The following is a 71141-nucleotide window of genomic DNA, read 5'->3' as shown; positions in this document are numbered from 1 at the left end:
TAAAAAAAATATATTTTTCAGTCGTAAAATTAACTTAAACACTTATTTTAGTAACCTTAATATTAGAGTTTTTTTTTTGTGTGTGTTAAGTGCTTAACTTCAAATCTAAATGGCCAATGTCATGAGAATGTGGTAAACCCTTAGAAGAAAAATGGGATTATGCTCTAAATAAAAGTGACAAAGTACCTCCATAAAGGCTTTAGGGAATGTCATTCAGCATTGTAAGTTTGGCAAACCCCTATCAAGCTTCTTGACTAAGATTCTTTCCACCCTATAATTCTTATGGCAATGTAAAACATTTACCATAAAATTGCTATTAGAATATATAATTGATCCAAAAGGGGGTGAATCAGATCCTCTTGAATATTAAAAATTAACCCGCTAAATTTTTCAAAACCTTCAAACTCCTTTTTGAAATTAATGGAAATCTTCTTGTCAATTGACTAGCTAGGTTGAAATGATGTAGTCTTCTCAAGCATTTTTATATTGATTCATTATCTAACATTGAGAGTTACATCTGGTCTTTAATCAAACTTGATTGAGATTTTCACTAATTCAAATGTTTTACAAGCACATAACTAAAAACAAAGAATTACACATAAAACCCTGTACACACACTTCAAGTTCTTAAACCCTACAAGAAACTTGAGAACCTTTGTAGAACCCTACCACAAGATCCCCTTGACATACCCTATCTCAAGATTACAATACTGACAGATTCAATATAAAGATTAAGGAAAGATATACCTAATTGTGATTAATTCAGAAAATGAAGAATGCTCTTGTAAACATGGTGATGATGATGACTTCCATTGATCTTAGAAAAGGATACTAAGATTTTAGCTCAAGATCTTGTTGAATGATGAGAAATGATGAATCTTGAAAACTTTCTATGCATTTCCTAAAACTCTTTCTCTCTTTTAAAGTTCTTTGTAAATTGATGTCATGAAAACGAAAAATGTAATTAAGACTTCTTATATACATGTTTTTATTTTATTCGATCAACATTGGTTTTAATCAATTATTTTGTTCAAGACCCTGTCTGGGTTACACTAGAACAATATAATGGATTAATTTTGGCTTTAATCGATTATTACAAAAGCTTGTGATTTTCCCCGCTTCAATTAATCGATTAATGCTAATTTTAATCGATTAATGCTAATTTTAATCAATTAATATAGAAACCTTGTATTTCTAAATTCCATAGCAGAGTGATTTATTCAATTAATGTTAGTTTGTTTTAATCGAATAATTCGTGCTGAGTTTCTTTTCTAAAAGGTAAGACCATTTTAATCTATTATTGACTTATCCTAATCCATTTAAACAGAAAAAACTTGATTCACATTTGTGACTGATGGTTTGTAGTCTTCATTGAACATTTAAGAGGAAGATAACAATTGTGAGCGAAGTGACCATATCAGCCACATGTCACACAGAATGTAAGACCTTCATATTCAACTTTCTTGCCCCATGTTATTTTCACATAGATTCAAGGGTCCATTTTCATCTTTCAATGTGTTCCCTGTCAACTTCCATTGATCTTTTTACTGTTGAAGCCATTATTAACATGAAGCTTTCATCATAATACACAAGGTTCAGGATGGGGAACCTAACCTAAACCAAAGTTGGTTCTACGTTGGCACTTGGTGAGACAAAATGTGGAGTATAACGAGTCATTTCTAAATATCGATTGAACATTATTCAAGGGTCTTTTGTGATCACATTGTCTATGTCCACAAGTAATTCAAACTTGAAAATAGATAGTTTAATGAGAACTCACTTATTAACAGTGGAGAGATGGATAGTAAGTTACTCTAATTTAGTTTTAGTATAAATTCATATTTCAAAATTAATTATTTTCAATATAAATGTACATTTTATTTACTTTTATATAAATATATGTTTTAAAATTATTTATTTTTAATTTGATTTGTTTTTTCTTCTTTTTATAAAATCTATTATTTTAACAAATATCCATAAATATTCATAAATACTCGTAGATGCTCATAAAATTCATAGATACTCTATTTACAAATACATGTGTAGATATGAACGAGATAACTGGAGCTACTACTCATATTTGTCTCACTCCATTAGCATCCCTAATTCTTTTACTTTTCTAGAGAAAATAATACCTTCCATATTCCATAACATCCTTTAAACATTTATTTTATATGATATACAAATTAAAATACTAGTTAAAAAATAAAGTCATATAAGGTAGTTACAATCTTTAAATTTATATAAAAGTAATAAAATAATTATTAAATTTTATCAAATATATTTGATCCTTTTTTCGAAAGGAAAGTTTGAATTTATTAAGTAATAACAAATTAAAAATCCGCTTAGTTGTTTCATAAAGAAATTAAAAATCTTGATTATTTAATAGGGTACAATAACACTTATTGAGAAGAAAGGTTAAACATTGAGTATGTAAATTTTTTTACACAATCATCTATGATAAGCTCGTTGATTTTAAAATAATTCAAATAGTAATTTATGATTGAATAATATTATAAAACTGTTTTATTGCATGAACATTGAAGTTTTACTTATTTACAAAAATAAAAATATAACTACATTAAAATGTTTTTTTTAATATTATCCTTTTATAGTACAATAATTAATAATAAGATATAAAATGTTTGGAATCCCTCTAAAATTTGAAAATATTAATTTTGTTCTCATAAAAAAAATGTACTAATTTGGGTCTTGTAAAAATAAAACATATTTTTTTGTTATCAATGATGACTCCGTTAGACGGTAATCTGATGTGACTAACAAACTTAAATATGTAATTTAATTACAAATGAATCAAATAATTTGTAATGGTTAAAACCTCCAAAATGAATCAAATAATTTCTGGTGGCTAAATATTCCCAAAATTTGTAATTTTTCATCATTTTTCTGGGTGATTTTCTCATAATTACTTATGAGATTAGGTGGGGAGATGAAACAATAGTGGGTTTTGGCATATTCTTAGTGTGCTTGAAAAGGTGGAAAGAAAGTGATTAAGTCTTTAAGCCATATCAAGGAATCATTTAGTGAAGTTATCATTAAAGATCAATAAAAAATATACTTTTATTTTTACAAAGATCAAATTAATACAATTTTTTTATAAGGACGAAATTAATACTTTTTAAAATTTATAGGGATCCAAGCATATTTTATTCTTAATAATATTCTAATTTTGATTATGTAAATTACAAAATTATGGAAATGGTTTAAATTAATATTAAATTATTTTATAATGTATCTACAAAAACAATTAAGAAAAGAAAAGTAAAATTTAATCATTAATAAAAGTTGTAATGGATGTTTATATAATTATCTTATCTTATTTTATTTTATTTACATATTAATCAATCCCAGTGAAAAATAATATATTTTACATGATTTTTAGGGCACATGTTGAATTGTATTAGTGCACTCCTTTAATTTTTTTTCTTTAATGATATTAGTACAAAGTAATATTTATCAAAAATAGTAATTAATTTTTGTCAGAAAATGTAAAAATTAAAATTCAAATCTTATATTAGTTGATTAAAAGACATAAATTATTACAATTTACTACTTATGTTCATCATTGTCGATTGCCAATTTTAATTACAAGGGACTTTACATTGTTATATTTATATTAAAACTAATGAGAATTAAGTTTACGGAAAGGGATTAGTTTCTCACGATGAAACAAATTAATGTTTGAATCCCCTTTAGGAGAAGGGTCCACATTTATTATCCAATCTTCAAAAAAGAAAACATGTGGAAAACAAAAAAAAATCTATATCAAATATCAAATATGAATTAATATATATTAATTAAAACAAAAACTACAATAAACAAATATAATAAAATTAATGCAATATTTGGAGGAATAGTTCTCCGCATTACCTTAAGTCCTTAACTAGTGAGTTAAATTATAGTATTAAATAATATATAGTATAAGCTTGATCTTTAATATTGCCAAATTTAGTATGCGTTAATAGCAATATTAATTAGATATATATTGACAAGTTGAATTAAAATAGTTTTTTTGGGTACATGAATTAAAATAGTTAATATAGTACTAATAAATAAAAATTGTTTCCCATACCAATTTCTTTTTCAAGTCATTCCACCAACCTTTTATTCAACCTAATAAAACTACAAACCAAAACTCCAATCTCTAGCGGAAAAAAAAGGTGTGATGTGAGAGGAATTTTTTGATAGACACAAACTCAATACATCATTTTTAAGCGCAATCAATTATAATTTTATAACTAATAAAATAAACCAGGTTTTGTCAATTAAAAAAAGGTTTGATATTCTTTCCCTTTTTTGGTTATGTTGCTTTTGATTTTTTGTTAAATCACAGTACCATTATCTTCTTCCTGGTTCTTAGATATCCTAATTTCTTTTAACCTAAAATTCATTAACAAACCAAATAAAAAGAAAAGAAAAATTGGATGAAATGAATAAATTCAAGTACATTCGAATTCAATAACATTTTTTTGTCCAAGGGAGAAAGATAAGACGAACATCATCAGACGCTCGGGAGGATTAATTTTGATCAAATTAGCCTTTTAAGCATAGTTTTCTCTTCATAATTTTTTTTCCTCCTCTGCATCATTTTTTCTTCATACGTCAAAATATTGGAATCTACTATAAGCTCATCAAAATTATATTTAACATTATTATTTGGCTATTGTAGCTTTGATTAATATAATTAGGATCTAAGAGTCAATAGTGGTATTACGAGTTAGCAAAATATCAGAAAGAAAATAATGAAAAAATGAAAAGAATATCAATTTTTTTATTGACAACTTAATTTTATTTTATTAATTATAAAAATTTAATTTATTGTACCTAAAATAACATGTTAGGTTTATATGTACCCAAGAGTTTTGTGATCCTCTATTCTAAGTCATTACCTTTACATAGTATGATTCACACATAAGCACTTATACTAATTTTGACTAAAATTGCAAAATACTCTATTGTGAGTGGGTATGGTTTTTTTGATACATATGCTGAATGTTCTGTCAAGTGAGTGAAGCCAGGCTAGCATCTTTGGCATGATTGATGTGGGTCCCACCATTCCCCAATTCTGCTCTGTCAATCCACATGCGCCCTCTAATCTCTGTGCCCCATGCACTCCCCAAACTCTCTCATTCCCTCACCCACCCCTCCCTCCTATCACTCTCCACGTGTCACCCAGGGGAGCCTCCTCTTCCTCTCCACACCCTCCTGTTTCTCGCCTCGTGGCACTCCCGCAACAACACCTGGTCTAACTCTATCATTTCCCATCTCACAAGTCTCACTTAATCACCGGTAACACACACTAACACAAAAATAAGGTTGTTTCTTACATGTAATACAAAAACAAAAACACTTCAATTTGCCTAGTAAAACTCTGACATGTAAAAAACACCACGCACTACTGTTCCTTCTATCTGCACTGCAGCCACAATCTATGAGGGCCGTTTCAAAACGATTTTGTCGGCGAGAGACGTTATTAGTCATGTTCATTAACAGGGGCAATCACCAATTATTGCCATTAATTTACTTGTTGTTTTTTCTGCTTTTATATTTTTGTCCCCTTATTGTTATTATCTTTTCTCCCTCCTCAATAATATTTTATTACGAAATAAAAGAATGTGAGCTTGATTTTTTTCTAATAAAAAATTAATAATTAATAGTTAATATTTATCCATTAAAAAAATATCATTCTAATACCAGTATAGATAATTAATTAATATATCCATGGACATGGAAAAGCTGTCATTATAGTGTAGATTGTGATTTGCTATTTACATAAAAAGAAATTTCTTAGCAAATATTTGTATATACATGTCCATGTTAGAAAGGACTATTAATCTTCTCCTTTTCTGTGCGTAGATTAATGCTTATAATAATACTCGCAAAACTGCATAAAGCTGCTTCTGTTCCCGTGGCTGGTTCTTCTTCCTCTATTTTCTTTTTCTCTCTCTCTCTTCTCTCAGCTTCTGCTGCAATTTCTTTCTTTTTTCTTTTTTTCTTTCTTTTGATTACTTGTTTCGGCTTTGGCACTAGTGCCGGTTCTTGTCTCCCTTGGACTCTGACCCTGTTGCCAGCTTTGACTCAAGAAGATGCTTGTAAGTACGTTTTCGTGGTTCATTTTGTTCTGGTTTTTTTGTTGCTTTTGTTTTTGCTATGTTGTCTTTGCCCTTTTGACCTTAGGCCTTCTTTCAAATCTGGGACTCATTGATGACTAAGAGGGCATTCTCAAATTTCAATCTTTGGTTTGGTTTTAGATGTTAAGTCAAAGTATGTGTGATGGGTCATAGTTGGGTCTTGTTTTGTTGATGCTTTTGTTAGACATGTTGCAATTGGATCAAATTTCATTCCATTTGATCTGATGAACTTGCATTATCCTTTCAGATTGGAATTCTCTTTCAAGTTCTTAGTCATCCGATGTGTATTATCTGAAGTAAATTATCTGGGTCAATGATGAGAATGTTTATTTATTTCAATTCCAATTGATTTGTGCTTGGATTTGGCTTTTTCTTTTTTCTGTGTGTGGCTCTTGAGTCTTAATCTGGGGTATAATCCTGTGGTTCATTATTGTATTTGTAGGATATCTTCTGAGAATCAATGGGTTGCATTTTGCTTTTTCTACCCTCTTTCAGGTGGCATTGCTCTTGCTGGTGGCATTGAGCAATGCCGTGAGAGTTAATGGAAATGGTGGGCAGTGTGGTTCCAACCCAAGACTAGACCCTAGACCTCACAGTGTCTCCATTTTGGAGTTTGGTGCAGTTGGAGATGGTAAAACACTCAACACTATTGCATTCCAGAATGCCATCTTCTATCTCAAGTCATTTGCTGATAAGGGTGGGGCTCAGCTCTATGTTCCTCCGGGAAAATGGCTCACTGGAAGCTTCAATCTCACAAGCCATCTCACCCTCTTTTTGGAAAAAGGTGCTGTCATTATTGGAACTCAGGTATTGCTTCTTTTTTTTCATTAGCTTTTGATTGCTCTGTCTTTTTTTTGCTGATCCTTTGCATGTAGAGATGGTTCATGTTTTAACATTGAGAGCGTTTTTCATAAGGCTTTTAGTTTTCTCATATTGTTATTACTTGTTTAGGATCCATCGCATTGGGATGTTGTTGAACCCTTGCCTTCTTATGGCCGAGGGCTTGAAGTTCCCGGGGGAAGATATCAGAGTTTGATAAATGGATACATGTTACATGATGTGGTCGTAACAGGTTTTGTCATCTCCCAAGGTTTTTTTGTTTCTTTTCAGCAAGCCTTTCAGGGTCTGTTTCTTGATTGAATTTTCATGTCTTTGTGTGATTCCTTAGGTAATAATGGAACCATTGATGGCATGGGAATGGTATGGTGGGATTGGTATAGCACTCATTCCTTGAACCACAGTCGTCCTCATTTGGTTGAAATTGTGGCATCTGATTATGTGGTAGTTTCAAATCTTACATTCTTGAATGCTCCAGCTTATAGCATACACCCAGTTTATTGCAGGTGCATGCTCTGTGCTTCTTCTAGATATTAAATGAAATTATGCTTATTTTGCCAGAAAACAAAGGGTCAAACTGATTTAGTTTTATGTAATTTGATGCAGCCATGTACATATTCAAAATGTTTCAATCTCTACTCCTCCAGAATCCCCTTATACTGTTGGTATAGTGCCAGGTTTGTAACAAACATATTATCATTATTATGAACTCTACTTTTAGTCTTTGTTGTGAAAATCACATTGCTTCTAATATATCATTACCTTACCAAACTTTGGTGATGTTTTTGTGCACTTCATGTTTTCAGATTCTTCTGATAATGTGTGTATAGAAGATTGTATTGTTGCCATGGGATTTGATGCAATTTCTCTTAAAAGTGGCTGGGATGAGTATGGCATTGCTTATGGCAGGCCTACTGAGAATGTACACATCAGAAGGGTGCATCTACATGCATTTTCTGGCTCTGCTCTTGCATTTGGCAGTGACATGTCTGGTGGCATTTCAAATGTTCTAGTGGAGCATGCTCATCTTTTCAACTCAAAAAGTGGCATTGAGTTCAGAACCACCAAGGGAAGAGGTGGTTATATGAAAGAAATTGTTATGTCAGACATACAAATGGAGAATGTCCACACAGCAATTGCTGCCACAGGTAATTGTGGGTCTCATCCTGATGACAAGTTTGATCCAAATGCACTCCCACATTTGGATCACATTACCTTGAAGGATGTCACAGGTACAAACATTTCCATTGCTGGAAACATAGCTGGAATAGAAGAATCCCCTTTCACAAACATATGCCTCTCCAACATAACCTTGTCCACAAATTCTGTTTCTCCAATTACTTGGGAATGCTCAAATGTGTCTGGTTTTTCAGACTCAGTGCTCCCAGAACCTTGTCCCGAACTTGGCAACCCCTCATATGATTCTTCCTCATCATGTTTCTACCTGCTGAGTGTCAGTGGCAAAACTGTAGTGCAGTGATAATAATAATCCTTTCTCAACAGAAGAAGATTCTTATTCTTGAGTACCCTGCTGCTTGAAGTTGATGAAAAAGTGAATGGCCATTTCCCATCCAAAGATTTAAGCTACATTCTTTTCCAATAAGACAGTTGTGAGGATTATTCATTTTTTCATCCTTTTAGATTTGCATTCTTGCATGTTCCTACCATCACATTATTTGTACAGCTTCTTCATTTCTTCATTCATGTGTAAGGAAATTTTGGTAGTGCCGCCACAAATGGACTCAAAAAGAAGTTTGATAGTTTTTGCATTAGTTCCATTGTGATTTCACTGTAAAGCATGTAGTGGATTTGGTGATACTTCAATTAAAGAAAGTTCCAACTTTTTGTTATCGTTATCCATTTGGTAGTGATGTCATATGCCTGCAATATTTAATCACTATAATTTTCAATGAGTCATAGAAAAGATATATGAAGATGTTTAGAACCTCTCAATTCTCCACTTGATATACCACATTTTTATGCTTTAATTTGTTGATCAACAAATCAATCTGTCTCGATTCAATTGGATCAGATAAGTGATTGTAACAGCTTAATTTGTGTTGAAATTTGATGACAATGACAAGATTATTTTCAAATGTGACAGTCAACAAAAGTGACTTGACATCAAATAATGAAGTGGGTGACTTTACAATTTGCCACCTAGTATAAATATATCATATCTTTTGGTAAGCAAATTACCTCACTTCCCTCACGATTGCATTTGTCTAGCGTCATGTCTCACATTTGCTCTCTTTTTATACATCATCTTATTGCTTATGTGTCTGGAGAGTCCGAAGACATACAGAGAAAATCTATAAAGGGACTCCTTTTTCAGTGACTGTAAGGATATTTTTGCCAACCCTACTTATTGTTTTATGTTAAAAAAAAGAAGGCAAACTCAATTAAGGTACAATATAAGGATAATTTAAAAAATTAAAGGCAAGAAATTATTGTTAATTTTTACCCTCACTTAAACATAAGCCTTGGTTATTTTATGTATAATTTTTTTAAATCTCACCTTTTATACCTGTTCAAAAAGGCCTCAAACCTATTATTTATGTTTTCATACATTTTAATTTTTAAGGAAGTATATATATCAAACCCTACTTCACCAAAAGCAGATAAGAAAGCTCCCACTTCACCAAAACTAGATACGAGGGTTCCTTTCAGACTTTGAGACCCAGAATATTTGCTTTTGTTGTTGTTGTTGTTGATATCTTCTGTGCAATTGGGGTGAAGCCATGAAGGGTTATAATTTGCTAGACTTTCCGTAACAGGCATTTATCAAGGAGATAGTGTTGGGCCAAATTATTGAATCCAATTTTGGGAGATCCACAAACTGTCATAGCCAATTTACTGCTGAGTGAACCCATTGATAGTTCAGGGGGTCGTGTTGAAAGGAGCATATTAGATCCCTGCATTTCATGATCCTACCCTACCATCATCCCCCATCTCTCAACCTCAACCACCCATGGCTAAATAGAAATAACATCTTTATGTTGAAGAAATTTTTATTGAGTTTTTTCATCCATGTTATTTAATGCTTACACTCAATTAAGATTTTTGTTAAGCTAGTTAAATAATACAAGGATATTTTAAATTATTCTTTTAGGATGTATAATGCATAAGATAAATGCTTATTTTTATATAATTAAAATTTATAATAAATAAATATCTTTGCATATATAAATTATATTTTAAAAATATAATAAATAACTTAAATTGTGATATTAAGTTATTTTTAATTATTCTCAAATTCTTTGAAAAAATTATTAAACTACAGTTAAGAGATGAGGATAAAAGAGGGTAGGTTAAAAGAGATAAATATTAAAAAATAATCAAAATATTGAATATACCGGTAAAGAGAATAGTAAGGTAATTTGAGATAGTCAAAATAGAAACTTTTTTGTCTGATGTATTCAGAATTACTCAAGAGTGATGAGTCTAAACAACAAAGATAATATTACCTTTGACATTAATATTTTGAGAAAGGTTAATAACACATTTTTTTATCACATTCTTTTAAATGTGTTTTTTTTTATTGGTTAAAATTTATTGAAAGTGACAAAAATTTGCGACTCTGACTTCAAATTTAAGTATTTTTTATAGGATATCAAATTTAGTTATTCTCTCAATTTTATCATTTTTAATAAGTTTTAATCAATTAGATAGTGTGTTTATAAAAGTGTGTTAGAGATTGCATTTTCATTAAAATAACTTTGAACATTAGTTTTGCACAATATTATTTTATTTGATTATTATTCATGACTTTCCAATCTTTTGGAAGTGCAACTAACTCATCCCATGCCTTGTTTGTATATATGCAATACATTTTTTTTTTTACATTGTTGTCACCCAAAGAAAAGAATTTGAACTCCTTGGGTTCTCTTGAATAGTTGATTGTTTTTTTTTCTTATTCTTTTGTTAGAAAATAATTTGCATTGTGGCTTGTCATAACATGCATATTTTGAGTGTTACAATGATTTTCTTATTTGACTTGTTATTTGGTAGACTTTAACATCATTAGCCTCATTATCTAGTTCTTGCTCCTCATACTTTGGCTCTATTCATGATGAATCATCTTCTTTAAACTGCATATCTATCTTTATTATAGTATCATCTTTAAAAGTATTGTCATTTTTAATATTCTCTTAACATGTCCATAATTTTCGTTTAAATGTTTTAATTCATGTAATGATTTACCTTGCTGATTGTATGATTCACCATATTTAAGTGTTGATCATATAATTTCAAATAAAAAAAAGTGTTGTACATATATATCATATATAAGAGCTTATACATAGTTATGCTATTTGAAAATAAAACTATTCTTTTATTTTATTAATTAAAATTATTTTCTTAATTTTTCAATAAATTCATTCTAATAAAAAAAATAAAAACAAACATTTTTTAATGTTGTGCAATGATCCCACAAATATAAGATTATTCATTCTCAAGTATTGTAAGTACTCAAATTTAACTAGTATTTCAGTTTGTCATTTGCTCATGATATAAGTTTGTTTTTATAAGCTTAATTATGTTTTTTTCACTAATAAATAATCAATTTTTATTTGTTCCTCAAAATTTTGTTTAATTGTTTGGTTCCTAATAAACTTTTTATTTTATTTTTGGTCCCTTAAGCGCTATTTAAATCACTTTTCAAGGTGTTATCTAAACAAATACAGGTTTTTTTTTAAATTAAGGACCAAAATGTTAAAAAAATTATTGGGAACTAAAACAGAAATACAGTTATTTATTAGAAAACAACAATATATTTAATATATTTTTACATAGTTAAATTTTACAATAGATAATTATTTTCTAATACATATATTATTATAATTATAATTTGTAATATATATATATATATATATATATATATTTGAATTTAAAATAAATAATTAAATTTTTTTGAAATGATTACTTTTAATTATTGGTAATTTATTTTAAAGGAAAACTATTGAAAATCAATTTAAAGATGAAAATAAAAGAGGATAAATTGAAAGAAATCATTAAAGACCATAGACATACACAAAAACACACAAAAGAATGATTTCAAATAATTGAGAGAAATTTTTTAGTTAATTGGGGAGGTAGTATTCAAAATGAACCTTCAAAGGAGAACAAAAATTAAAGAATATTAAGAGTGTGTAATTGAGAGAATGCAGAGAGTAAGAGCACTACTCTCCAAATTGTGTTTTTTAATTTATAATGTAAGAATATTTTTTGTTATTTTAAACCTTGTGCAACATGATTTTTTTAAAATATCATTTTTCTTATATGTCCAAGATTATTTTATAATCCAATTTTTTATTAAAAATAAGACTTAAATATGTTTTTGATTCTTAATATACATCGAATTTTGTGTTTGATCCTTCATAAATTTTTTCTTTGCATCCGTTCCTTGATATTTGAAAAGTTTTGTTTTAGATTCCTGTCATCAATTTAGTGATAACATATATGTTAAATATTTAATAACTTGTAGTGGCTCAAAAATCGACAGTATTTGTTCCAAAATCAAATTAAAAATGAATTTCTTTCAATCTTTTATTCCACCCTTTTTTTTGCCTTTCTCTTCTGCCCTCTTCTCTTTCTTTCTCCTATCATGAACACATTATCACCATAGTTATTATCATGAACCCCTTTGGTCTGTTCCTTTCATGTTTCGTCATCTTTGTTCAACGCCTTTGGAGTGGATGCTTTTGTAGTGGGTTAATAAAAAATTCAGAAAAAAATAATTTAGGAATTAATATTTTTAACTTAAAATCAACAAATGTTCAAAAATTAATCAATACATTCAAAATTTCAAATTACAAATCCAATTAATCTCTACAACTCAGAGAAAATTCAGAGCAACAATAATGATTGTGAATGATGTATCCGTTAAATATTTGATAACTTGGTTTGTGGAGGGTAAAAAATTATGAATGTTTATTTCAAAATCAAATTAAAAATGAATTTATTTCTCTCTCCTATTCCACCCTTCTTTTTCACCTATTTCTCTTTTCTGCCATCTTCTCTTTGTTCATCTTGTCATGAACACATCACCATAGTTATTGTCATGAACGCCTTTGGTCTATTTCTTTCATGTTTTGTCGTCTTTGTTCAATGCCTTTGGAGTGGATGCTTTTGTAGTGGGTTAGTTAAAAACTCGAAAAAAAAATAATTTAGGAATTAATATTATTAACTTAAAATCAACAACTCTCCAAAAATTAATCAATACATTCAAATTTTCGAATGACAAATCCAATCAAAGCAACAACAATGGTTGTGAATGACATTCACAGCTAGATTGAGGTGGGAAAGGAAGGTGCGAAGGGAGGGATTGCAAAAGGCTTGTCCAAGTAACCCATAATAATTGAAGAAGAACTACTTGATGTTGGTGACCTCCCCGTTGACGTAATCAGAGATGGCGGTGGAAGAGTCGAAAATGGGAAAGTTGCGTTTGCAGTCAACTTTCTTTTGGTAGTCTTGCTCTATGGTGGAGGTGACTTTGAAGACGGTGACAAAGTTGTTTCAGATTTGAAAGTTAAAGATCGATGATGGAGAGAAATGTTCCTAATTTGAAAGTTAAAAACAAAGAGAAAGAAAGAAAGTGAGAAATTGATTATGATAGTTTTTAATTGTCAGAAAATTTAAATTTGATTTTGAAATAAATACGGACGATTTTTGAGCTAACATAAATCACGTTATCAATTATTTAACAAATATGTGACCACTTAACTGACGAGAGAGATCTAAAACAAAACTTTTCACATATAAGAAAATAAATGTAAAATTTTTTTTTATCAGAGATCATACAAAATTCGACTATATATTAGAGATAAAAATATGTTCAAACCTAAAAATAATTATGTTATTTTGATACACCATTTTCTTAACACTTTGTTTTTATGATTAAATAAATATCGTAAATGTATGATATTGACTTTGATTGAGTTTTGAAGTGCTAGTGTGGTGGTTCTTCTTTTAATTATACATTATTAGGATTGGTGGTAAAACTCTAAAACTTAAGTTATTGAGAATTTTAATAAAATGCTAGTAAATGCCAACTGCCTACCTGACACTGCAAATTATAACCTATTTATAAGGATATTTTGAGGTGAGTTAAGGTTTATGTTGCATCGCCTTATTGGGAAGCTTTCACTTAGTTGGAAGTAATATATGTTATTAGTTTACTCTTGGTTGAGGTATGGTTCTTTATTCCAAGATGTATTAAATTCACCTTTCATCTGGGTCGTGCAATAGACTTCGACCTAATTGTTTTCAAGGGCTTTCGGCTGGTGTGCATTATGGGCTGAAGTAGACTAACTCTTGTGTTTTGGACCTGCACTTGTCTTGTTTGAAACAACTTCTAAATATATATCTATTTTGGATACTGCACACAATGTTACAATGAAAACAAAAAATACAAACTTTGGCAATAACTCTAATTTTCACCATTTACACATCAATTTTCAAATTCTGGACAACTGTACGAAACAAGATCAAATTATACCTTTAACAACTTCTTAAATAAATAAACTGTATCAATTTAACTATTATCTTGAAAGCTTATATATATATATATATAATCTTAATTAAACTCATTAATATTGTCAGACTATTTTGTTTTAACATATAATATATTACTTGTAACATAAATATATTTTTTTGCAGTTTGATTTCATGTATAAGAATTTTTTTTATATATGAAATCCTTGAAAGCTATGATTTAAAACAAGAAAATCATAGGATTTCTTTGGTTACTATTTATATGAATATGAAGCTTATTATGAAATACTAGGTAGTGTAATTTTACCTTATAGTACAAAATGAATCCAAACAGTATTACATAATGCACTTTCAACATTGATTGCAGTGGGCCTTTAATATCGTTCTAGAATTGATGTTAAATCGGTCGACATAGAAAGTGAACAACTCTCGATGCCGATTTGTTAAGTGATGTGAAAAATTGTGGCTTCAACCGATGTAAAAAGCGAGTAAAAATGTGTAAATATGTATGACTTACTGTATCTAATATGGTTTCAATCGATACACAAAATGCTTTTACTACATCAATTATGTCGAGAATCAATGTTGTAAAAGTACTTTTTACATCAATTGAAACCACTTAGTTTGTGCAGATTTTTTTAATGTACATTCTATTTCACAATGAACCCCAACCTATAGTTTCAAAATAGAACTAGACCCAAGCAATTTGTATGATATTGATATATATTTATATTCAATTTATTATCAATAAAATATTAATAAATTTAGAAACACTTAAATGATGCCACAACTATATCGAACTACATCTATCAATGAACCAATATACAAATGTCATATTTACAATCAAGGTTCAATAATAAGCTATGCTAAGCAGAAGTTTAACAATTCAAAACCTCCTTAAACATTCAATGCTTTATTTCTAACTTTTAAAAAAATATGTTGCCCACTTAAGGCGAATTTCTTCAATTTTCCCTAGTTGCAATGGTTTTAGATCCCTAAACATTTGCAACATATAATCACATTAAATAATTAAAACTATAACAAAATGAAACTCACTAAATTAATAAAAACTAAATTACCGTTTGCCAATTATTATTCTTGACATCCCCTCCGACTATGGTCCACATCCAATGCATGATGTAATAACCACACTTAGTGACTCTGCTTTGTACATTACATTAATTCAATATAAAACTTAATCTTATCCCACAATTATTGTAAAAACTAATAAAATATCATTTTGAAGATTCGAGCATTGGTTAAATTACTTATTTTTAGTTGAATCCAATCAACTTTCTTGGATCTACTTGTGTGGTTATCATCCAATCCCTTCAAAACACTAGTTAAAAGAAGCATGCACATATATTGTAAGATCAAAACATTCATGTATAATACTAAGGAGATAGATTAAATATGTTACAAATCAAAATTTATCCGGTAATTATGGCTTGAATGTTTGTGTTGGGCTTCTTGTGCAAGGAACAAAATGTATTTTGTTCAAATAAAAGTAATTTGTTAATCAATTACAATTAATTAGCTAATGAACCTAGAATTAAAATGTATTTACATGATCCACAACTATAAAACAATGATGTTTAAAGGTTAATTGTCATGTGTTATTTCCACAAGATCATTGTTCTTTATGTACAAGGGGAACTGATCATTGTACACCCTAAACATTGTCGCATCCCATAACACCTGGAAAGGCTTCCTAAAAAGACTCTGGCTAACCACAATCAATTCCATAAAGGCATCATCATCAGGTTTTGACTTATCAACATGTTTGATCAGTTTCATTGGTCCTTATGCATCCTACACAACCAATAAACATAAGTTAATTTTAGTGTACACTTTATTTTGCCCAATTCATTTCATAATACAAAAAAACACAACTAAAGAAAATATCTCGTCTGAAATAGACTTTACAAGATGTCTCGTCCATGCAATAAAGGTGTTAAGGGCACGCTCCACTGACTGAACCTCTACAATGGGTATAGGGACTCGAACAACATCTCAAACTTCTTCGACCCCTACCTTTACCATATAATTGGTCAGATGCACATGGTGTATGGTTGACGCTTCCTGATAAACTCTCCCAAGGGTCACCAGGCAAGGAGGATGCCCATTAACATACAACCCACATCAATACGGTATATCAAATCAAACTCCTTCCCTGAAGAATTAACAATAGTACCAACACAATTCCTTTTGTGCTCATATGGGCACCAAAAAGAGCTACATCTGACTCAACTAGAGGATGCTACTAGGATTGCATATGAATCCACTCCTTCAAGACATCTCTCTTCACGTCCTCTTTAATCTTTTGTAGCCATGCTAACTCATCTCAGATCATTAACTGGATCTCTATAGTAGGTATAAGGACTCAAGCAACAACATCTCGAACTTCTTCAACCCCCACCTTTACTATATCATTAGTCAGACGCACGTGGTGTGTAGTTGATGCCTGCTAATAAACTCCCCAAGGGCCACCAAATGAGGATGATGCTTATCGGTGTACAACCCACACTAATTTGAGATATCAATATGAAGCTCTTTCCCTAAAGGATTAACAACAATACTAGCATAGCTTCCCTTTGAGCTCACACAGGCACCGAAAAGAGCAACATCTGGTTCAACTAGAGGATGTTGCTAGGATTGCATCTGGCTCAACTCCTTCAAGATATCTTTCTTCATATCCTCCTTAATAACATGTTTTAGCAGTGCTAACTCCTCTGGGCTCATTGATGTAGAAGTGTAGGAGCCACATGATGATGGTCAAAAGTATTGGCTAATGGTGACACCAATCCATCAACACAAACACGACTAAGGTGCTTTAATCGCCTAATGATAGTAGTCAATACATCCTGACATCCATAGACAACAAAGTTACCCTATCTGCACTGCTCTACTAGGGAATCTTGCAACCAACAAAAGAGAAATTTGACAACTAGTGTTGTTATTATATTATTTAGAGTTACATTTTAAACTTAAAATTGACTTTTTCAGCAATCTAGCATGTTGCCTCAAATGTCATATGCCTAGATAGTTAGATGTATTTTCTTGTATTCCATACCCATCGAACATAGTATCTTCTTTACCTCATAGTTATTTTTTGACAACATTGTTTTGGAAGCATCCTCTTTAACACCTCAAGAAATTCGGTAAAGCTTTCATCACTCCATTTATATCTTGCCTTCAAATTGACTAAACTTAACATCGTTGGCAACCATGTGAACTTAGTGCACCTCAGATACAAAGGATTCTTTGAATCTCTATCCATCATATCATACAAAGGTGCATGCACATGCTATAAAGGCTCTTGTCCAACATTACAGGTCATGTCCTCTAATTGATCTCTCATTTCTACATCAACATGCTCAGTGTGAGACACCGTTGGCATGCCGTCTATCAATTCACCATGTCATATCCATTTTTTATAATTTTAAAGAATCCCATCACAAAGAAGATATGTACTCATATGTCTTTCACTACATATTGTCTCCCATTCAAATAATTAACACAAGGACAACAATGTTTCCCATCCAACTTCATTGAGTAAATTCCAAAAATTGTTCAATCCCATTCTCATACTCCTTAGTGATGCAAATTGCTTTCATTCAACTTTGATCCATATTTCCTCTTCTGTGATACTCACAAAGTTATATCATGCACAAAGATCTCACTTTTTTCATAAAAGTTGTGACCATATCCCATTTAGGAAGACATTTTTTTAATAGTTGATTCATATGTAGAGTGTAACATCTCATTTTTCGTGAATTAAATTAAAAAAGTTTTTCATTTAAAATAAATAGAGTTTTAGAAAAAAAATGATGAGGTTTTTGTAATTAAATAAATAAGGAGAAATAAATTTATTAAAATAATGGTTTGAAGGAAAAAAATAAAGAAAATATATTTGATTTATTTATTTGATAGGAAATAAAAATAGAGTATTTATTTATAAAATAATAAAGATAGAGTAAATAATAGGCTTTGAGTATCCTAGCTATAAATAAAGACATGTTATGTCAGTTTTGAGACTGACGATGCATCTTCTTCTTCTCAATTTTGTTTTCCCTTCTCCTTCTCCTTAAACCCCCTCTTTTCCCACATATTACCAAATCTATCTCAGAAAAACAACGATCTTAGACTCATTCACTGTTGGATCATTGCGAAATTTGAGCACCAAGTTTGGAACTCATTTTTGAACATTCTAACCGTTGGGAATTATGAAAAGATGTCGGAGTTGAGAGAAATACCCTTTGTATCACAACTTTTTCTTTTTCCACAGAAACCCAAAATTGTCTTAGTAAAACTACGATCCCAGACTCGTTAACCGTTAGATTGTTGTGAAATTTTGATATGTGGTTCGAGATTCATTCCCGCACATCTTCACTGTAGAGATTTTCAAAATAACGTTTGTGGAGGGAGAAATACTCATCGCACGTAGACAGTAAAATGAAGGCTTCAATCCTTTCTCCTTCTCTCTAACGTTTAGGAACCTTATAAGAGCAATCAGAGAAAAAACTTGAGGAATCTCAGGAAGCCGCTAGAGTTGCTACTATTGCTATCCCACTACACACGTGAGCCCGCTTAGAGGTAAATGATGAGTTTATCGCAATTGGGATTAAAATGAACATGTGTTGGAATTCTTAGAGGATCAAACTGGGGTTTATTTTGGGATGTTTATTGTATTGAAATTCTTATTGTATGATTATGTGAAATTGTTTGAGGGGTTTTACTCCCCATGGATTGAGAAATATTTTTGTATAATTTGTTTGTGTTTTGAATAAGATTAGCGTAATAAATAGTTATATTGGGATTATGAAATTATGATGTATTGTAGAATAATATATTACTTTGAGATTATAATATTTTTATGGAGATTGGGTATAAGTGCAAAGTTGAATGTGTTAAATTGTCAGATACACGTAAACATGAGATGGTTGATTGTGACATTAAGAGATGTGAAATTGTGAACATGAGATTCAATTGTGAATAAGTGTGTGGGTAACATTTGATGTGAAAATATTTGTGTTGTGAGCTATGAATTATACAATAACCCGATTAGTGTTTACCTTGAGAAAAATGTTTATGCGCAATGTTAAAGGAAAATTGTAGGTTTCCTAGTTACGAACCAGTGTTAAATTGTAGCGCAATGTGTTAAACATGTTTGAAACATGAGTGTGAGGTCGTGAGTATTGTATAATTCATGAGCAGCGTTTGCTTATAATATTGTTGTTGAAATCGAGTATAAGTACAAAGTTGAACATGTGATAATTTGTGAGATACATGTAAACCTATGATGGTGGATTGTGACATTATGAGATGTTAAATTGTGGGTATGATATTTGATTGTGAATAAGTGTGTGTTTAACACATGATGTGATAATAATTGTGTTGTGAGCTGTGAATTATACAATAACCCAACTAGTGTTTATATTGAGAAAAGTGTTTATGCGCAGTGTTAAAGAGAAAGTGTACGTTCCTAGTTAGGAACTAGTGCTAAATTGTAGCGCAATGTGTTAAACGTGTTTGAAACACGAGTGTGAGGTCATAGGTATTGTATAATTCATGAGCAGGGTCTACTTGTAAAAATTGTTTTAGGGGTTAGACCTGAATCAGGAAGGTGAGGCCCTAACGGATTCTTCGGAGTCTAGGCCTTGGGGGTAAAGACACTCGGTTTGAGTGCTCCTTTAAGCCTATGTTGATCCCATATGGTTGGAGCATTCTCGCAAAACGGAGTGACTATTCGTGTGTCGACAAGTGCATCGATTCGCACAAATAGTATAAAACGGTAAGACCGAGTATCGTATCCTCAGGGAATTTATTTCACCTAGACCATGTATATTCAGTATGTAAACACTTATAAGGGTTGAAATAAAGTAAATGTTGAGTTTTGTACTACAAAATCTATTTGAACATAAACAGAATATTTAAAGCTATAAAAAGTGATAACTATCAAGTTAAAAGGGTTGGGGAGTGTCCTACTGAATTTCTCTTGCTGTATCAAATGTATTTTTCTCTAATATTATCATAGTATTCTTATACCGAGAAACTACTCAAACCATGATTCCTCACATGAATGAGCCTAACTCTCTTTAAACTTTGTCTTTGATTCCTCAACAAACTTGTTCTAAAAGAGTTGCACTAAGCCTACAATGTAAAATGGACTAGATCACTGCACTCCATTCCTAGACATACAGATTTCTAGCTTGCTCTATCAAGTTCTAAGGTTTTAAATCATTTTCCAATACTAAAAAGTCTAACTGCACATAAAAATGAGTGATCAAGCCACAAACATGTAAAATAAGCATAGATAGAAGCAATAAACACAGAGAAATTACATTAAATAGATAGTAAGAGTATTACATCAAGAGGTTCAGTAGTAACTCCCCAACAAAGAGGTTTAGCCTTCCATTACAAGCAAAGCTTCAAAAATACAAGAAAGAAACTATTTTTGGGAAATAAATTAGAAGAAGATGATGGAGAATGTCTTCTCCATCCTCTAAACCCTAAATCTCTCTATTTCCCCCGAACTAAGCTCTCTTTGCTGCTCAAAACTCGTTCTCTACCTACTCTCTACTGGTTCTCCTTTGAAACTCAGCCAACTTCAGTGTTTTAAAGACTATTGGACTTTTCAGCTTTTGATGGCTCGCTCAGCTAGCATGTCTCGCTGAGCTCGAGTTAGTGAATTTTCGTTTAGCGAGCATGATTCTTTGTTGTCAAGGTTATGGAAAAGGATTTATAGGCCAATCTATGTTCTCACCCATTAAAAAAAAACAAGACTAAAATATGTTCGTGATCTTTAATAAATATCCAAATTTTGTATTTGTTTCTAATAATTTTTTTTCCATTACGTCTTTAATAAAATAATAATTTTATTTTTTGTCTTTATTTTTTTAGTCCTTAATAAATTAACAAATTTTGTATTTATTTCTTAATATTTTTTATTTATTTGTTATTAGTCTTTTTCAAAGGGATAATAATAAATGAAAAAAATTGATTAGGAAATAAACACAAATTCACTAATTTATTAAGGACTAAAAAAATGTGCAAATGACCAAAAATAAAATTGTTATTTTTATCATAGAGCAAAAACAAAGAAAAAATTTATTAGGAAACAAACATAAAATTTAAATATTGTTAGGAATCACAAACATATTTTAGCAAAAAAAAAATAATTATGCATACAATCTGGAAAATGTTAGTCCCTTGCCAAACAAGGCATCCTAAGCCAAACTGAAATAAAAATTTTACTTGCCTGCTTACCAAATAATACTCAATCAGTGATACAAGGCGCTCCTCCAATTCCTCTTGGCACCTTTCTTTCCTGTCCTTCTTTAGAATAATCCATTTACAACATGTCAATGAAACCACATTACGACAAAAGCAAAAGGCAAACACAACACAATTCAAACAAACCAAACGTAACAACCCAACCAAAAAATCAATAACAACAATTCAAAAACAAACACCACTTAAACTCATCAATTCTTCAAAGGGCCAACAAAGCACCAATTGTTTGGGTTTGGAGAATACATTTGAAAGGTTTCTCCCATGTAAGGTCGACCTATGGAATCAGGGGGGAGCAATTGCTTCTGGTGTTAGCAGGGGAAAGATTAGAGCAGTTACTGGAACAGAACAATGAAGAGAAAAGGAGCAAACAAGCAAAACATGGTGCTTGGTTCCATTTCGATATTTTATGTTAATAGCTTGTAATAGGTGAATAGGGAAGAGGATGAAGCAAAATTGATTATCAGTAAAGTAAAGCCATCAAAAATTCCACTTGTGTAGCAGCAAAAGGCTCCACTTTCTTAATGCAGGAAGATTCATAAAGGAAAATTAGCAAGAGTAAACTCACCCACAATTCCATCAATTAAGTATTATTTTTCCAAGTGTATACAAAAACATGAAGATAAAATCATAAGTCATGCCATTGTTGAAGGCTGAACTAAAATCATTTTGCAGATTTCTATTTGAGTTGTGCAACTTGGTCCAAATTAAAATGCTTCACTGACCCTTTTAGTTGTTTCTTTCTCCATATTCGGGCCTCATATCTTCCACCTCAGAAAGGAATTAAGGAAAGTGCATCTAAACTTTGAATTTCAGTGAAGAAAAAGCAAGAATAATAAACTTTCATTTGACCTTCATTATATTCCACTTCGGTTTTAAGCATAAACAATGTGACAACTTCAAGAAAATTACAAAGTTTGCCACTGCCATTATTGTACATCGGTTACTTTTTTTTTTCTTTTTCTAGTAGTGTTAATAAATTAGTCTGGCACCCACAAGATAAGAATCTGATTCTTGCTTTTTCATTTTCACATGCACACCATTTTTTTTCTTCCATTTTCTACCTTCAGGATCTATCATTTTACTAATATGCCACGTACTAAGCTAACTCATTAATACATCCGAAAGCAGAATTGTTTCTCAGCTTAATTTGATTTTCAAGGGTAACTCTTGATCACTAGACTATCCTACACGCATTTGGATTTTCGTCGCTGAACATGGATGTGATTTTTCCATTGCCATTTTGGTAGTCTCCACTGTAGTGTTCGACACGGTTGTAATGTGTGAGCCTTGGAGGTGATCTCACATACTCATATTCAGTGACATAAGGTGATGGCCTATATGTGTTATAAACTGAGTGTCACATACATTGGTTGGGGTGGCTCTTGAAGAAATGTTGGACTATTATGGTATCTATATCTATCTCCCCAATGTCCAGCATAGTTGTGGCCAGAACCAAATCTGTTTCCAAAGTTGGTTGGATTGTGGTGCATCACATGAACCTCTCCTACATCCTTGGTTCTTGGTGATTGCTGGTTTTGATTATTCCCTGCATGTATTGGTGATGGTGTTGCCTCAGGTGGTGTTTCTTTTGGGGGCTCCTCTTGGGATTCTGCTTGAGTTGGTGAAATTTCTACAGGTTGTGTTGCTTCATGGTTTTGTGCATCATTTTCTTCAGGTTTTGGTTCTGTTGGTTGAGATGATGGTTCTTCTGGTTGAGATGGAGACTCAATTGGTTCAATGTTGCAAATGGTGGCAATCTTCCTTGTCTTCTTAATTGCTTTCGCTATTTTTTCAGAATCTGCCCACCCAATTATTGTTATTTTTTGTTGAGGGAAGTCAATATAGAGATCATATATACTTGCAAGAGTTGAAAGTTCAATTGAAAAATAATGATTCATGTGTGTTGTGTCATCAACTAGTAGGGAGATTATGGAACATTTTTTTATCCATAAGAATCAAAGATAGGTACCGAAGGATTTGCAACAACTCACACACCGTGCTAAACCAACCAAGCTAGACTCCCTTGGTAGGGAGATTGTGGAGCATGCTTGCCATTTATGCCACTGAGTGCTTTCCTAATTTTCCGCACGCATCCATTACAATTCATTCGGACATGTATCTCTGTGACTCGAGGTTTCTGCATTTAAAGGGTTGATCATTACAATTGCAGTTACATGTTATGAAGTATGCATGCATGGATTTTAGATGCCGTACCTGGAACTCTGGAACTATGGAGCGGAATTAGAAAAACCAAGGGATGTACGTGTTTGTCTAATGAAAGCAGTAGATTATGGCTGTGAAGAATTATGTGACTGGTATATATTTGTACGTGGGCAGGGAATATGTAAGGAAAAATATGTAGGACATGCAAGGAATCTATCTTTTTTTTTTTTTTTTTATCTCAGGAAAGATAGAAATAAAAGAGAAAGGGTAGGTATTGCTTGATTGGTCCATGAAAGTCATTGTCTAAACCTTATATTAGAGCATTAGAATATTAGATGTGGAAAAGAGGAAGGGGGGGTGCAGGAAAGAGGGTAGGCATTATGAGTATTTGTAAAGATGAGCCAAAGGGAATTTGCTTTATGATGGATTGTCTCTTCACAATGTACATACAACGTTGAGTTTGAAGTGGTAGAACATTGGCAATACATGAATGCTATCACAGTCAAAAAAGACCAAATTAGCTTTTTTCCTTGAAGAATTTACTCCCTAGGATTCCTTTTATCATAAGAAAGATCAGCAGGGTGAGTTTATAAAATGATAGTTTTTATATACAAATTAAATGAAAAAGAAACTATGGTTTGTGTTTTAGGTCTGGTATGTTTTTCTTGGTCTCAAATTAATCTCATCTCTCAAAACTGTGGGTGACTATAAACAGATTCTCTTAAACAAACTTCTATTTATGAAGGTAGGGGTTAGGAATAATTAATATGTTGACGACTTATACAAGGATCGAAGGTGCACCATAATGCCTCTTTTTTGGGGTACACTGACCAGCAACAATTTAAAAGAAATAAAATATCTTTGGATGAGAAGTATGATTTATTTTGACTGGAATCAAGTGTGCTAACTTTTGTTTTCCACTTTCACTTTGATTAGCCATAGTAGTAAAATGTTTCATTTTTTTTACCAAGGACTAGTACAATTCATGAATGTAACCGGTAAAAATTTGAAGGTTCTACCTAAAGTAGTAAAGTCCACAGTCCTTATATTGTGGGAGCCATGTGTGCAGAAATGGTATAATTCTTATTCACTGGATTTCCTTATTGTTTGAATTTGTTACTTTGTTCTTAGATTTGGTAATCCTTGCCAACCACACAAGTCCAAAATGCTTTTCCTTGCGACGGTTTACTCAACCTTCTTCAAGAAAAAAAAATCCAATAATCTTTCTTATGGTGTTTGCTTTCTTTAAAGTGCAGACTCCCTCATACAATTGCTTGATGCTCATGGGTTTTGGTTAAGTTATTCAAATTGGAACAGAAAGTCAATACAGGACCATTTGGTAAGATCCTTTTTTTTGGAAAAAGACAAATACAAAACATGAGGGGTTGAATTGTGCTGTTATCTTTAAAAACAATTTGACAGATCAAATAATGAAGGTCTTCGAAATGACAGATTGTTAAGAAATGACTTTCTGGGAATGGAATCAAGCAAGATGACTAGTCTTTATTAGTCAAAAGAAATATGTAAAGAAATTTTTAAGTTTCAGATAGAGAACAACTATCCTATGAGTACTACAATGTTTTAGAAGTTGAAGCTATCCAAGGAAAATGGTGTAGAAAAGTGGGATGAGATTGATTTCAGAAATCTTATTGGCTGTCTCATCATCTCATGTATCTAACAGCAACAAAACTTGATACCTTCCATGTTGGAAGTGTTTTTTTCAGTATTTTTACATTTTGCAATGAAGTGTATCTTCAAACTGCTAAATGTGGTCTTGTATATGTCAAAAGAACTCTTGGTTATGGAGTTTAGTTTAGGTATAATAAAAAAATTCAGTCTTTATGGATTCTATGACAATAATTGGGGAGGTTCATTGGATGGCCAGAAAAACACTTCAGGCTATTTTTAGTTGTTATACATTTGATTCTAGAGTCCTTTCGTGGACTTCAAAAACCAAGCAAGATATCTTGGCACAATCAATTACTGATGCAGAGTTCACAGTCGTTACTGCAGTTATGTGGATGAGAAAAATTCTAAATGACCTACAAGTGGTGCAAATAGATTCAAGCAAGGTATTAGTAAATAATCAAGTAGCAAATAGCAATTGCCATATCCAACTTAGTTTTCCATGGAAAGATTAAACACTTCAATGTCAAACTATTTTCTTAGAGAAGCATAAAAGGAAGAAGAATTTTCACTGCAATACTGCAAGAAAGAACAATTTGCAAAAGTCTTCACAAAGGTACTACCTAAAGGAAGATTTGAGAACTTAGGAGAAACTCAGTTAATAGCTACATATGCATGGAGGAATATTTAGAATACATCTCAGTATCTATTATTAGAGTTTACTAGCAAGAATTTAGTACCAATTATTACTTACAATTTCTTGTCTTTTTAAAAATGTTAGTGTCGATGAGTTTTTAGGTTTTTAACAAATTTTGCGTCTGATTTCACTTCATTTTATTTTTTGTCACATGTAAAGTAATAGCTATCTATCATATCAGGCATTGCACCATAAAATTGTCCTATATAAGAACCGGCATTAGTTTAGCAATATCCGAATGTTATAATCATTAGTTAACCCGAAACTTATTTCGGTCAAAGAAGCAAAATAACTAACAAAAACATCTTCTCTGACATAAAGTCGCAAAAAGAGGTTGACTTATTAGGTCTCTGGTTCATATCATGAGTTAGAGCTGTTAAGCCATTAGATTTCTCCATCTTAGTTAGTCCCCTGTGAACTTGACTGTGTTTTGGGCTAATTTTTCCTCCTCTTTTTACCATGAAACTTTTTTGTTTGTTTCTTTGGTTATTTGAACTAAGAATAAAGCTACACGTACCATCAGTTCAAAACTTTAAGGTAATAGTAATTAACTTGTATATATATATTCTTTGATTACGTTCGCATGCTATGTTAATTAGTTGCCATTTAGTTATGACGCCTAGCATCTTTATGCCTCTTAGAGCCACATAAAATCAAGCTTTAATTCTTTACCTTTTCACCCAATTGACCAGCATAGAAGAATTCTCATGAACCATAAAGTTTTGAGGTGGACAAAGTGGTCATCTCCTACTTTTTTTTTGGTTCAAAACGTTGTGCACTTTTATAAAGTTCAAGAAAGAAGTGACATATCTTCTCTTTATCATGAGGAATATACAATCTGGCTATGCATGCGTTGAATTGTCATGCTTTTTTGTCTGATTATATCTAAAATCCAAAATGAAAAAAAGAAAAATCTCTAATTCAGACAAATTTAGCATTGGTGGTCTCCACACTCCAATCCAGCTGTGAAGCAGTAGAGAATTTTGCCAATTATGGCCTCCAGACTTCAAATCCCACCGTGATTTGCCTTGTTATTTTGAATTTATCATGCATGATTGAACACAAATTCTTGGTACCATATTCCAAATTAACCTTAGCCCTTGAGTATATGTAAGATGTTTCATAACATAAACATTTACTAGTTGCACAATATGATTTGGCAGAATGATTAATTAGGAGGAATTATTACCATCAGAGTACTCTTTGTTACTACAAAAGTACAAATACTTTGCCAAACCACAAAGCAGCCCTTGAAGGGTAAGGACATATTAAGGAGTTCAATACATTGCAAACATTCTAATTGTGCCTATATTTGCTTGCACACTATATATATCATTCAAAAATTGAATAAGTTTGAATTTAATCTTGAAACAGTATCTGTATACTTGACAAAAACAAATGAATAATTAAGCATAAACTTGTGGATTCTCCAGCAGGTAGGCTTCCACAACCTTGCAGACTCCAAGAGAGCTTTCCCTTCCTTCCTTTATCTCTTCCTCTTTGACTTCAAAACCCCCAATGACGTTATATTTGGTTGTCATTTTACAAAGGCAACCTCCATCACTAGTGGCCTCAAACTTAACTTCATAAGCTATAGACTCAAGCTTGTCCTCCAATGGATCTCCTTCAATCATAGTGTATTTGCACACAAAGTTGTCCTTATCAACCTCATCAATCCTGTGTTTCACATACTTGAAGGGGAAAGCTGCACAAAAAAAAAAAAAGACACATACAAGAAAATTTTCAACCAACAGATAGAGATATATTCATATATATAACCTCATAATCAATTAATTTCACTTTAGTTTGTCAAAGTATTTGTGCTAACCTTCAGCAAAGTTAACTTGCTCAATGCTTCCAGCTTCCCCATCTCCTTGGATCAGATTGACCTCTTTTATGATCTGTGGTAAGAGCTTTGGCAGCAAAGTTCTAGAGTCAGTGATCAAGGCCTTGAACATGCGTGATGGAGCAACAGGGGATGAATAATCATGTGTAAAAGTTGTGGCTCCCATGGTGAATACTGAATATTGTGTAGATTGCAAAGATCACAGAAAATTCAAGGTTGTGAAAGTTGGATCCTATGGGATAGCACTATATAGGTCCTGTGGTTATAGGAAGTAGGTTTCGTATGAATGATCACTTTGATGAAAACGGATATACTAATAATTGCGGCTTGGATAAAAAATGGGCATTCATTGGTAGTTAAGAATGAGAATTTTTTATTTGAAGACTTTCAATGTTAGTGGCTGATTAATAAGTTTAGTATTTCATATTTCCAAATAATTGTATTAATCAAACTTGTAAATACACATGGGCGGCTATTGGTAGAATCAAACCATTTTGCCAACATTATGGACTTGAATTCGTACAAGTGAAAATATTGCATTACCTACCTAATGTATAGTTAGAAACACAAAGTTTCATTTGTGACACCCTCTACCCCTCACATATATATTAATAAAGGAATAAAAATTTAAATATTAATTAAAATTATTTTAAAACATTTTTAAATACAAGCTTTTCAAATGGGTAAAAGGCTCACATTCACTTTCTTCTACATCATATTCAAACTTGTCCAAATAAATAATAAAGTCATCTTGACTCAAAGAAGGTCATCTAAGTCTCATACAATTAATATAGAACCTATATCCTAATGTCACATCCTATCAGAACGTGGTGTTCCCGTGTCCTCTAGCATGAGGTTCTTCATATTCATCTGCTCCCCCGAACACAAAGCTCAAGATCATCACAGGATCCAAACACAAACAACAAACCGGGAGTGAGTTATCACATTTCTAACTACTAGAGAGAAACAACACAACATATAGTAGCCAAATACAGTTTACTTAGCATATCTCACATTATTTCATCACTTTGTCATTCATCAATCACACTTTTCATCCATCAATCACACCTTTCAATCATCAATCACTATACACAGGAATCACACACTCCGATCAAGACATAATAACACATCAATTTCATAATAAACAATTAGCAAGCGTATGCGACAGTTATGCTAAGACTCAAGCCTATATGCAATGTGGTACCATGTCAGTGAAAAACCTCGTCGGACGCCTAGGAGTACATGACAAGACAAACCACACAATAATAAGTCAAGTCACTCTCACTAGGTAATATCATAGGGAGACCAGTCAGGGTCACAGTGTTTTGCGAGAATGCTCCAACCATATGGAATCAACATAGGCTTAAAGGAGCACTCAAACCGTGTGATCCCCAAGACCTACACTCCAAAGAGTCCGTCAGGGCCTCTCCCTCCTGATTCAGGTCCAACCCAGAAAATATTTTAACATACAGACTCTATCTATGAATTGTACAAAACACACGACTACTCAATTGTTCTCAAAATAATTTTAACTCGTCGCCCTTTAAGGGTCTTATCATTAACTCGTCGCCCTTAAAGGGACTTAACATCAACTCGTCGCCCTAAAAGGGACTTAGCATCAACTCGTCACCCTAAAAGGGACTTAGCATTAACTCGTCGCCCTTGAAGGGACTTATGATCGTGTGATTGTACAATTCATAGTTCACAACTCAATGCACACAACACTTCAATGCACATATATATCTCAATCATATACATACGCAATTTATCACATACACTTAATCCCAATCACAATGGTATAATCTCAATTTAACATGTTATCACACCTCATGAATCATATACACTTTATCTATGAACTATGCAATACACACATTTACTCAATTGTTTTCAAAATCATTTTAACTTGTCGGGTTCCCACAGTGGATCCCATCACAATACTCGTCGCCCTTAAAGGGTCTTACAATTGTGTGATTGCACAGTTCATAGTTCACAACTCAATACACACATCTCATCTCAATACACATGTATTTCATCATCCGTCACATGTTCAATTTATCACATAGTCACAGTTTGAATCATCATTTCATAACCTCAACATAACAATTTATACAAAAGATTTTATCACAACATGAGATGTAAAGCCTCTAAAATAGTTTCTCACAATTGTATCAAAATCAATTAATCAAAATCATGGGTTAAACACAAAGACATCAAGAGCACTCAAGTTTATCAATCAATTCTCATCAGGACATCAATTGGTACATAGAACACAATAATATTGCATTCATAATCATAAAGAAAAATTATAATTCAATAAACATCTTAAAATAAATCCAAATTTAGTTCTCTAAGTATCCCTAGACATGTTCTCACTAACCCCCAATTGTGAATAACTCATCCCTTACCTAGCGGACTCACGTGTCTTCAGCCAGCGATAGTAACATCTCTAACGGTTTCCTGAGATTCTTTCAGTTATTCCTCCTACTACTCCGATAGAATTCCCAAACGTCAAAGAGACGGAGAAGAGATTGAAACCTCCACTTGTATTATCTTCATGCGATTCCTTTTTCTCCCTCCACGAATATTATCTCGAAAATCCCAACGGTGAAAGTGTACGCAATTGAATTTCGAACAACATATCCAAATTTCATGAAAATCCAACGGTTAACGAAACCGAGATCATAGTTTTACCGAGACAGTTTTGGGTTTCTGCGGGAAATTAAAATGCTACAATGCGAAGGGTTTTCCTCTAAGCTCAGATATGATTTTGAAATTCCCAACGGTGAGAATGTTCGAAATTGGGTTGCGAACGTGGTACCCATATCTCAAGATCGTCATTTTTCTGAGACATGTTTGTGGACTGCGGGAAAAAGAAAGAGTTTTGAGAGGAGAAGGAGAAAAACGAGAATGAGACCAAAAAGAGACACTTTGAGTTAACATAATTATTTATTTATACCTAGGTATTCAGCCTATTATTTGCTCTATATTTATTTATTTATTTATTTTATAAAAACAAACTCTATTTTATTTTCTATCAAACAAATAAATGAAATATCCTTTTTATTTTCTCTCAAATCATTATTTTAATTAATAATTATATCTCCTTATTTATTTATTTATAAAATCTCATCATTTTTCTAAAACTCTATTTATTTATAAATAACAATCCTTTTTAATCTAGATTATAAAAATTGGGATGTTACATCATTCACCATTTTTGAGGAATCAAATTTCCTTGAGGCAATTAACCAAAGAGCAGTGGCCAAAGAGGAGGCAAGGAAAAATGTGACAAACTACTCAACTTCTAATAATTGAGCAAAAATACAAAACTGAGTAATTGGTTAACCTTAAGTTAGCTGATAAGTGATAAGCTTGCCTAAGCGTAATGATTGTGGCACATGATGTTAGACATTTAATTACCACTTAAAAACAGTTCCTGGACCTTGATTCTTACGAGGAGAGCTTGCCTGATTAGAGAAAGGAAAGACACAAACATACAAGGTAGCCGTTCTACTTTAATATATAGAGACAAATTGCTTTAAAATAATTTATACTTGATATTAATGTCTGTGGGTTTATCTATGAGAATTTGATATTTAATTAAATAAATAACTAAAAACATGCAGATATTCATATTCAGTGACATATGATGACTGGTCTATGCGTTATAAATGTATGTGTCTTTGTATATTACATACCTATAGAAATATTTGACTAACTTTCCGTAGTTTGGTGGATGGTAGTAATATCAATTGCTTTCACCCTTTTCAACCCAAATTTTTGTCATCAAAGTGCTATTGGATTAGCTAATTAGGACGAGTTTGTATATCTAAAATCCCCAAAAATAATATAAATTTTGGGTTCTAACATCTAAACTAGCATAAAAGAGAACATGAAGCTGGAAGCAGGAAACCATTTCACTTGGCATAACAACAATTTCATTTTGAAATTCAACGCCACTGTCAAACATAAGAAGTAACTACAAATATTTGAAGAACCCAAATTTCAAATATTCCAGATCCACTCCAGGCCCTTATTATACAAAGGCTAACCATGAAACAGACTTGTGAGTTCTGATGCTGATAGTGGCATTATTAACTAGAGACTAGTTAATGACTCAAGCATACACATCAGGGTTCTGCAGGAGATAGGCTTCCACAACTTTGTAAATGCCCAAGACAATCTCCTTGCTAGCCTTAATGTCCTCTTCATTGATCTCAACATCACCTTTAAGATAATACTTGCTTGTTACCTTACTTATGCTACCACCATCAGGTGCTGCTTCAAACTTAATCTCATGAGCAATGGATGCAAACTTATCCTTCAAGGCTTCCCCTTCAATCAGTGTGTAATTGTAAGTAAGTGTCTCCTCGTCTATCTCATCAATCCGGTTCTTGATATTTTTTACTTGGTTGCCTGCAGGAAAAAGGAAGGTCATGTTATAAGTTAAAACTTCAAACTCACTTGAGGGTAAATTAACAGATCTCAGTTGTTGATGAGAAAATTAACAGTCAATATTACATGTACATACACAACAAATCATGGATGTATGGAAATATCAACTTTTTATTTCCTCATCAACAATTGATATTACTTAATTTGTTCATGCTCACTTTAGAGGAATCAAATTCTTTACCAACAAATTTGATTTTCTAAAGTGAACTATTTACTCTATAAGATAAAGTAACAAATCTCATTGTTGATGAGAAAATCAATAGTTGATATCACGCATACATGCATAGGAAATTATGAATACGTCGTATCAACAGTTTTTTTTCCTCATCAGCAACTGATATTACTTCATTCAAGCTCACTTTAGAGTAGCCAAATCCTTTATACCAACAAATGTGATGCTAGTAAGTATAAATTTTTCTATAAGTCTGTGCTAGAAAGTTATATGCCTTCAACAAAGTTAAACTGCTTGATGCTTCCTGCCCCCCCATCCCCTTGTATGATTTCAATGCTCTTCACAGAATTTGGCAGAAGTTTTGGAATGAGGTTGTGAGCATCAACAACCAAGGCCTTGAACAACCTTGATGGAGAGATTGGAGAGGGGTACTCATCTGTGTCAGAGTAAACACCCATGCTAGAAAGTGCTTGAGAACACCACTGCTAAGGGACTAGTAAGTGCTCGGTGAACTTGGCAAGAATAAGCTGTTAAGGGACTCTTATAAAGTTATTTATATTGTCCAAGTTCATCCCCCCTTTGACTCAACAGAACAAAATGATGGTGCTCAATAGCTTAGAATATCTCAATAGCTTTGCATCTCTATCATATGATAGGGGCTCAATTAAATAAAGTTATCCGTATGTCATAATAAACTGATTCATGATTGATGGAATGTTAATAGGAATAAGAAATCAAAGTTTCTAATTGGTCTATATAGTTATTGCAGTTAAATGATTTGGCGTAACCAAGATGCATTGTGGAAGCACGAGGTTATAGGATACAGTGATCCTATGCATTTGGACAATTCACAATTGCTAACAAGTCAATTTTGTTTCGGAACTTTCAAGGAAAGGATTTGCCATTTTTGTGTAGAAGTATATCCTAAAATTCTTCGTTGAGGATAAAATTGTTTCATATTATATTTAGTAATCAGTAAATTTTTCCATATGTCAGAATATCAATAATCAGTAATATAATTAAATATTCCTTAAAAATCCTTGGCAGTTTGTTTAGTTCTTGCCTAGAAGAAATCGGAAATGGAAATGGTTTTAGTAGACATTGCTTTTTAGTTCCAAAATGCATCATCACTCTGCTCAGATCAGCTGCTTTTAAGATTAGAAAGAAAAAAAAAAAAAGAACTGAGACATAGGTAATGGTCCAAGTTCCGGTAATTCAAATGTTAACTACTGTGGAGGATGATGATTGAGGTTTTCTCATGAGGGATTATGTTCATCTTGAAGGACCAATTAATATACACTATAAAACCTCGTTTTCATGACTTGTAGAACAAACATATTTTGATTACTGGCATAAGGTATCTCGTGCTGCGGAGCATTGATTCATTTTCTGTCCATGATTTTACATATAAACTCTGATTTACCACTGGTATGACTGACACCATTAGCATAGTCAATCTCTAATAGCAGTTACAGGGAAAAAAGGAAAGTGCTTATTAGACACCACTGTCTCACTCACTCTTGCATCTGTATTGGTGGCATAATTAATCATTGTGTAATTATAAGTTAAGAAGTGTCCCATATAACCATTGTCTTTGATTATCCCGTCATTTAATTAGTAATTGTGTGGATAGTATAAATGTAATATCTCCTGGTACCTTAACTATCAAGCCTCATCAAAGTAACTCATTTTTATTATAAGCCATATCATATTTGGTTTCAAAGTAGACTATAGGCTGAGTTTAGAGAACATCAAAATATAATGTAATGCAAAGGTGCCCTATAAGATCACTTCAATGCTTCAAGCATACGCCTCAGGGTTGGCCACAAGATAGGCATCCACTACCTTGAGGAGGGCCAAACCTTCCTCCCTTGCAGCCTTGAAATCCTCCACTTTGACATCAACCCCTGCTTTGGGATGATACTTGCTGACATTCTTGATCTTGCAACCTCCCTCTTTGGTGGCCTCAAACTTAATCTCATGTGCAATTGAATCCACTTTTTCCAGTGCAGCATCCCCCTCAATCACTGCATAGCTGTATGTCAATTTCTCTTGGTCTATTGCATCAATTCTATGCTTCAAGTGTTTGATCTTATTACCTGCATTGAAGGCATTACCAACAATGATATCTTTGTTAGTCATTTCAGTTTGAAACCTACCAAAAGATATATGGCATTATGGTTAGAATATATTTAGAAAACCAATTGATTAGGACATAAAGGTGAAAACTAATGACTGGTGAGCTTTACCTCATGGTATGAGAAATTATCATATGTTCTAGAACCACCATGTACCTATAATCTCAGTTAATCCCCACATGACATGTAACCAAAATGAGTTAATAAAACTCGTGTCATGTGGAGATTATCTGGAAGCATAATAGACTGGGATCATGTAATAATTTCTCCACATAGTACATTCCTTGGCCTTTTAGGTCAGGGTTTGCAATTGGGTGGGTATTTTGAGCTCTCATATGCCAATTTCCCCACACCACCTTGGATCCCAATTCTAGGTCACAAAAAACAAAAACAAAAATGATAAAGTGAAAATTAGTGTGAAATGGTACAACTGGCCTTCAACAATGGTTATCTCCTGAATGCTTCCAGGGCCTCCATTCCCTTCAACCAGTTGAATATTCTTAATGGCCTCAGGCATCAGCTTGGGGATGAGGTTTGGAGCATCAAGGACCAAAGCCTTGAACAACCTTCCTGGCTGGACAGTGCTAGTAAACTCATCTGTGAAAGTGAGAACCTCCATGTTAAGTTTGAAGTGAACTACAAGATATGGCAAGAAAATTAAGTATAGAGAGCACTTGGAAATGCAGTGATGTGAGAAACCAGAGATGTGTGTATTTATGAATGAAGAGGTTAAATAAGCAATTAATGTTACATTTGACAATATTTCAACAAACTACCACTATTGTAAAATGGACCATCCCCTTGCATGCCTTATTAATTCCAATGGAAGTCTTTGTTTCCTTAACCTACGTAAATATATAATCAAACATTGCAACCTGTGGGCCTATTTATCCTAATATATGCAGCGATATTACGAAATCATATACATTGTAGACTAATGAATAAAATACTCTTGTCTGTTTCTTTCAACTACTTTGAAAGCTTTGAAGTCTAAAGTGGAATTAATTTTTCTTTGTCAGCATGACTTGAATATATGATAACCGACTCACCGCTATTTATATTTCCTTCAGCATAGGCCTCAGGGTTTGCCACAAGATAGGCATCCACTACCTTGAGCAGAGCCAAACCTTCCTCTCTTGCAGCCTTGAAATCCTCCCCTTTAACATCAACCCCTTCTTTGGGATGGTACTTGCTGACATTCTTGGTCTTGCAGCCTCCCTCTTCAGTGGCCTCAAACTTGATCTCATGTGAAATTGAATCCACTTCTTCCAGTGCTGCATCCCCCTCAATCACTGCGTAGTTGTAAGTCAATTTCTCTAGGTCTATTGCATCAATTCTATGCTTCAAGTGTTTGATGTTATCACCTGCATCGAGGGCATAACCAATAATGATATTTGTTAGTCATTTCATTTTGAAACCTACCAAAAGACAAATCATATTATGGTTACAATAAATGTAGAAAACCAATTCTTTAGGACATAAAGATGAAATCTAATGATTGGTGAAATTCAGCTCACATATTATTATATGGTCTAAAACAGGTGCCTATGATCTTACTTAATTTCCACATGACATGTAATCAAGGTTTTCAATTCATGAAAGGAGTTAATAAAACTCAATTATGTGTAATGTGGAGATTGTCCAAAACCATATTATACTTGAATGATGTAATAATTTCACCAAATTGTAAATTCTCTGGCCTTTAAGGTCAGGTTTGCAATTGGGTGGGTATTTTGAGCTCTCATGCCTATTTCTTCAACACCCTTATCCTAATTCTTAGGCACAAACAACAACAATAATAACAAATAAATGCTAAAGTGAAAATTAGTGTGAAATGGTGCAACTTACGTTCAGCAATGGTTATCTCCTGAATGCTTCCAGGGCCTCCATTCCCTTCAACCAGTTGAACATTCTTAATGGCTTCCGGCATCAGCTTGGGAATGAGGTTAGGAGCATCAAGGATCAAAGCCTTGAACAACCTTCTTGGCTTGACATTGCTAGTAAACTCATCAGTGAAAGTGAGGACCACCATGTTGCTTAGAAGTTTGAAGTAAACTACTACAAGATATGGCTAGATAGAAACTTAAGTATAAGGAGCACTTGGAAATGCAGTGATGTGAGATATCAGAGATGTGAGTATTTATAGATGAAGAGGATAAATGAGCAATTAATGTTACATTTGACAATATTCCAACAAACTTCCAAGGTGCATGTCCCACTATTGTAAAATGGACCGTCCCCTTGCATGCCTTATTAATTCCAATGAAAGTCTTTGTTTCCTTTACCTACGTAAACATCTAATCAAACAATGCAAACTGTAGGCTAATTAATAAAAATACTCTTGTCTGTTTTTTTTCAACTATACTTTGAAAGCTTTGAAGTCTATAGTGGAATTAAGTTTTCTTTATCAGTATTAAAACCTCTGTGTGTAAACATTAAGGCCAGTCCAATCTGTAATTGATGCCTCAAATTTCCAATATTTCCTTCAGCATGACTTGAATATATGGCCACCGAATCACCGCTATGTTAAGTTAAGAGAATCACAGCCAAACATAATAAATGTGGGGGTTGGATTTCTATTTGAGTCTCTAATTCAGTTGAGAATTTATTGGCTGCATTCATGAATCTACTGTGTGTAGCCACAAGGGTCTCAACTTCAAACTAAGAAGCAAATAGAAACATCTTAAAAAGTGAAAATGATGTAGAAATGGCTCTAGCATATCTTAATACAAGACCAAATTACATTTAACACAATAAAGATTCATTTCCTTATTGTCTATTGTTCTCCCTATTATCATGCATGTTCATAGCCATCAGTGATCATAGGCATAGTTGCTATTTTTACACACCATAGACACAACCACCTAGTGTGTCTGCCTGTTTAAGGCAACAAATTAATATCGTACTCTTTGATGAGTTCCCATTCCCAGCCCTACCTTGTAAGTTGTAACAGATTGCTTTGAAGTTTTAATTAATTGTTTGACTATATACCGGAATAAAATAAAATCTATATATGTAGAAATTTAGAAGTTGATCGAAACTTGTTCTATTTTAATGGCCGAAATAGTTTGTTGTGGTCGTTATATTTGTTATCTTAGTTCAGCATCAGTGGCATGTTCTTTCTCTCTGTTAAGGAAAAATAATGCTAAAGAACGAACAAAAGTAATGTTAATCTAAAGGGTAATTTTAAAAAAATTACTCAATTTATTTTAAAGAAAAATTCTTTTAAATTACCTAATAATATTTTCCAATTCTTCCTGTGTTTTTTTTTTACTTAAAAAAAATCCTGTATTTAATAAAAGAACAATTAAATTAGTTTTTGTTTTTGTTACTCACAACTCACAAGTATTAGATTCCAAAGCATTTATACTTTAGACATTATCAAACGCTAAATATAAATATCTGTTTTGATAAATATTCGAATGTTGATTTATCATGTTATGTGGTAGGAAATAAATTTCTTTTACTAAACTGAAACATTAATAATTAAATTAATTTAAATACACATTTTAATTATATTTAATAGTTAAAAAATTAATAATAATTTTATTATTAAAAACTATGTTATAAATACATTAAAAATGACAATAAAAATACATTAATTTTACCTTTTAAAAATAAATAAATTAATACTCTTTCCATCCTAAAATAATTATTGTCCTATGTTATTTAATATCGATAAAAAATTAATAATTTTAAAAAATTAATTTTATATTATCATTAATATTATAAAAATATAAATACAAAAAGATAATTAATGTTACATTAAAAATTAAAATTAAAATTATTTTAAAATATATTTTTTCTTTTACACAACAATTATAATGGACTGGAGTGTGGAGTGTGTAATATGCAATGGTCATGAAAATATTTCATTTATATTGTGATTTAATTAGGAATAATTATTTGTAATGGATTTAAAAGTGAAAACATTTCTTTTAACTTTTCTAATTATTGTCCTGAAAATATGTTCTAAAATAATTGTCACTTTTAACAAAATTACAGGATTTAACATTATATTCACTTTTAATTTCTAATGGATTGATCCTATAAACACTTCTCCACTCTGATTATTTCTATCAAACTAACATTATATTAACTTTTAACATTTTTCATATTTAATAAGTTAATTTTGTTAATCCTGTAAAAAAAAAAGAGTTAATTTTGTTAAAATAAATTGTTCCAACTATTATCGGACCCTTAGCACGGCAATGCATAGCCACGGTGACGGGTAACCTCTCTGACTCCAACCTTTGCGGCGGCACCCCCTCTCATTTTCTCTCATCAGGTGCTGAGTAAGGTAAATCAGTGCTGTAATTCAAATAGTTTGTTTTCTTCCCTAACAAATTCACTTTCAATTACAGATCAAATCAAAACTAAATTACATTACATAATAAGGAAAAAGAATAATTGCTTATCTTGAGTAAAAATCACAATACAGAAATCAAAATAGCGAAAATTAGGTCAGGGAATTGTTTTGACGAGAAGAGAGGCATAGAGAGAGAGAAAGCTGCGCCTGCTGGCACTGGTGGCGCTTGTGAGCGGTGCCGGCGCTGGAGCAGAGGGTGCGCACCGCCTCCGATTCCCCAGGACACGCCAGAGAAACGAGGCACATCGCCAGCCCCTGGTTAAGGTGCCGGCACGCTGAGTCGCGACTCGGACCCGCCGGAACTCGCCGGTGGCACTCCCGCAGCGCCTTCTCCACGCGCTCGCACGTGTCTTCTCTTCTCATCTTTCTCGTTCCTTCCAGATCGCACGCAACGCAACGCAACCGAACCACTACGTAATTGGGTCTGTCTCTCTTTCTGTTACAATGCTAGTTAGTACCAGTTACCTGTTACCCCAAAGAAAGACCATAAATTTGAACTTAATCAGAAATTCATAACAATTAATTAATCAATATTTTATACAGATGTAAATCAAAACAACCAATTTTTTTTTTAACAATAGCCATCTACTAAATTTCATGTATTCAAATTAATCAATAATGGTAAAAAAGAATAACTATCTTTTTCAATATAAATAAAAATAAGAATGTTTGTCTTTAATTATCATTATTTTTTCCTTATTTAAATATTCTTACAAAAATTAAAATAAAGAAAAGATATTTACAAGAGAATCAAGTCTGAAAATACAAAAATATTTGCTCCATATAATATAACGTTACATATATATAAATTTTATACTATAATAATATATTTACTCTTATATTATAAATTAAAATACATAATTTACATTTTTTAATTAGACATTCTTTTATATTTTGTATTTTAAATCTGCATTGTAACTTGTAAGAGAAATTATTGTATGACATTTAGTTGAGTTTTTCAATTTACAGAAAAGAGTTCATAAAATCCAGCTGTAATTACCAACATTAACCTATACCATTTTCAGAGAAATATTATTTATGTTCCATAATTATATGTTTGTTAACATATGTGGGACAAAAAGACCAATTAGTTCTTTTGATTCTCTAAATTAAATTTAGGAATATTTTTGTAATTTAATCTTTAATTTTTTTTAAAGAAATAAAAAGGTTCTCTCCTCTCTCGTAGCTATTCCAAAGACTCTAATATCTTTCCGTTTCAATAGCCCTGTCATGATGTTCGAATCATTTCTCAAACTGGGAAAAAGAAAATCTTATGAGATTGAGTGGAAACAAAGTATATATAAAAAAAAAAGCTTACATGTGTTTTTATTTTTTTTAAGTTAGTATTTTTTTTATTTTTGTAAGTTTATTTTTTTAATTCTTATAAGTTTTTATTTTTTATTGTTGGTTTCTATAAACACGAATTTATGAAAATTATAAATAAAAAAATTAAAATCTTATACCAACTAAAATTAAAAAAATGTAAACCTAGGGGTCCTAAAAATAAATAAAAAATATTTTACAGGATCAAAATTAAAAAAATATCAATTTAAAAGGACTAAAATTTTTTAAAAAATTACACGGATCAAACATGAAAAAGCCTTAATTTACGAGAATCAAAAGTATATTTAAACAAAAAGCCTTAATGTTATGGGATTCCAGAATGTCTGTCTTTAATCTTGCCATAAAAGCATGGATGTGGAATTGCTGTCCCTAATGCTTTGTTGTCAAGAGTTATCAAAGTCAAATATTTTCCAAAAGGGGATTTCATGGAAGCCTTGGTAGGACACAATCCATCATTCACTTGACGAAACATTGTCTCTTCTAAAGTGGTGGAGAGGTAGGGCTTTTGGTAGAAGTTAGTATTGACGTATGGAAGCAACCTTGGTTTAGATTAGCAACCAACTCGTGTATACAATCTGCCACGTATCTAGGAATGGAAACGCTGAAGGTGAAAGACCTTGTGGATCATCTTTCGGGTGGATGGAATGTGCCTCTCATCAATAATTTGTTTGAACCTCATGATGCTCAAGCCATCCTCCAAAGTCGTGATAAACGTATTTGGGCTCCTACGAGAAATGGCATTATACGGTTAAGAGAGCATATAAACTGATTATGCACAGGCTCACTGACTATGAAAGATCGAGTGAGAATGAGTGGTGATTGGAAGTTGATTTGGGAGTTGGAAGTGCCTCCGAGAGTGAAGGTATTCCTCTGGAGGTTGTGTAGTAATTGTCTGCCCACAAAAACTAATCTCAGAACTAGGGGAATAGATTGCTCCTTCATTTGTCCGTTATGTGAGCATGAAATTGAGTCCACCTTCCATACGGTTTTTTCATGTTCTCAAATGCTGGTTGCTGGGATTGTGTGCAGATGAAACATGTTGTAGATGCACTTACCCTTCAGGCAGAATCTTGCCTTCAAATGGTGATGATGTTATTTATATTTAACCAAGTGTGTAGTGATAAGCGAAAGAGAGTAGCTATGCTGCTATGGTGTCTTTGGCGGCAGAGAAATGAAAAACTTTGGGACAACATAGATAGATATTTCTGACTATAGTATTGTTCAGCGTGCATGAGTTCATGCTAAGATGACGGAGCTGAGCATGGTCCCATGCATAACCGGTCCCGTCCAGTGCTGGGGCACTTGAAATGTTGTGTTAATGTTGTGTTTTTTAATCACGAGAACGTCACATGAGCGTGATCACACAGGGGCTGCTGTTGCGGGGTGTACAGTTATGGATATACAAGAAGAAGAGGCTTGAGCTTTGCATACAACTTTGAAGTTTGTCTCATCCCAAGGGTTGCAACACGTTCAGTTTAAGATGGACTTCAAGAGCGTGGTGGACAAGATTAAAAACTCTCTTGATGATGATTCTAAGCTTGGTTTTTAGTTCACGAATGCAAGAATGTGTTATTACAAAATCCAACCTTTATAATAGGTTTTGTGAAGACCAAAGTTAATGGAGTTGCCCATGAATATTCCTTGTATGAGGAATACTAACTTCACACCCTCAAGCACTTTCCTTTAACCACACTTCATTGATATTTGGCATTTTTGTTTAGGTCATCCTTCATATGATAGGATGCAATTGTTAAAACAAACTTATCCTATCTTGATAAAATCTTTGTTTGTGACACTTGTCATACAGCAAAACAGAAAAAACTTTCATTTCTCAATAGTGACTCATATGCTTCTAGTCCTTTCTCTTTGATACATATAGATATTTGGGGACCTTGTGCCACGATTGCTTTGAATGGACATAAGTATTTTTTTATAATTGTAGATGATCATACTAGATTTGTTTGAATTTTTATAATGACTTCAAAAGTTGGGAGTCAAACTCATTTACAAGCTTTTGTTTCCTATGTTGAAAGGCAATTTAATACAAAAGTGAAAGCTATTTAATTAGATAATGGTGTTGAGTTTATCATGAAACAGTTTTATCACAGTACTGGTATCATACACCAGACTTCCTGGGTTGAAACTCCATAATAAAATGGAATAGTGGAGAAAAAACATTAGCATTTATTAAATGTTACTTAAGCCCTTCTTTTTATGTCCAAGTTACCACCAATTTTTTGGACTTTTGCTTTACAACATGTTGTTTTACTTATCAATTGTTTGCCAACTCCATTTCTTAATAATATATCTCATTTTGAAAAATTATATGACATTGCATATGACATTTCTTCCTTAAAAATCTTTGGTTGCTTGTGCTACACCAACACTCTCACTAATAACAGGAAGAAGCTTGATCCTAGAGCTTCTGCTTCTGTTTTCTTGGGCTTCAAGCCTCACACTAAAGGATATATTACCTTTGATCTTTCCTCTGGAGCCACAATGGTATCTAGACATGTCATTTTCCATGAAGATTGTTTCCCTTATGCCTCTCAATCTTTTCCCACATTCCCTGTACATTCTTATCCTACCATTTATGATCATGGTAAAGATTTGGATTTTTCTTCACCATCTTCACACTCTACTATCCTTGATAATTCTCAATCGCCTAACACTTCTGTTAATCATTCACAATTGGATTCCTTAGACACTTCTTCCGATCCATCAAATTCACCAATTATTGTTGCTCCTAGATGATCTAACAAGGAAAGAACCAAACCAAAGAAGTTTCAATACTTTCACACTATATTCACATCAACTGTTACTAGTCAACCCTTAGATACTCGTTATCCTTTAATCTCTATTTTATCTTACAAAAATTTGTCTCCTACATACCATAGTTTTATTATGGGTGCATCCTCTGAGACAAAACCTAATTCATTTAAAGAAGCTTCCCAATCAAACAAATGGATCAAAGCAATGAATGCTGAAATTGAGGCTTTAGAGGCTAATCATACTTTGGATTTTGACTGACTTCCCTCCTAACAAATCTGCTATTGGATGCAAATGGGTTTTAAAGTTAAACACAAGGCTGATGGGTCACTAGAAAGATATAAGGCTAGGTTAGTAGTCAAGGGGGGTATACTCAAATTGAGAGTCAAGACTACTTTGATACTTTTTCCCAATGACTAAGATAACTACTGTGAGATTGTTACTTGTTTTAGTTGTTGTTAACAACTGGCATTTAAAGCAATTAGATATAAATAATATTTTTTTGCATGGAGACCTTAATGAAGAAGTTTACATGACTTTGCCTCCTGGAATGCCCTCAACAAAATCTAATCAAGTTTGTAGATTATAAAGATCTTTGTATGGCCTTAAACAAACCAGTAAATAGTGGTGTGCTTAATTGTCCACTTTCCTCAACACGGAATTCATCTATAGATAATATGTCATTATTTGCGGATTGGGGAACAATTATTGCCTTTTTTTTTAGATTACGCAATTTTGATGCAGGACATATATTAAACTTTTGAGATGTTGAATTTCAAGTGCGTGGAAGGATTTTGGACTTCGTGAAAGGGTTCAACAAATGATGCGTGAGAGACCTCTTCTCACTTCTAAATGATCTTCTCAGTTTGAGTTCTAATAATAAAATAAAATAAATATAAAATATAAAATAATTAAACCTGCACAACCAATAAATCATTAAGGTGTTTTAAAATTTTGGTGATGTGAACCAATAAAAAGGAGTGCAATTAAAATTTCTCTACAAGAATATTGAGAAATTAATATGTAATGAAATATGATGAGTATGTTTTAGTAAAAAAAAAAAAAAACCTGAATTAACCTTAACTAATCTAAACATGCATGATAAAGATGATTTGGTTCTAAGTGATATATATATATATATATATATATATATATATATATATATATATATATATATATATATATATATATATATATTTTGCAAAACCTAAAAACATTAATCGATTCAAATTGAAGTATCTTTTAAATCCAAACCATATAGAACCATCCTAAACACTTAAAGTCTAAAGATGTAATATGCAAAATGATATTTTTTATTGAATATATGTTATTTTGTGTTCTTTATCTTTTTTATCATTTATAGTTAAATTAAAAAAAATAAAGGAACAAAAATAATATTTAATTTTATTTATTATGAATTTTAATTAAGTAAAAATTAATATTTACCTTGTGTAGGGTAAAATGCTAATTACATTTTTTTATATAAAAAATGTCATTTTAAAAAAAATTATGAAATTTAAAATTATTAAAAATTTAAAAACTAATGACAAATTTATCCATGTATGTTTCAATTAAAAACATATTTTATGCTAGTAAAATAATTATATTTATATTTGTGTTTGTACATATATAAATGGTTCTGAACCCCTTTTTTCCATTCACAGCACAAAAAATAAAGTTGTCAACATCGCTCCTCTCATTCTTCCCCCCAAAGAAAACATGGCTCCTCTCCCGCCAGTGTAAGCTAGATTATTAGTTTTTTAGTGAGGTGCTGCTGAAATCCCTAATTCGACTTTCCACTTGATTACGATCCCTTCACCCTTCTTAGGTTTGGATTTTCTCACTCTCTTTTCGTTTTTCATTCCTTTTTCACCACGCACTTTCCCAATTTAAAACCAATCCATCATCATTCTCTGCTACAATTGCTTGCAGGATGGCAAATGCTGCAGAAGATTTCTCCCAATTCGGGATTTCAAAGGAGGTACTTTGCTTGTTGTTCCTTTATTTGCATCATCACAGACACTTAAAAATGCACACTTTTTGGGGAGTAGGGCATATTTTATATTTGACTTTGATATTTATTTTTCAGGAAAAGGATAAGCTTGTTGGGGAATTGATTAGGTACATGCTTTTCAAAACCCATCAAAATTCAGGGTGCCCCATTAAGAGAGAGGAACTCACTCAACTTGTTACGAAGAACTATCATCAGCGTAACCTTCCTACCTTTGTGATCAATGAGGCTAAGGAGAAGCTTTCCTTTGTATTTGGCTATGAAATGAGGGAGCTTCAAAGGGCCCACCCTTCTTCCAAAGCCCAGACACGGTCCTCCCAACAAAGTGAGCATTTTGCTTCTCTCTCTCTCTCTCTCTCTCTCTCTCTCTCTCTCTCTCTCTCTCTTTACTTTTGCCTTCTTAGCCCATATAATGACTCTGATTGGATTGGATATAACTTTTTCAATAAGTGTTTGTATGAGAAGAAAATAAGAAGTTAAAATGAAATAAGTGTCTCGTGAATTAAAATTAGCTTATGCATGAGTGAAAATCAGTTTTTGCAGAATTTTTAATGGAGAGCTTCTATTTAAGTTGAAGTGACAAAGTTTATTTTAGTTTATATGTGAAGCTTAATTCATTTTACCTTCTTGTTTTCTTATTCTAAGTGTTTATTGAAAAATTTATCCAAACAGGAACTATAGTTGACATGTCATGGTAATGAGTTCTAGAATTGTTTTGTTTTAGACTTCAGTTTTGTGAACTTTTAACAAGAGTTTGAGCATGGGTTATGGATGGTTTTATGCAGAAAATGGTGAAACAGTCATATTGGTTGGATTGCTTATTCGGTTGTTTTTTGATTATGAATATTTTAATGAGCTGTTGCTGGGGCGTTAGAGTCATGTAGTGTTATGAACTCGGACTGTTGTTGTATTTTTTATCCATTGTTTGAATTCAGGACCAGTGACTGCCTTCTTGAATTGTAAGCAAATATGGATCTGCTTCTATTCTATGAATTGTTTGACAACCAAGGTTTTAAATTGTGGTTGGGGTTTTGTCGCCTTTCTTGATATTGCAGACAACTGTGACCACCATTGCGTTGTTGGGGAGATTAGAGGGAAGTAAACATCGGATAGATTTACACCGGTGGACCACGAGTCACCACATAAAGAAACTTAACACCACACTTTAACCCAAAACCTTAAGGCTTAGTGTGATTTTGACCCCCCTGGGGAGTCTATCTAATATGCTTGTGCTCCCATTTGCCTTGCCAAGCATGCTCAGACGGTAGTTATCAGGCATGCAGTTGACCAGAGCAGACAATGTCGGGGCATGGAGAGGACCAGATGGCTACAAGTAGCTCTCTCATTAGGTTGGTGGTCATGCTTGTATTCCATGATAGAAGACTAGACTAGGGCTCTGCTTTGACAAAATCCTTGAGGATGTTCACAACAGCCAGAGCTGGTTCACATACTACAATGTGCTTGTCTCATCATTCATGGAGATGAGCCACCAGTGCCAAGACCTCATGATGCTTCCCCCTGCCGCAACATGCGTCGCTGCATTAGCCCCTCCTGACGAAACGGGTTGGGGCTTTCCTTTTCCTTTTCCTTGATTGATCCATGCAATAACCTAGAGTACCTCATAGGGCTTAGGAGGGACTGTGTCATCCCTTCATCTGGCAACCTCATGACCACCAACAGGGCTGCAAACAGGATGCGGCTCGAGATTCTCGACTCGGAAGTCCCATACAGGCTTGTAGAGCCCATACGAAGGCACAACTTTGATGTTAGAGATAGGGCACTCTATATAGCTGTTCAACCAAGGGGACCAGCAACTCAGGTTTATGGGTCTTCTTCTCACTTATGTACTCAACTTTTTCACTTTTGTCCGATGTGAGACTTCACCTCACACTTGTAACCCAACATGCAGTGGCATTACTGTTGTAGACACCCCAAAAAACTTGATGTTGTGGCCACAATCACTGTCGCAGACTGTTTTTTAAAACCCTGTTTCCTACCTTTATAATCATCCTGCACTCTAGTATATTCAATGAGTTAATAATTGATGATTGATCTGCCTTTGTGGTTGAGTTGGCTGTATGTTTAGTATCATTTGAACTTTGAAGAACTCTGCCCTTGTAATACTTTTACCTAGGAACCCATAGAGACTACAAAATCCTCAGGGTTCATTTAACATTGTTTTTTTCTATCTATAAAAATGTTGTGCATATACATTAAGAGGAAACAAGTAAATTTAGACTGAATTACTCTTTTCTTGTTCAAATCTGTTTGTATTCCCAGGATTTTCCAACAATATTTTAGTTGTTGTTTTCAGGTGTTGCGGATTCGAAATCATATATTCTCATAAGTCAACTTCCTCCTAATGTATATGAAAAATATGTTGTGGATGTTAATACTGCGCATCTATCCGGATTCACTTTTGTGATAATTAGTATTGTATATCTTGCTGGTGGCAAAATTCCAGAAGGTATGATTGCTAATTTAGTGTCATGATGCTAAAATTATATATCTACATATATGCATATGTACCTAGTAAACTTATGGAAGTCAATGCTACTTCTTTAAGGTTTCTTGACAAATGTCATAAATAAAAAGCTTCTGCATTTTACATTTTGCTTGTTATTGGCTTAAAACTTCACTGAAAGTTTCAAGTGCAATTCTGATACTGTCTTTTTAACACAATGGAAATCCTGGTGAGACTATTGTAGAAAATCTATGGAGCCAAATGAGGAGGATGGGTTTGGGTGAAACTGAGGCAAGTCATCCAGTCCTTGGAAATGTTAAGCAAGCATTGGAACTTCTTGTTCAGCAAAGGTAAGACTTTTTTAATGTGATGGATTTAAAATTACAAAATTCTTTGCATTTTGTGGCACCTCCGAATGCTAGTGACAAGCAATGAAGTGATTCTTCATTCATCTTTTTCTTTATAGGTATTTACAGAAAGACAAAGTTAATGGTCCTGAAGGCAATACCGTATATTATGAGCTTGCCGAGAGAGCTTTAGATGGACCCATGAACGACAGGGTTAAGGAATATATCTCTCAGGTAGTGTTTTGGGAAAGCAAATTTTATTAGTTTGTGGTTAGTTCTTTCTTTTTTAATTCATTTAATTCAATTTAATGTTATGCTATAAGGGTGCAATTGAATATACAGTTCAATTAAGCTCTTATCAGACAAGGATTTATGCCATAAATTTGATCTCAAACCTTATGGGAATAAATTAAATTTTTTTTTTTGATAAGCTACACTAAGAAGCTTACTTGAAATAAGTTAAAAAACTCTTATGGAAGTTATAAGCTATTTTTATAAGTTCAAACAAGTTCTTCATAAGCTCCTTCAAATGTTGATCCATGTTGCTATTTATATTATTAAATTGTCGCTGAATGCAGTAGTCAACATTGGAAAAAGAAAAACAAATAGAGCAGTGTGTGTGGAGGATTGTTCAGATATGTTTCACTGCAAGACCAAGGAGGTTTAAAATTTTGTGCCCTGTCTCCAATGTAGCACTGCAGTTGTACATATAGGCAAACAGAGAACAAGTGATAACTCAAATATTGGATTTATTTAAAATAAAACTAAAGAAATATAGTTTAGTTTTGTTTCAAGTAATGTAGGGATTGCTGTTTCTGATAACTCAAATATTGTTTCAAGTGATAACAAACATTGCTCTTTGTCAAAGAAATATCATCTAATGTTGTTGGTTTTGAATAATCCTACTATTTTACTTGTGCCTTTCTGAAACATCGTTCCTCTTGCAGATTGTGCAGGACAACACTTCAGTGGGTGCTGCCTAAGAGTTGCTAGCTCGTCAGTGTCTAATAGAGATACTAACGTGGTTCCATTTGATTACTGAATTTAAGCCCTAGATTCTTCAAGAATCTCAATCTAAATTTTGTCTTCAGCGAATTCTGCTGATTGGATGTATGAATGTTTTCAAAGGTTTGTTCAGATTTGCCAAAGTTATGTAAATTTGAATTTGAGTTGTGTACTGTATATAGTTAAGGTCAAGTTCAATTTTATGTTATGTATCTGTCAGAAAGCAACTAATACTTTTTAGTTTAGATGTTTGGAAATTCTTGCAGATGACAAACCAAATGAACGAAATCGAGTTTCAACTTGAGTTTGAATTGGTCACAAAATTTTCTACTTATTTACACACTTGAAACGTTAATATGTTGAACAACTGGTTGAATCGGTAAAATGTGATTCATACAATTGTTTCTTGTCTAGAGAGGAGTGTGTTCGTGATGTATGGATACAAGAAAACAATTGTATGGATCTATTTATAGGGGATGCAGGTGTGAGTTGAAGGCTTGGGATGGGGTTCTATTTATAGGGGAGTTAGAAGTTGGCCCATCAAACATACACAACATTATAAAAAGTTAATTTCATTATTCTCTTATTCAATAATTTCTAACATATCAATAATTATAAAAAATTTAATTTAATTAACAACACCATAATTATAATTGCATAAATCACACAATTTAATAAGCCATACAATTTAATTAAACATACAAGATGAATTCAAAATATTATTAAAACATAAGCTCATTCTATCAACTATCAATTATTATGTCTTGAAAAAATTTATGACATTATCTAGTACTTTTAGAGTTCAATTCAGAAATTACACTAAAAACCAGGATTTTAACTATTATAATAATAAGTTTGACTATTTTAACGATGAAGGATTAGAGACCTTAACTTCATGAATTTGTTGGTGTCTTTCTCATATTCTTTGTTCTTTCCTTAATTCTTGAACTTGATTTCCTCTTTTTGTTTTTTTTTTTTCGAAAAGGGGATGGATGAGCATCAAAAGCAGGCCAAGCATCCCAACTATGTTGGTACCCATGAGCTTGATTTTCTTCACTCCTTACCTTTCCCTATTCTTTCAACTTCTTTGATTGCTATTAGGTGACTTTTCTTATTAAAAAAAAAGGAAGAGAGTTTATCTATCTTCTATTGTTTTCCATACATTTCTTGATTCTAGTTTAAACTTGATTTTGTGCCCTACCTACCGTTCCCTTTCTTGTAATTTCTTTGATTGACGTGAGGTGACTTTTCTTATAAAAAAAGAGGAAGAGGGTCTAGTTATCTTTTATTGTTTTCCCAAACATTTTTTTTTCAATTTTCCAAGAAAAAAATATTGGTAATTATGCATATTTGTTTCCAAGAAATCCGATAATTGTTCTCATATACCCCAAAGAAAAGAAAATTTTGGTGAACACAATTATAAATGGAGAGAAGAGACTTATTTTAGATTTATTTCCAATTTCCTAAATTAATCCCCACTAACTGATTATTAATAGTAAGGAATAAGAGACAATAAAAATCTTTTACACAACAATATAATAACTACTCATGTCATAAATAGGCGTCTTTATATTATTCATTATAGTTTACGGATATATCTTTACAACATTATGTGTACACCCAAATAACTCCTTAACAACTTCACACTTCCTCACTCAAATAAAGTAATTGAAGTAACATGCATGAATGCTCAAATGACACACATGAGCACCACAATCAACACCAAAAACTAAGATTGGTATATGGTTCAGTTGTAATCAGGATTAGCCAAAAGATGATCGTCAAAAGATGATCCATCAGCTGACATCTCCTTGATACTCTTAAGAAACTCTTATGAGTTGAGCATCGCCTCTGGTGTAGTACTTGCGTGTGACCTTGATGATGCATCTTCCATCAGGTTTACCACCAATTTGTACTCATTACACATCTTATCTTCTCTATCAGAGAGCACATTGCCTTCAACTATTGTGTAGTCATACACGTAATTATTTACGTCGACCACATCTGCCTTTTGATTCACATATCCTAATCATACACATAAATAAACGATAAATTAATATATATATATATATACACACACACATGAATTATCACATTCTACCTTTTGGTTGACACATCCTAATCATATACATATCCATAATCATCTACAAGCTCAAACACATGCACAGATGCACCATAAGCGAGATACGTCGACTAATTGTTCCATGTATAAATTTAAAAAGATGAAATTTAAATCATTTCCCCCATATATTAATCAAATAAGGACATGTATAACATTTTTACCACATTAAATAGCTAGTATCCACTAAGAACAAATCGTAAATTAAAAAAAAAATCAAGTATTATTGCTTAATGAATTTAAGATATACCGTGAGCAAAAGATTTTTAATTATATTATCAACCAAATAAAAATACTCTATATATACATAATTTTAAAGTAATTGTTATAAAAATCAATAATTTTTAACCATATAGCAATTTGCCATAAGATGATAAAATATTGTCAATATATTCTAGATAAATTCTTATATATTTTAAAAATGTGATGACAAGAATATAAGAACATAATATAAAGTTTATCTCAAAGTTAAACTTAATTAACCTTCAGGAATAGTGAACTTCTTAATTGCTCCCGGCCTTCCGTCTCCTTCAATGATTTCAACACTCTTGACTAAGTTTGGTAAAACTTTTGGGAAAAAATTGCTATAATCAAGGGCAATGGTTTTGTATAGTCTTGCAGGAGCCACGGCAGAAACTAGCTCGCTTTCAGTGGTGACAATTCCCATAATTTTCTGATACAAGAAAAAAAAAAAGAAGATTAATGCAAGAAGTGATCATATGAAGAAGGCATATGAAGAGTTTATACAGGCGTTGCTGTTGCTGGTTACCGGGAAGAGGAAATTAAGTTCCCCTAATACGCAAACTTAATGTTCAATTAGTTTGATTTTTTAAAATAATCTTCCAAATAAATAAATTATTAATGAAATAGTTAAATCAAGAGGTGACTTTAGAACTTAGAAGGATCCAGCTCCTTCTAGATGACTAGTCAAAAAATTTTATGCCTTCTTTATCATACAATAATTCATAGGAAATATAGGTGAATTAGTCTATTGAAGCTTGATTAACACTATCGAATAGTTTATGTATAAGCTCATATAGGTAGCATAAATTATTTAAAATATAAAGCAAATTAAACTCTATCTACTTGTTTGGTAATCACTGATTAAGATTATCCTTTTGTTTATTCTCGGGGGAAATGCCGTGTACAAATCTGGTCAACCGAACATTTTTTTAGTACAAAAGTAATAGCAGTTTACACCGTAAAACATGGCATTCTCATGTTTTTGGGTATATTCTATCAACCACAAGATGGCATTATTTTCTGTAAGGTGTAGACGTGTAGTGCTTTTTAGAGTTAAATCAGAAAATGACGCTAATAATAGAAAAAAAGTAACATATTAGATAGGTATTAGGTTAAGGTAGCCAAGTGCCTATTCAGACTCACACAAGACAATGATCATATTTACTAATAATCATAAGATTAAGTCACTTAATCTTGCTTAGAGACGAATTACCTAAATGGTAATCAGGACACACAAGCCCAAGGTTGAAGGCTCAATAAGATTGGTATAAAATGACAGGATTCCTAGGTAAAAAATCATTGTTCATTGAATACACATTTATTATCTGTATTTATTTCTCTAGGCTGAATCGTTACTTGAGCATCAGAGTATCTTTTGCATATACCTTCCTTTTTGGATCACACCACTCGATTAAAGTGAAGAAGGAAAAGGAACAACAAGGACCTTTCCGCATAAGAAGTAGTATTCAATCAGATTGTGATAGGAACAATTTGATGCCCATCGTGGGGCCCTGTAATATAGTCCATGATCCTAAGAATTATGGCAATTACACGAACTAGAACAAACACAACAACAGAACGACCTAGGAATCAACAACATGAAAAAGCACATGTGGAGGACCAGACCGACTTATCCTCAATGGTGAGGAGGCTGCAAGGTGCAAGTATTGGATATGTGCCAACACCACATCGAAGAGCTCATGGCCCTTCGACAGGAGAATGCATAACTACGAGAGGGTAACCAGTCCTAGTGACCTAAAAATGAAAAAACTATTAGAGCAAAGGCATATTCGACAACCTTTGAGATACCAAAGGCACCAATGTTAGTCTTTGGCAAGACACACACCCAGTCTATAAACACAATGGGGAAGCAACTACAATAGTTCAAGAATCCCTTCATCCCCGACATCATGGAGGCTACCTTCCCTTACAACTAGAAGAACTTGACTATTGAGAAGTACGATGGTACTAGTGACCCGGATGAGCACCTTGACATTTACATCACTTAAGTTAACCAGTATATTACTGACGATGTTGTCCTATGCCGAGTGTTCCTCACATCCTTGAAGGGTCAGGCCCTTCACTGATTCACCTGACTGCCCCCAACACCATAGAATCCTTTGATACACTCACTGACAACTCATTTCATAATGCAATTTGCAATCACTCAGCCTCATCACTTGACGTTGGTGGCTTTGGTCAACATACGATAAAAGAAGAAAGATTAATCGATTCAGACTTTCATGGAATGTTTCTGAAAGATAGCTTTGAATATTCGAAACCTAGACTCATCAGTCACCATGAACCACTTGATACCAACACTTAGGTAGGGACCCTTTCTAAAAAACTTATGCAAGAAGCCCGCTTCTAACATGGATAAGTTGTGGCAAAGAGCAACCAAGTACATGTAGATCGAAGAATTGATCGAATACAAGAATCATGTTTAAGTCGAGGCTACGTTAACCAAGAAGGAGGCCGACAAGCCTAACTTTAGCAAGACAAGGGATAAGGGATTGACCACCCCGAGAACCTTGTTACACCCAATACACCCCGCTCAGAGCAAGCAAATCTCACATCCTAGATCAAGCCTTGGCCACCGAAATTCTAGTCATGCCAAAAAGAGTCAACACTCTGCCCAAGGATAATTTCTCCAAATTTTGTTGGTATCATTGCAACCAAGAACACTCAACTGAAGAGTGTAGTGTCTTGAAGGACAAGATAGAGGGCCTCATCAAGATGGGGCACCCAAAGGATTTTATCCACAAGCCTCAATCCTATTGGCGTCACAACAACTATAGGCAAGACCATGACAAAGGAAGAGAAAGGGATTGTAGTCATCACTCTCAGACTAAAAGGCGAAGAAGCCAAAGCTGGTCTAGAGAAAGGGAGGAAAAATCCCTTGATCAATTGAGATGTGTCATCAACACCATTGTAAGAGGATTTGCTAGAAGAGAGACAACCACCTTAATCCGAAAAAGACATCTACAATAGGTCTGGCCAGTGAACATGGTTTCCCCACACAAAGCTCCAAACATGTCACTTATTACCTTTACTTCGATTGATTTCAAAGCAATAGACCTAGATCAAGATGATTCTGTTGTAATAAGTGTAGAAATCACAAGCTTTATAGTGAGAAAGACACTTATTGACCAAGGGAGTTTGGCTGATATCTTATTCTGGAACATTTTCAAGCAGTTGGGTATATCGAACTTAGAGCTCTTTCCTCATGACAACCCACTATTCGGCTTTGTTAAAGAAAGGGTGGGAACCAAGGGACACATATGGCTATACACTAAGTTATGCCATAAGGGACCACAATAGAAAGGTCTACAAATCTGATAGTGATAGTGCATGCCGACACCCCCTACAACATACTTCCCGATTGTCTGTCTTTAAATCCTTTGGGTGCTATAGTGTACACCCCTCACTTGGCTATAAAGTTCCCCTTGAATACTGGATACATCATAACAATTCATGTCGACCAAAGAACAACTAGAGAATGCTATATGGAAAGTCTCAAGCTAGGCCCCTTAATGAAAGATGAGCCATGTCGAGTTGTGCACTATGTGGAGATTATGGCAGGGATCGAAGGGTTTGAGGAGCTAGATCTGGACCCAAGAACTAATACTGACAATAGGGTTAAACCATATGAAGAAACATGTGCCTTTTAGCTTGACATTCAAAAGGAATTGGTTACCTAACTTAGCAACCATCTATCAAGGGAAGATAGGAGTAGCTTACAACAAGTTATCCGTGCACATGCTAACATGTTCTCACGGTCCACGACCAACATGCCAGGGATAAATTTGACCTTCCATTAGCATAGATTATCTATATGTCGAGATGTCGAACTCATAGCTTAGAGGAAGAGAAAGATGGGGAAGAAAGGTGTTAGATAGTATGGCAAGAGGTCTCCAAACTGATGGTAGCCCAATTCATCAAAGAGGTAGACTACACCACATAGCTATCAAATGTAGTCATGGTCAAGAAACCAAATGGGAAATTGAGAATGTGCACAGACTATATTGACTTCAATTGAGCTTGCCCAAAGGATGCATACACCCTCCCAACATCGACCACTTGGTAGATGGGGCAGTGGGATACATAACGTTGAGTTTCCTTGATGCTTATTGAGGCTAGAACCAGATCAGGATGGACCCGATAGAAGAAGATAAAACATCATCCTCGCCGGGATTAGCCATTTGGGTTTCGCCAGGGAGGTAGTTGGTTGCCCACCATCTAGTGCCCCGCTTCCGAAATATCATAAATTAAAATGAAGTCTCCATTATAGACATCTTTATTGATGTCAAAAATGGATTCATCCTGGACCTCACAATGGAATAGTACTTTTAGGAGGTAGTGATTGAATTCGAAATCATGAGCTTTGTAAACTTCGTTATATGTTTTCTGCTTAATCCAAATTTTCTCCTCTATTTTGGCATCTCTTTCCTTCTCAGTAGTACCCAAAGCAGACTCCAATCTCATAACCTCCTTCTTATTAAACTTGTTTGAAGCCTCAACATCAATAGCACATTTCTCCAGCACCTTCATCTCAGCCTCAAGATCCAAGACGCGTCCCTTTAAATTTGAATTGTCTTCGACCAAAGTAATATTGGCTTGAAGAGTCGAGTCAAGAGACAATCATGATCCAAAATAAGGCTCAGATTGACAAGTCAGCCTTCAACTTATCAGTATTCAAAGAACATTAAAGGTGTTGAGCAATTGTTGTCGCCTTCAATGGGAAGGCCAATAAATTTGCCCAATTGGCCGCATCATCATTCTCATTCAACATGTGACGCCATGATCCAAAATAAGGCTCGGATCGACAAGACAGTTCGAAGCAAACTCCTTGACAAAGAATCCTTGATTCATCAAGGCCGAAAAGGACGACAACAGGTTGGCCAAAGGAAACTCCAGCAATTGTTGCTTCATCCTCTTCGACTCTTTATGCTCAGGATCTTTGTGTTGGAAGGTTCCTTCAAGCCACTCTTATGATCACGGATTTGCTTCTTATTCTTATGTTTGTCCTTTCCCTTGGGATCCTTAGCAGTAGGGTCACGAGGACAACATTACTGGCAAAAAAAGAAACACAGTTTGTTTGAGCTAGGTGGAATGTCACCATGTATGCACAAGCTTGAGCCATGATCCTTGAAACAAGCTAAAATAGTAAGTTGCAAGTGTGAGCAAAAAATTGGCATGTGTGTAAAGGAAAAACAACTAACCCTCAAGATCCCGAATAGGATTCGGAGACCAAAGAAGTGAAACTAATGGTCAGGCAGGGAAAGATTTGAGGAAGGCGAGGTCTCGGAGTTCTTCATCGGTCAGATGCTTCTTGGAGTACTTGTCATACTAGCCAGGACATTGTTGCTAATAAACGGGAACAACGGTTTCCCTCTCATGTTTAAGAAAAAGTTTTTCCTAGTAACCAGACTTATTGTTACTTTAAAGTAGTTGCTCTTGAATTATTTTTTTGTATGAAAAAGTGAATGCTCGATAGAGGGGGTGAGACAGAATCCATATTAGAGACATCCATCACGCCTTTTTGTGTGGCTGACAACAAAAATAATGAAGAAACAAGCTCGGGGTGACCTTAATATAAGTATATAAATACAAACACAAGGCCCAAAATGCTTGTATGACAGCCCATCCGTTCGGATGTAACTAAGATGGAGCCACATTCAAAATGTGGAGGATACCCATGTTGAAATCATTAAAGGGCACCCTCACATGCAGATCTTGGAATAGGAATTCGTACGTATAAAAAACATCCCTGTTCTTCGACTCTTTATTCATAAATGCAAACTCGGGTGGAGGAGTAACGCCTGACCGAACTGTCTAAAGTGTAATTAGACAGTGTTCGCCTTCTAGGATAGAACTAATGAGAAGCCAACTAAGAAGATTTATGATGTTTGACTTGTCGTTATAGCAAGAAAAGAAGGTTCCCACTTCCTTATTGATCCATGTGTAACCCGAAAGGTTTATCAGAGGGCATACCTTTTCTCTGTCAACACGCACCGACGTTTCTTTGGTACCACTTCATCAGAAGAGTCAGGGGAACTCACCTCCATCTCCCTGGCTTCCGGAGAAGGAGGCCTCAGAATCTCGTTCCCACATCCGGAACCTTTTCAATGTTATCGACCACCCTCTTAGGAAGTTGGTTCAAGAAGGTCGAGAATTTGCTAAATTCTCCACTGCTAGTGGAAGACGAATCCTTTTCTGGAGTAGAGGCTGAAGAAATCATCATCGAGACGGAAGTATTAGAGGACACCTCCAGAACCTCCTCGTTCAACCCCTAAACCTCAAAGCCAACCCCTTCAGTCTCCCTTGACAAAGCCTCTGCCAAAACCATTATTACTAATTTTACAAGCAAACCTTCAAAAAGAAAGACTAAAATACATTATTTGGCTAAGAAAAGAAAAAATTAGAAGTTATGTAAGGTCGACAACATTACAGTGCCCCCTTTTATAGGTGATGGGCCTTCAACGTGCCCAAACCCAACACGAATCTCAACATTTAGATTAACAAAGATCTATATTTGGAATGAAGGGGCGTTTCAATTACCAATGTGGGTAGTTGAAGAGATGTGGTGTCAGACCACAATCTAATAATAGGGCGATGACCCTTTAGGGAAGCACAAGCATCGCCAGGAATTGACGGTCCAAAATCAAACACCTATCAAATGGATTCAAATGCTGAAAACAGACGATTTCACATAAAGTCACTACTAGAAAAAAGTAGTTTTAACAACACAGTAACGACATCGGTCAAAAATAACCGTTGTAGTATAACACGTGGTGGCAGTTTCATAATTATCAGTTAAAAAACGACAACGGTGCTGTAGAAAGCCGTACTCAAATAAGAAATCTGAAACTTCCACAACTTGTGTTTCGTGAAGACCAATGTGGTGTGTGCAGGATGTAGCTAGTCACGTGGCACTCAGTGACCTCACTCGTTTGAATATTGTCGTGTTATTGTGGACCTCACTCGCATTTCAGACCTCATTGAGGACCTAGCTTCTTCACTCAGTTGCCCTACACAGCTTTCATCACCGCTTCAGTCACCTCACTTGCCTCAGTCACCTCTTTGGTACTCTCCCTTCTGCGCCGGCCGGCACACCCCGTGACTCAAAGGTGAAACATATTTGGCCACTATTTGTGAGAGGCTCGAGCAGTTATAATAAACCCTGTAATCATCCTCGAAGGCCAAACGAAACCCTAGCCTTCTCATCTTGTAAGGTTTCTTTTTTCCTCTCTTTGATTTTTCTCTGTGTTTCATTTTCTACTTTCTTATTAGGTTTATCATAAGTTAGTTTTAGCTTTTGGACAAGTGCATGTGTAGAACCTTATGTTTTAGCTTCTTAATGAGAAATTGGCTTTGGTTGAAATGAAGCTTCCACAAGGAGTGAAGCATATTTCGTTGGTTTATGTACAAAACCATGAATTGGTTTGTGGGTAACAAGTTATTTGGGATTGTGTATCTGCGACAACAAATTTTGATACCTTGTGCAAAATATTGATTACTCTCACTACTTGGGTGACCTTACTGGGTTAGTTATTTCCATATCTGACTGCAAGCATTTGTAGATATCAAAAAGTTGCTGATTATTAAGATAAAATTGTTCCTTCCAAATGAAAATCAGTTTCAAAACACTTAAAGAAGTCTATGATGCATGAAAATCAGTTCCACCAAATACTTTTGTTTCAAGTTTTCTGCATGTTATGATGTGTGAGATAATCAGATTGATCAACACCACTCTGTCCATTTTATACTGTTAGTATTTAGTAAACATGATTGAGCTCAAGAGAGAAGAGAGAATTAGAAAAAAATTACAAAACTTAAAAATAGAATTGTATTAAAATGAGATAGATCATTTTACAAGGGTACAATAGAGCTTATAAAGCTAATCAGAGTAACCAACTTCCTAACTAATGTAACTAACCTTTTAACTAATTTGTCCTTCTCGGTCATCATAGACTAAAAAAAGCTTGGGGGAACGTATACTAGATAGGACACCGAGTATCTATTCGACCCCATAAGAGACCAAAGCAACATACCGAATAAGTATTAGGCCATGGTAGCCAAGTACCTATTTGGACCCGCACGAGGCAATTGTCACATTTACTAATAATCATAGGATTAAGGCACCTAATCCTGCTTAGAGGACAAATTACCTAGATGGTAATTAGTGCACACAAGCCCAAGGTTCAAGGCCCAATAAGGTTGGTATAAAAAGGATAGAGCCCTAGGTAAAAACCACTATTCATTGAATGCACATTTTATTATCCGTATTTATTACTTTAAATCGAATCCTTACTTGAACGTCATAGTATCTTTTACAGGTATCCTCTTTCCATATCACATCACTCAAATAAAGTGAAAAAAAAAAGAGGAGCAACAAGGACCATTTGACATAAAAGAGTAGCGTTTGATCATATTGTGACAAAAACAATCATCATAAATCCATAAGGTGTAGACGTGTTGTATTTCTATTTCTAGAGTTCAATTCAAAAAAGAAATATCTTTAATATTTTAATGATAAAGGGTTAAAGACTTTTATATTCATGATATAAATTTTGATGTCTTTCTCGCATTCTTTATTCTTTTCTTGACTCTGGAAATTGATTGTCTTTCCTCCTCACCTTTCCCTTTCTTGTACATTCTTTGGTTGTTGTGAGGTGACTTTTCTAAAAAATAAATAGGGTCTATTGTATTTGCATATTTCCTTATTAATTATTATACAATTATCCTAGAAAAATAGATTGGTATTACACAATTATAAAAGAACAGAATAGACATATTTTAGATTTATTTTCAGTTTCCTAAATTAACCCCCACTAACAAATTATCAACTGTAACGAATATTAGAGACAAGAAAAAGTTTTTCAACAACAATAACCAATTATCATGTCACAAATAAGCGTCTTGATCGATATTATTCATTATGATGTATACACACAAATAGCTACTAGTAATTGAAGCTACATGCATGACAACTGAGAGAACACATAACGTAAGCACCACAATCAACATGTTTTAGTTGTAATTGGGATTAGCTAGAAGATAATCCACAACAGCCTTGGTGAACGCAGCAGATTTTTCCTTGTTATCCTTCAAAAACTCTTCTGAGAGTTGTGTATCGTCTTTGGTGTAATATTTGACTGTAGATTTGATGATGCATCCTCCTCCATCAAGACTTGCCACCAATTTATACTCATAACACACCTTCTCCAATAGATCTGATAAAACACTGCCTTCATCTACCGTGTAGTGGTACACATAATTTTCTTCGTCCACCACATCCACCTTTTGATTCACATATCCTAGTCCAATTCATAAACCATAAATTATCACATTCTATTAATTGGTATAAGCTCAAACACATGGCACCATGAGTTAGAAAACAATCATAAAATGACTAATTGTTCCATCTATAAAATTAATATAAATTTAATTTCAAAATTAAACTTAATTTACCGTTAACAAGAACGAGCTTCTTAATAGATCCCGGCCCTCCGTCTCCAATGATTTCAGCACTCTTAACAAAATTTGGGATAGCTTTTGGCATAACATTGTTAAAATCGAAGGCCATGGCTTTGTATAGCCTTGCAGGAGCCACGGCACAAACTTGCTCGCATTCAGTAGTGACAATTCCCATGATTTTAATTTGAGACAAAGGATTGATGCAAAGAAGAAGAATATATACGAGAACTAGGGTTTGTAAATTGCTTAATTTGCTCTGATTGAGTGAGTTTGTGGACTGTGGATATGGCATTTTATAGGCGTTGCCGGGTTACTGGGAACTTGGAAGTTCCCCTAATTAATACGCAAACTCAATGTTCAATTAATTATTAATACGTCTGAATACTTTAAAAATAATCTGCCGATGTAATGAATAAATTAATTAAACAGTCAAATTAAATGAGGCGACCTTTAGAAGGAACCAGGCCCTTCTAGATGACTTGTCAAATTGTTTAATGCCTTCTTTATCTATGAATCAAAGTTCGTAGTGCATATATAAGCTGATATACATAGTACACGTATATTTATTTATAATATACAGTAAAGTCTATCTTGTATCAATGATTAAGAGATTATGCTTTTGTTTTTTGGGGGAAATGCTACGTGTCCAAATCAGGTCAATTAAACTTCTTTTATATATATATATATATATATATATATATATATATATATATATATATTAAAAAAATGAAATAATACTCCGTAAAATATGGCTATTCTCTCTTGTGAAACCAAGACATCTGGATGTTCTTTGATCTTTTACACATGTACGTTTATGGGGGAAATTCAAGTTTAATATATCTTACAAAAATACTAATGAATTATAGTAATTAAATTGTCTATATATACTTTCCTATTATAACATGATAAAAGGAATATGCCTGGTCAATATTTATTATTCCAAGTGATAAAGGGCAGAATTTCTTTTAAGTAAAATTTTAGGTAACATGATGCAATATATGTTATTTGTATTTTTTCGTTAATTAAAAAACTCGAGTACATATCACGTATAAATTAAATGCTTGGACGGAAATTTAGTGTCTCTCAATCATGTTCCACCAATCAAAAAATGTCATCTCAATTAAATTGCCACCTCACTATAATCTAAGACATGATGGAGACAAGTTCCGGGAACATGTGATTTCCATCCTAGATTAGATAGACCATAAACATATCAGTAGTCTTGAATTATCAAATACAGTCATTTCTTGAGAAAAAGGAAAAGGATAGACCGAAGAAAATAATAGATATATAGTTTTGGATGATATATACACAAAACTCTTCTCCATACAATTTTGAATAGTGATACACAAATATTTTTTAAAGTTTAAATATTTTATTAATATTTTTATTTTTCTTTATCTTTCTTCATGTCAAATTATAAATCCTATTATATTTATATTTTTTTTTCTTATTTTTATCTTTCTCTCTAGGTATTAGATAGATTAATAGATGTCCATCAAATATTTTTGTACAATTTTTCTTATCTTTTAATAACAAAATATCAAGATGATAAATATGCATGTGTAGTTGGAGGTTGCTGAATTGAATAGCTGGTTGCACAGTTGGGAACATAGCTAGATAGTTGAATTTCTTTGTGGAGCAAATTAAATGCATAATCTGCTCGGCCCAAAATATATTAGCAGAAAGAGAAAATGCAATATACTAAGATTCAATGCCTTTCGATTATAGTAATATATTTATTACAGAATACAAATGACGAAAGACGTCAACACCAACACAGAACACACGTAGATGCTCATACGTATACTCAACCAAATTCACCGACATAATAGTAACACTTCAAAAATGTTACTTATATATAAAACCGACACTTGCTCACAACTCACAAGGAAATGAATTAAAAACCGAACAAGCCACATGATACAAATTAATGAACTCCAACAACCAGATAAGCTTTATATAATTATTATTTGGCATGAATCATTAAGCAGGATTTGCCAAAACGTAGCCCTCAATGGCCTTGAAAATTCCAGCACCCCTGGCCTTTGTCTCATCACGCACTGCATCTGAGAGGGGTGCAACACCTTTGGTGTGGAATGTGAGAGTGGCCTTGGCGATGGAGCCATTACCATCAGGGCCAGGAGCCACCTTTGTCTGGAATGTAACTTTCTCCAAACTTTCATGCAACCCCGTCCCTCCCACTATGCTGTAGTCGTATACCAAGTTAGCCTCGTCGATTGCATCTCGTCTTGCTATTAACATATATCCTACTTAAAGACACGTTAATAGCAGAACAGGACGAGTTGACCTATAAAAAAAGTTAAAAAATATTATTTATCATGATCAGCTTGTTCCATTCAGCATATATGGGTTCAAAAATTTAACTGACCCTTTATTAAAAATAAAATTTTGAATAAGTTAATATGAAAAAATTTCTAGAAATTATTTGAAGTAAAAATTAATTTTAGCTTATGAAATAATTTATTTCATATTTTTTTAAAAAAAATTCTTTTCTTATAAGTTTTTGATAAAAGTTTATTCAAACAAACCTTAAATTAAATTTAAAAATATCTGATAACGTAAGCTAATTGAAAACAAAAACAAAAAATTTAAATCAAACATAATAAGTAGTTCAATTAATTGATTATAAAAATAGTTTTGATTAAAATAGATTTTAAATTCAGTTTATCTTTAACAAGATTTAATTTTAAAATTGAACTTTTAGAAATCATTTTTATTTAGAAGCTAGTTCGAGACTAGTTTTGACAACATAAAAACTTAATTTTGAATTTAATATATATAATTGATTAAGAATTAATTAAATTTATTTTGATTTTATGTAAAACTAAGAAATCGTGCATATCCTTACATAAGAATTAGTTTGATCATATTATTATAATAAAATATCAAAATATATTTAAATTCATGCATAATCAAAATAGACTCCTCTCGCTATATATTTATACAAATATTTTAAGCTAAAAGTATATATGAGCAAGAAACAAGTTAACACATAATTAAAACGAATAATTAATATTATATTAATAAAATCATTCTAGTGTGACTGCATACTTAAGATTAACTCACCGAATATTATGCCTCTGATATATATACATAAACTGACCTAACTCACTAATATAGTTGTAGGAAATTAAAATAATATGTCTAAGATCATAGGTTTAAATTTTAATGCGATCACTGATATATAAAAAAAAAAAGTATATATATATACACTGACCTTCATTAGCGGTTATCTTCTTGACGGTTCCGGGTCCTCCATTTCCTTCAACAATTTCAATACTTTGGATGGCACCAATAATCTTTGGGATGATGGTGTCGGCATCTTTCGTCAGAGCTTTGTAGAGAGTAACCGGAGCCACGGTGGAGGAGTTTTCTTCATCGTAAGCAAAAACACCCATGATCGATAGAGAAACAAAAGAATGCAAATTAACTAATACTACAAGATAAGGAGAGTGGTATATGAATAATATAACACACTTTAATTAGTTTGTGATGCGGTTTATGGCATAGGGAGGGATGGTATTTATAGCCACACAACCTACAATTCTTACTCATAAATGCTACTTAGTTAGCTGAACAAGTTCACTGTGGTGTGGGTTGGTGATGATCGTGATGTTTATTAATTAACGTGTCAATCCTTGTGTCGTATTTGGCAAATTTTTAATGGGATTGGCCGGGAAATGAAGACTAAGAATTAGTCAAAAAGAGAAGAATATCTTAATAAAATTCATCTAAGTTAAACTAAAGGCTAACAATAATGAAGCTTTTTTTAATACTTAAAAACTAACCATAGGGTCCACGTATAATTTTTCATCTATAAATTAACAATAGTGCGTTGATGACGTTTGTGTTGCAAAAAGATGTTTAAGGAGAATATAGGCTTCCACATGGTGTAAGATACCAAACTCAACTCATTTTTCAAATGAGTGTAATTCAATTAATAATGTTTAATTTCTATATAAAAGATCAATGCTTGTGGGCTTGTATCATAATCTTACCAGAAAGTCAAATATCAGAGTGATTGAACCATAAAATGTCCAAACTCAAATTTAAGCAGAATTCACCAAACTAAGCTTCGTTTGGTGGAGTTCGATGAAATCAAGCGCCCAACGAGATTAAGAGAATAATCCAGCGCAAGTAGTTGAGACAAATCAAACGTCTAATGAAAATGAAATACTTAGATGTAATTTTTTGTGGGCTTTTAAAATTAAAATTTTATTTTTCGTAATTTATATTAAATTTTAATATAAAGATTTACTATGAAGATTATTAAAGTAAGACTTTAATTCAGATTAAAGAGTAGCACCAAAACTTTAAACTGGAAATTGGACTTTAAGATTCAAACAGCTTAAAGACAACACCCGATGGATTAATTGAAGCGATTGATCCACTAAATGATAGGTATATTTAGAACTAATTTTAATATCCAAAATGATTTAAAAAGTTCGATGTCACCGACGCTTAAAAATTAAAAAATTAAAATATCCTAAGAATTATTCTCTCGTTATAAAAGTAGTTGGATTAGTTAACCAATCTAAATTAATTTAGATTAAATTAAAGATATATACATAAATAAAACTTACTTAAATTAATATTTGAAATGTGAATATATAATAATGGGTTCATTTGTTTCAAATTTTTTTCTAAAAAAATTTTTTTTGATAAAATAAATAGTTTTATATTTTTTTTAAAAAAAAGCAAATCAATTTTCGCAAATTCGCAATTCCTTTTTTATTTTTTATCAATGGACCTAAGCTTTCATCGAACTTTGACTTAGTCATCGCGAAATTGACGAGAAAAAATTTATAAATAAACTGTTCACGTATAGACAATAAACTTTTGTACTAGTATATTTACCGACAACGAAATCATACTATATAAAATTAGATGTCCTTAGCACATTAACCTTATTCATAGAGTGCTTTAATGGATCAAATTCAGATTCCCCCTTCATGTCTTGTTTCTTATCTTTTAGTTGTGTTTGAATGGATTTTGTCAAAATTAATTTTGTAAAATTGATTTTGTGATGTGGTTTATATGTAAATATTTTATTATAAAATTAAGTTGAGAGTAAAATTCAATATACAATTTTGGATCTAGTGCAACTATTCAAAGTTATTTCAATCTAAAATTAAGTCTGAATTATTCTTTTGTAGGAATTCAAATATGTAAAAATGTATACAAAAATTCAAAATTATTTCTTTAACATTAAACCAAATACACACTTAATTAAAAAATAACACATTAATAAGAAAAATATTCTCCATACTATTAATTTTTCTGAAATATTAATTTTTTAATAAGGGAAAAAAATTAAGATGATGTATATAATTCAATTTTAATATATTTTCGACTTGATGCATCATGTTACACATTAAGATTGAAGAAGTTGTGACATATGAAGATAAGACAGAAAAGATGGAAAGCTAAAGCAAAAGCACCAAGAGTTCAAGGACGGCAAAGTTTCAAAATTGGCAACCTAAAGCATGTTTTTTTTCCGTTGATTTCACATTCGCTATTCATATAACTCGGATTCCTAGTTAAATGTTTTGTCTCTTAGCGTATCCAACTGCAAAGAATGTTAACTGAAGTACATTCTCACATGGCCATTGTGAAACCTACACAATTTTGTAGAAACATAAGATTGCAAATGGGAAGGTTTTTCATGGGTCCCACGCCTTTTAAACATCGAAAAAAAATTCTAAAACACTTTTACTACATCCCTAACATTCAATTGATTCAATAACTCCCAGCCCACACACAATCCTTCATAACCCATAAAAAAAATCCTAATTGGAACAAAAGAAGAAAAACATAACACAACCAAAAATTCATATAATCAAATCACAACACTAATAAAAAAAGTGCTTCCGAATATACAAATCAAAACCTAAACATACACAACTAAATTGTGGTCTAGAACTAACCCTGTGACGCACCACCATAGTCATACCCATGAGCGAGACAATCTCACTCGGAATCACTCCTCCCTTAACTTGAAAGAAGCTTTCCATGACAAGCAATAGATGCAAGGGACTAAGGCCCAACATGAAAGGCTTTAAAAACATTTTTACTCATAAAACCCGTACCTAGGCCCAACCACTTTTCCCAAATTAATTATTTAATTAAAATTAACAAAATAAAATATTTAATGATTATAGAGAGAGAGAGAGAGTGAGTGAAAAAACGGAATGTTATACACCTCATTATAGCCCTCCATAGTGTACAAGCAAATTTTTACCACCTCTTAATCAAGGTTTCAACACTTCGAAAATTTTCCTTGAAAAATTTCGTTGTCACTCTTCTTTCCAACGTTCAATCATTTTTTCTTTGACAAATAACATACCTTATTAAATTTTATGCAAGTTATTTTCACTTTTAAACTTAAATAATTTCATTTAACTATAATTAAACATTTTCTATGAATATTAAATTTTGAAATTTACTTTATATAAAATTTGGAATTTACAAAAATATCCATATTCATAAAACTATTAAAATTAGAAAATACATAATAAATTCAACTGATCAAATTCCACTTTAAAAGTGTTATTGAAGAAAAATGTTGCCATTTTAAACCCCTAAAAAAATTTTCCAAAATTTTAAAAATCATTTATAATATAAAATGATCATTTTACCCTTAATAGAAGTAAAATACTAGAATATGAATATTTAATTCAAATAACTCTAATAACTCTTAATTCTAGAAAAATTTATAAATATCATTCAAATATATTACTTTAGTTTTATAATAGAATTTTCTAAATGTTAGATAACAATTTTCCCTTTATTCAAATTTTGCACAAAAATAAGTCTTATTTTGTTCATAAAATTTCTAAAAATACTAAGTAAATTAAAAAAAATTATTTCAAAGAATTTAAATAAAAATAATATATTTAGAATTTTAGAATTTTAAAATTTAAAACATTATAAATACCCCCTCTTAGAATTTATCTAAGGTTTTTTAGTTAAAACTAGCTTCATTTAAGTTACATTTTGCATATTCGTTTTTGTAAAATTTATTATAAATGATCTAAAAACCTTTTAATTACAAAAAAAAACCTTTAACACAGTGTCATTAGATGAAAAATTAATAATTAATCATTGTTTGTATTTTTTTCTTAATTTAAATTAGTTATTTGGGTTCCTAATTGCTAATTAGTACTTAAGTCTTCAAATTTTTAGCATCAAGTCGTTAGTTTAGATTGAATTAGTGAACTCTGTTTTCTTAAATAAAATTAAATTTTGAGACTAAGTTTTATAGATGAAAAAATTGTAAAAAATTGTAAATAAGAAAAAAAATCTTAACAAAGAAGGACAATAAAAATTAGATACCAATAAAATTAATGAATATTTTACACCAATAACAAGATTATTAAAATAATCTTTAAATTTTCTTGCATTAATTTGTTCAACCTTCTTCTCTATTTTCAGATAAATTTTCCCAGCATCCCATTAGCTCCAATCAGTCCCATATGACAGTGAATTATCAATCCGAATTTTAATTTTCTAATTTTTTCTCACTAAACCATTAGCAATAACTTGAATAATTATATCCTTAATTTCTTTGTTTCTTTTTGTCTGTCTTATGTTATAGCTTATCTTCTACCCAACTCGCAAGCGGCAACACATCAATTTGCAGCAAATGCAAAGGACATATGTATTAGTCAAAAGCTGAAGAAAGTTAAAAAAAAAACTATTAAATTATTAATCTATGATTAATTGCCCATGTTTTAATAAAGAACAAAAATAAATAAAAGATATCATAGAAGAAGAAAGCCTTGGTGCTGAGCTTGCAGATCCATCAAGGCTAGCTTATTACTTTGCACCATAGCCAAGCTCTTAATTACTAACAAGAAAGACCTTCAGTAATCAGGATTTGCCAAAAGGTACCCTTCAACAAGCTTTACAAGCCCTTCGACCTTGGCTTGGTTAGCTTTCACCTCCTCTTCACTAAATGTAGCATTGCCTTTGGTGAAAAATTGGACATGTACCTTCCTAATGGATCCTCCATTTGAGCCTTCCACCAATTTGCTTTCAAATGAAACCTTCTCCAATGTGTCAGCCAAGGCAGTGCCCCCGATTATGCTGAAGTTATATACATAGGCTGCCTCATCAATTGCATCAACTCTGTGCAGCACATACTTTGTTTTGTCACCTGCATATGCACCCATTAATTCATCTAATTAAAATCATGACTAATTTCATTAATTTGTACTATGTATTATAATTAAGGTTTTAAATATTGGTCGCAATAGTATTATTGCGATTTCATCAGTTTGTTGATATTGCAATAAAGTACAGACAAATATGACTGATGCAATCCCAGATAAAACACCTTGATGTTGTGGTCCAAATCACGATTGTGGGACGTTTTTTAAAACATTGATTATAAACACATAATACGAAGAAAAAAAATATAAATATGATAAATAACATAATGTGACACAGAAAGATATAAAGAGAGAAATGATAAGTGTCGACCAAGTATTTATAAAATATTATGTGTAATTAATTGAAAAAGGTAGCATTCAATTACTGGCCTTCTATGATGGTCATCTTCTTGATGGTTCCAGGACCACCACTTCCTTCTATGAATACAACACCGTGGATGCTATCCACAATCTTTGGAAAGAGATTATGGAAATCTAGTGTCATGGCTTTGAAAAGCCTAGTAGGAGGCACATCGGCAGGGGTGTCGTATTCGTGAGTAACAACACCCATGATGATGATGATGATGGTTGTGGAAAATCAACACAGAGGACTAGTGATGCGGTTGTGAGAAAGTGTTTGATGTTGGTTGCTTTCAGTGTGGTTTCTGAGTTGTGAATAGGGTAGACATTATAAAACAGTCTGGGGTGGCCTGCATGCACTGATCATCTGTGCCGGTTAGGTGCAAACGTGTTGGAACAATAGTTTATGGCAAACCGAAAAAATTACTGGCTGAGTCACGGACAATATCGCTTTCTTTAAGACGTTTCGTGGCACTGTCAAAAATTGTGCAAGCAGACTATCAACCACGACATCCCCAGGATAAAACAGCCTAGATCACTGTATAAGATTTCCACTGCACTAAGGGAACCTTTTCTAGAATTACACCCTCTTGTATGACTTGAAAAGTCACTCTAAAGCCACCCGAAAATATGACTTGAAAAGTCACTCTAACAGCCAACCGAAAATATGACTTGAAAAGTCACTCTAATAGCCAACCGAAAAATATGATTTGAAAAGTCACTATTATAGCCAATCGAAAATATGACTAGAAAAGTCACTCTAATAGCCAACCAAAAAATATGACTTGAAAAGTCACTCTTATATCCAACCGAAAATATGACTTAAAAAGTCACTATTATAGCCAACCGTAATTTTAGAGCGACAGAAAGAAAGAGGGAGAAGTTTACCGGAAATGCATCGGCTGAAATATGGGAGGGAGAAAGAAAAGTTGAGGAAATGTTTCTCAACTGGGGCAAGGAAAAATGAAGAAATGAGTTCTCTATATATAGGGAGTGAAACGCTATTCAAGTGTTTATCCTGAGCGATGTGGGACTTGAAGCCTTTTTTTCTTCTTTTTTTTTTTCTTTCTTTTTTTCAAACTTTCATCCACATTCTCCTTTGTTCTAACAATCCGCCACTTGAAATTTGAAAAGAAGATTTTCGAGAATTTCATAAAATTGTGCATAAACAAAGGTGTCATACAACTTGAACCTTTGCATAGTGAGTAAGATTCAGATTTTACTAGAGTGACTCGAAGTCTTGAACTCTATCTCCGACATCAAACGACACACAACCTTTTCATAGGTGTATTCTATAAAGCCCGTGCGTTAAAGGTCATGCACGTCTATCCCGGTATAGTGAATGCTCTAGAAATTTTTGCCCAAAATTTCATATGAAGTAGCCCTCACTTCAACATTCACATAGGTGAGTCTATCAAGAGTACTCCTGTAGCCTAGGTACTCCACTCAACATAGAGTATAGATCTCATTAAGAATTACAATTTTTTTTCATAACTCATCCTCTTGTTACTTCAGGAATCATGCTGCTTTCACTTATAACAGCATATTCATCTTATATCACTTCATAACTTGTTATT

The 71141-nt window shown here is 32.8% G+C and overlaps 10 protein-coding genes and 1 pseudogene across 11 annotated transcripts; 2 read left to right on the top strand and 9 right to left on the bottom strand.

Moving 5' to 3' along the window:
- The first annotated feature begins 5818 nt into the window (after nucleotides 1-5818).
- Nucleotides 5819-8845, top strand: LOC114385813 (probable polygalacturonase). 2 transcript variants are annotated; one of them, XM_028345882.1, is made up of 6 exons: nucleotides 5819-6117; nucleotides 6595-6959; nucleotides 7104-7224; nucleotides 7321-7495; nucleotides 7596-7666; nucleotides 7796-8845. In XM_028345882.1, the coding sequence occupies exons 1-6, from the start codon at nucleotides 6108-6110 to the stop codon at nucleotides 8467-8469; spliced, it is 1416 nt and encodes a 471-aa protein (XP_028201683.1). In that variant the 5' UTR covers nucleotides 5819-6107; the 3' UTR covers nucleotides 8470-8845. The 2 variants fall into 2 exon arrangements, with proteins under 2 accessions (XP_028201683.1, XP_028201684.1); XM_028345883.1 differs by having other exon boundaries at nucleotides 5821-6113; nucleotides 6648-6959.
- Nucleotides 8846-23122: 14277 nt separating this feature from the next.
- LOC114385832 lies at nucleotides 23123-23677 on the bottom strand. The gene has a single exon (XM_028345896.1). The coding sequence runs from the start codon at nucleotides 23675-23677 to the stop codon at nucleotides 23123-23125; it is 555 nt and encodes a 184-aa protein (XP_028201697.1).
- Nucleotides 23678-27399: 3722 nt separating this feature from the next.
- On the bottom strand, nucleotides 27400-28410 carry LOC114386971 (pathogenesis-related protein STH-2-like). The gene is made up of 2 exons (XM_028347059.1): nucleotides 28094-28410; nucleotides 27400-27970 (listed from the first exon to the last, which is right to left on the bottom strand). Exons 1-2 carry the CDS (start codon nucleotides 28275-28277, stop codon nucleotides 27672-27674), a joined length of 483 nt encoding a protein of 160 aa, XP_028202860.1. The 5' UTR covers nucleotides 28278-28410; the 3' UTR covers nucleotides 27400-27671.
- A 3780-nt stretch (nucleotides 28411-32190) lies between these two features.
- On the bottom strand, nucleotides 32191-33220 carry LOC114387157 (major allergen Pru ar 1-like). Its single transcript, XM_028347288.1, has 2 exons — nucleotides 33013-33220; nucleotides 32191-32527 (listed from the first exon to the last, which is right to left on the bottom strand). Exons 1-2 carry the CDS (start codon nucleotides 33194-33196, stop codon nucleotides 32229-32231), a joined length of 483 nt encoding a protein of 160 aa, XP_028203089.1. The 5' UTR covers nucleotides 33197-33220; the 3' UTR covers nucleotides 32191-32228.
- Nucleotides 33221-34410: 1190 nt separating this feature from the next.
- On the bottom strand, nucleotides 34411-36995 carry LOC114387156 (MLP-like protein 34). The gene is made up of 4 exons (XM_028347287.1): nucleotides 36725-36995; nucleotides 35926-36240; nucleotides 35312-35473; nucleotides 34411-34837 (listed from the first exon to the last, which is right to left on the bottom strand). The coding sequence occupies exons 1-4, from the start codon at nucleotides 36906-36908 to the stop codon at nucleotides 34539-34541; spliced, it is 960 nt and encodes a 319-aa protein (XP_028203088.1). The 5' UTR covers nucleotides 36909-36995; the 3' UTR covers nucleotides 34411-34538.
- Nucleotides 36996-39188: 2193 nt separating this feature from the next.
- On the bottom strand, nucleotides 39189-39713 carry LOC114385668. The gene has a single exon (XM_028345677.1). It carries the CDS (start codon nucleotides 39606-39608, stop codon nucleotides 39336-39338), a length of 273 nt encoding a protein of 90 aa, XP_028201478.1. The 5' UTR covers nucleotides 39609-39713; the 3' UTR covers nucleotides 39189-39335.
- A 5305-nt stretch (nucleotides 39714-45018) lies between these two features.
- Nucleotides 45019-49489, top strand: LOC114386954 (melanoma-associated antigen F1-like). Its single transcript, XM_028347032.1, has 7 exons — nucleotides 45019-45186; nucleotides 45291-45339; nucleotides 45448-45694; nucleotides 47684-47836; nucleotides 48078-48183; nucleotides 48300-48414; nucleotides 49128-49489. The coding sequence occupies exons 2-7, from the start codon at nucleotides 45292-45294 to the stop codon at nucleotides 49161-49163; spliced, it is 705 nt and encodes a 234-aa protein (XP_028202833.1). The 5' UTR covers nucleotides 45019-45186; nucleotide 45291; the 3' UTR covers nucleotides 49164-49489.
- Nucleotides 49490-50721: 1232 nt separating this feature from the next.
- Nucleotides 50722-52119, bottom strand: LOC114386397 (annotated as a pseudogene).
- An 8327-nt stretch (nucleotides 52120-60446) lies between these two features.
- On the bottom strand, nucleotides 60447-61309 carry LOC114386843 (nodulin-13-like). Its single transcript, XM_028346896.1, has 2 exons — nucleotides 61022-61309; nucleotides 60447-60867 (listed from the first exon to the last, which is right to left on the bottom strand). The coding sequence occupies exons 1-2, from the start codon at nucleotides 61200-61202 to the stop codon at nucleotides 60581-60583; spliced, it is 468 nt and encodes a 155-aa protein (XP_028202697.1). The 5' UTR covers nucleotides 61203-61309; the 3' UTR covers nucleotides 60447-60580.
- A 1418-nt stretch (nucleotides 61310-62727) lies between these two features.
- Nucleotides 62728-64557, bottom strand: LOC114386845 (protein LlR18B-like). Its single transcript, XM_028346897.1, has 2 exons — nucleotides 64269-64557; nucleotides 62728-63297 (listed from the first exon to the last, which is right to left on the bottom strand). The coding sequence occupies exons 1-2, from the start codon at nucleotides 64447-64449 to the stop codon at nucleotides 63014-63016; spliced, it is 465 nt and encodes a 154-aa protein (XP_028202698.1). The 5' UTR covers nucleotides 64450-64557; the 3' UTR covers nucleotides 62728-63013.
- Nucleotides 64558-68735: 4178 nt separating this feature from the next.
- On the bottom strand, nucleotides 68736-69941 carry LOC114387745 (pathogenesis-related protein 10-like). The gene is made up of 2 exons (XM_028347951.1): nucleotides 69595-69941; nucleotides 68736-69209 (listed from the first exon to the last, which is right to left on the bottom strand). Exons 1-2 carry the CDS (start codon nucleotides 69773-69775, stop codon nucleotides 68917-68919), a joined length of 474 nt encoding a protein of 157 aa, XP_028203752.1. The 5' UTR covers nucleotides 69776-69941; the 3' UTR covers nucleotides 68736-68916.
- Nucleotides 69942-71141: the final 1200 nt, after the last annotated feature.

Source organism: Glycine soja, chromosome 15 (assembly GCF_004193775.1).
Source record: "Glycine soja cultivar W05 chromosome 15, ASM419377v2, whole genome shotgun sequence".
Classification (NCBI taxonomy): Eukaryota; Viridiplantae; Streptophyta; class Magnoliopsida; order Fabales; family Fabaceae; genus Glycine; species Glycine soja.
This window is presented reverse-complemented; position numbering and strand designations above follow the sequence as displayed.

Bases quoted from the DNA above. Each gene is read 5' to 3' on its own strand.
- LOC114385813 (XM_028345882.1), top strand. The intron at 7,496-7,595 runs GTGCATGCTCTG...AATTTGATGCAG, and splicing joins ATACACCCAGTTTATTGCAG to CCATGTACATATTCAAAATG. The intron at 7,667-7,795 runs GTTTGTAACAAA...TCATGTTTTCAG, and splicing joins TACTGTTGGTATAGTGCCAG to ATTCTTCTGATAATGTGTGT.
- LOC114385832 (XM_028345896.1), bottom strand. From the start codon at position 23,677: ATGAATCATTATTTTTCAATTGAACTTTCAACTCTTGCAAGTATATAT.
- LOC114386971 (XM_028347059.1), bottom strand. From the start codon at position 28,277: ATGGGAGCCACAACTTTTACACATGATTATTCATCCCCTGTTGCTCCA. The intron at 27,971-28,093 runs GTTAGCACAAAT...TTTTTTGTGCAG, and splicing joins GCAAGTTAACTTTGCTGAAG to CTTTCCCCTTCAAGTATGTG.
- LOC114387157 (XM_028347288.1), bottom strand. From the start codon at position 33,196: ATGGGTGTTTACTCTGACACAGATGAGTACCCCTCTCCAATCTCTCCA. The intron at 32,528-33,012 runs GCATATAACTTT...TTTTTCCTGCAG, and splicing joins GCAGTTTAACTTTGTTGAAG to GCAACCAAGTAAAAAATATC.
- LOC114387156 (XM_028347287.1), bottom strand. From the start codon at position 36,908: ATGGTGGTCCTCACTTTCACTGATGAGTTTACTAGCAATGTCAAGCCA. The intron at 36,241-36,724 runs GTAAGTTGCACC...CCCTCGATGCAG, and splicing joins GGAGATAACCATTGCTGAAC to GTGATAACATCAAACACTTG. The intron at 34,838-35,311 runs GCCAGTTGTACC...CCTTCAATGCAG, and splicing joins GGAGATAACCATTGTTGAAG to GTAATAAGATCAAACACTTG.
- LOC114385668 (XM_028345677.1), bottom strand. From the start codon at position 39,608: ATGAGAAGAGAAGACACGTGCGAGCGCGTGGAGAAGGCGCTGCGGGAG.
- LOC114386954 (XM_028347032.1), top strand. From the start codon at position 45,292: ATGGCAAATGCTGCAGAAGATTTCTCCCAATTCGGGATTTCAAAGGAG. The intron at 45,695-47,683 runs GTGAGCATTTTG...TGTTGTTTTCAG, and splicing joins GACACGGTCCTCCCAACAAA to GTGTTGCGGATTCGAAATCA. The intron at 48,415-49,127 runs GTAGTGTTTTGG...TTCCTCTTGCAG, and splicing joins TTAAGGAATATATCTCTCAG to ATTGTGCAGGACAACACTTC.
- LOC114386843 (XM_028346896.1), bottom strand. From the start codon at position 61,202: ATGGGAATTGTCACTACTGAATGCGAGCAAGTTTGTGCCGTGGCTCCT. The intron at 60,868-61,021 runs GTAAATTAAGTT...GAATTGGACTAG, and splicing joins GAAGCTCGTTCTTGTTAACG to GATATGTGAATCAAAAGGTG.
- LOC114386845 (XM_028346897.1), bottom strand. From the start codon at position 64,449: ATGGGTGTTTTTGCTTACGATGAAGAAAACTCCTCCACCGTGGCTCCG. The intron at 63,298-64,268 runs GTCAGTGTATAT...GTCTTTAAGTAG, and splicing joins GAAGATAACCGCTAATGAAG to GATATATGTTAATAGCAAGA.
- LOC114387745 (XM_028347951.1), bottom strand. From the start codon at position 69,775: ATGGGTGTTGTTACTCACGAATACGACACCCCTGCCGATGTGCCTCCT. The intron at 69,210-69,594 runs GCCAGTAATTGA...GTGCATATGCAG, and splicing joins GAAGATGACCATCATAGAAG to GTGACAAAACAAAGTATGTG.